This window comes from Podarcis raffonei, chromosome 14 (genome assembly GCF_027172205.1).
Source record: "Podarcis raffonei isolate rPodRaf1 chromosome 14, rPodRaf1.pri, whole genome shotgun sequence".
Classification (NCBI taxonomy): Eukaryota; Metazoa; Chordata; class Lepidosauria; order Squamata; family Lacertidae; genus Podarcis; species Podarcis raffonei.
In genome coordinates this window covers 53378617-53449667 of record NC_070615.1, presented here as the reverse complement: position 1 = coordinate 53449667, position 71051 = coordinate 53378617, and the positions used below count along the sequence as shown (strand labels likewise).

At 43.3% G+C, this 71051-nt stretch overlaps 4 protein-coding genes across 4 annotated transcripts; 2 read left to right on the top strand and 2 right to left on the bottom strand.

Moving 5' to 3' along the window:
* Window positions 1-23950: 23950 nt before the first annotated feature.
* On the bottom strand, window positions 23951-30692 carry LOC128401975 (vomeronasal type-2 receptor 26-like). Its single transcript, XM_053365656.1, has 7 exons — window positions 30550-30692; window positions 29552-29745; window positions 28433-28828; window positions 27648-27664; window positions 26691-26918; window positions 25489-25615; window positions 23951-24852 (listed from the first exon to the last, which is right to left on the bottom strand). The coding sequence occupies exons 1-7, from the start codon at window positions 30690-30692 to the stop codon at window positions 23951-23953; spliced, it is 2007 nt and encodes a 668-aa protein (XP_053221631.1).
* Window positions 30693-35223: 4531 nt separating this feature from the next.
* Window positions 35224-44779, bottom strand: LOC128401974 (vomeronasal type-2 receptor 26-like). Its single transcript, XM_053365655.1, has 5 exons — window positions 44637-44779; window positions 43424-43715; window positions 39685-39894; window positions 37231-37357; window positions 35224-36125 (listed from the first exon to the last, which is right to left on the bottom strand). The coding sequence occupies exons 1-5, from the start codon at window positions 44777-44779 to the stop codon at window positions 35224-35226; spliced, it is 1674 nt and encodes a 557-aa protein (XP_053221630.1).
* Window positions 44780-59050: 14271 nt separating this feature from the next.
* On the top strand, window positions 59051-60926 carry LOC128401799 (vomeronasal type-2 receptor 26-like). Its single transcript, XM_053365275.1, has 2 exons — window positions 59051-59353; window positions 60220-60926. The coding sequence occupies exons 1-2, from the start codon at window positions 59094-59096 to the stop codon at window positions 60527-60529; spliced, it is 570 nt and encodes a 189-aa protein (XP_053221250.1). The 5' UTR covers window positions 59051-59093; the 3' UTR covers window positions 60530-60926.
* Window positions 60670-65497, top strand: LOC128401972 (vomeronasal type-2 receptor 26-like). The gene is made up of 4 exons (XM_053365654.1): window positions 60670-60879; window positions 62700-62927; window positions 63353-63479; window positions 64456-65497. Exons 1-4 carry the CDS (start codon window positions 60670-60672, stop codon window positions 65355-65357), a joined length of 1467 nt encoding a protein of 488 aa, XP_053221629.1. The 3' UTR covers window positions 65358-65497.
* The last annotated feature ends 5554 nt before the right edge of the window (window positions 65498-71051 follow it).

The window sequence follows — 71051 nt, the reverse complement described above, 5'->3', positions numbered from 1 at the left end:
CCTGATCTTATTTTCCTTTGTATCCATCTTAACCAGCCTCTGGCTCTCTTTAATCATCTGTGGCATTATAGCTCCTCCTTCCTTTTCCTTCAAATCATCATGTATCTCTTTCCTCACATTCTCAAATTTCTCAGATTTCTTTTCTTGTTCAGCTGCAGATTTTTTAGTTCAACTGCAAAATCTTTTTGTTCAGCTGCAAAGACTTGAGTCAAGTCCCTTCCAGGCTCAGTAGTTTTATTTACTGCTCCATTCAATATTGTGACATTTGTGGCCAAAACATCATTTTGTTCTTGTAACTTTCCCAAGAGAAAAAAAGTCCTCTCCAGTTCAGCCAGTGTTTTTCCACTTACAGCCATTCTTGTAATGTCCTGAACCCCCTCTAGAGGGGTTCTGGTTTCTTAGTATCTTCCAGTTCCAACCCAAAAGTCAAATTAGCCTTTTCCTCTTTATTTTTAACAATTTATTACCAAATTGTAACAAATATAACCAGCAAAGACAACAGCAACAAAGTTCTCCTTTTTTCCCAACTTTGACAGCTAGTTTGACAGCTGTCAAAGTCTTCTATATCTCTTCAGCAGGCTCTCTCCCCGATCGCTCCCGGGTCCTGGGGGAGGGGAGACAATTCCGCTCTCAATATTAGCTCTTATCCTCCAGCACAATCACTTATATTGCCAAAACGTGGAGTTAATTGCTTTTATCCACAAAAGAGAAAGGTGTTCTCTCAACCTTAGTTATAAAATCCTTGCTTTAAGATGTTTACAAGGCGGGTAGGCGGACTTCCTCTTTGCACCTTACCCGGTCGTGCCTAATTCTCAAGAAAAAATTCCCTTTTTAAGTCCAATTTCCGTATTACTCACGGGTTGTTACTTTTAGTCCAAATGTTCAGAGAAAGAAGTCAGCGCTCTCCGTCCATGGCATGCGGCTTCACTCAGTAGGGGAAGCAGTCGACTCACAGCACCGCACCGCTCTCCGTCCCCCGTTCCGGAGCCTTTAAAAAAGCTCCTTCGCGGGTCGGGGGCGCAAATGGTGCCCGCCGAGTCACCAGGTCCACAGGCTTCAGCGCCTGTGGTTTCTGAGGGTCCCCGCGTCGCCGCCACGGCAGGACCCGACCCCTACTAAGCCGATTCCCTCCGGAGCTCGGAGGGAATCCGCCATTAGGCGATGGTGCTAACCCGGAAGTCCCCTCTTCCCTGGAAGGATTGGGCTGGAGAGGCAGTCTCCACCATTCCTCCTCTGCCCAGTCCTTGACACTGCGAGAAGGGAGGTTACAGGGAACCAGGCAGAGGGCCTTGTGGGTAGTGGGGCCTTCCCTGGGGAACGCCCTCCCAGGAGATGTCAAGGAGATGAATACCAATATTAACAACATCTGAAGGCAGCCCTGTATCGATAAGCCTTCAAGTGTGTAATGTTTTATTATGTTTTTATATATGTCGGAAACTACCAAGAATGGCCGGGGAAACCCAATCAATGTGATGGGGTACAGTAACTATAACCATAAATGAAGGATGGTATACAAATTGAAAAAATAATTGTATTAATGATAATCTGGTTAGCCCTGTGAGAACAGGATGCAGGACTAGATGTGCCATGGACTGGATTTAGCACGTTCTCCCAATGTTCATATATATATATATATATATATATATATACTGTATTTAGACTTTGATTTTTGTGTGAACCACTTTGAGCACAGATTGTGAAAAATGCTGTATGTAAATAGACAGTGACAAGAGAGGAAGAAAAAAACTGATTATGAAAAAGAAAAGAATTGGGACACACAAGGGGTTTCCTTGGCCAGTTTTATTCCAACAAATGTCTACATTTTCTAATAATGCAACAATTAAAGACATCAACACAAGTTGACTCCTATTTGCTCCTCAGAATCAAGTGGTCTTTGCTGTTCAAGTCGGGCCTCAGAATGATTATGTACAATTTGGGGAAGAAGATGCAAGCGAGTAAGCCTGCACTAGAGGCCAAGATGCAGAAGATCTCCACAGCCACCATCTGCTTTCCTTTGGTGCTCAGATAAGAGGGAACAAAGGACAGCCAAACGCTGCAGAACACCAACATGCTGAAAGTGATGAACTTGGCTTCGTTGAAACTGTCTGGCAACTTCCTGGCCAGGAAAGCCATGGTGAAGCTGACACTGGCCAGGAATCCCAGGTACCCCAGGACACAATAAAACATGGGGGCAGAGCCTTCGTTGCATTCCAGGATGATTTCCTCCGCCAGAGAGTTCATGTCCACATCTGGGAAGGGAGGAGCCGTACAGAGCCAAACAGCACAAATACTGGCTTGAAGTGAGCAGCAACCCAGAAGAACAGAGTTGGCCAGAGATTTCCCCACCCATTTCCTCACCCTGGATCCTGGTTTGGTGGCCATGAAGGCCAGAACCACCGTGATGGTTTTGGCCAAGACACAAGACACCGCAATGGAGAAGATGATGCCAAAGGCCGTTTGTCGTAAAGAGCAGCTCACTGGGTGAGGCTGGCCAATGAAGAGCAAGGAGCAGAGGAAGCAGAGCAAGAGGGCAAGGAGCAGAGTGTAGGTGAGGTCCCGGTTGTTGGCTTTGACAATGGGAGTGTCCCCGTTCTTAGAGAAGACGCCAAGGACCAAGGCTGTGACCAGAGCGAAGAGCAGAGCTAAGGCAGCTAATGTGAATCCCAAAGGCTCTGCGTAGGAAAGAAAATGTTGGCTCTTGGGAATGCATTGATCTCTGTTGTGGTTTGGAAATTGACCTGCTTGGCATTCGAAACAATTATCCATGTCTAAACAAATCAAATGAATGATATATGAGTTCCCACAAGCAAGGCAACCTTTTTCTTCAGGCATGTTTCATTCTTTGTAATGTATTCCTCCATCCCCAATGGTATCTCAAATTTCCTTTAAAAGAAATATTGTTCTGCCCCCAGAACACAATTCTAAGCCATCAGTTAGTTCTAAACAAGTATCAGAGATAAGTGGAAACTAGTAAAAATCAATGGGTATTTTCTTCTTCAAAAACCATATAGGTGGTATCAATCAAATCACCAGGAATTTAGGAAGCAAAGTATTGATACCTTGGAGCAGCAGAATTTGATTTTGTGTTTCTGGCTTTTCTTTTTCTTCATAAATCATATACAGAGGACGCTCGGGTTGTGAACATGATCCTTGGGGGATGCATATTCGCAACCCGGAGCATTTGCAACCCACATCTGCCCGTCTATGCACGCGAGGGTTGCAATTCGGCGCTTCTGAATATGAGTGACTGATAAAACCCGTAAGTAACCCATTCTGGTACTTCCGGGTTTTGGCAGTCCGCAACCCAAAAAACCGCAAATTGAAGCGGCTTTAACCCGAGGTATGGCTGTAGGTGCTATCAATCACATAACCAGGTATTTTGGAAGCAAAGTATTGACGACTGTTAATATGGTGCCATTGAAAGAGCAAACAGTCATCTCTACTGAAAAGTGAGAAGCCCGCTATGATATCTTGCAGCAGCAGAATTTGATTTTGTATTTCTGGCTCTCACCCCTAAAACTATGGGGATGGAGGGTTAGGAAAGTCTTCCCTGGCTCTGCAAGCTGTGGCAGGTGGGGAGCAGGCAGAGAACACTGGACATGATCCACACCTATGTCCACAGATTTTCTTTGTCAAGGTTAAAATTGTGGCTCTAGTTTGCCCAACTCTCTGTGTCAGTCTTCTTTCTTCCAGATCTGAGTGCAACTGCTGTTCTGTTTAGGAGTACTGAACTGCTAATAAGGGGAAACTGTTGAAATAGATTAGGAAGCATTTTTTAAAAGAGCAGCTGATGTCTCCTACCCGTTTGATTTGAAATCATCCCATCTGGACATGAAGCACAGTCATAGCAACAAAATGGCAGCCCCTCCTTCTTTTTCCGGCTGTAGCCTGGCTGGCACCGATCATTGCACAAACCAAGGGGTAGCACCTAGTCAGAAAGAGAGAAGAAGAGGAAACTCCCTTTTGCATGGTAAAGAACACAGTTTGAACCAAAGAGATGAGATCATTTGGCAGATACATGTTATTCCAGAAAGGTGGTGTATGCGTGAATAAATTATAATATAAATATTGGAAGTGAAACAGAAGGGAAATTCAGTTTTTCATCTTTATAAGACGGTGGATGGAAAGAGGACAGGGAAAGACAACCGATTCTGAAATACAGGGAGTTGGCAGAGAAGGCAAAATGGGAACCATATACATTAAGCTCAGAGAAACACTACAAGACAAGTACTCTTCCTTCAGCATAAATGGACAACTTATCCTCCCCTTGTCTTCTGAAAAATAAGTGTTGTTTGGTAGCAAAGGATTTACTCCTACATAGGGACTCAGGTGGTCCTGTAGTCTAAACCACTGAGCCCCTTGTTGATCAGAAGGTCAGCGATTCAAATCCACACAACAGGATGAGTTCCCATTGCTCTGTCCCAGTTCCTGCCAACCTAGCAGTTCAAGCTGATATATAGGTACCGCTGTGGTGGGAAGGTAAACAAAGTTTCTGTGCACTCTGACATTCATCACGGTGTTCTCTTGTGCCAGAAGCGGTTTAGTCATGATGGCCACATGTTCTGGAAAGGTGTCTGCAGAAAAACTGCAGACATCGCCTACAGACATGTCCTGAAAAGCGATATGAGCGCTACAATGGACTTAACAATTAAGGGGTCAATTGCCTTCCCTTTTACCTTCAGTCCTACATTAATATGTCCTGGCTAAGACCAGCAGGAGAGCTTACTCTCTTGTAGTATTCCCTTCATGCAATAACTGAACTTAAGAATGTTATTAACACCAGACCTTATTCTTGTATTTGTACAGTGGTACCTTGGGTTACTGACACTTCAGGTTACAGACTCCACTAACCCAAAAATAGTACCTCGGATTAAGAACTTTGCTTCAGGATGAGAACAGAAATTGTGCTCCGGCAGCGCGGTGGCAACGGGAGGCCCCATTAGCGAAAGTGGTGCTTCAGGTTAAGAACACTTTCAGGTTAAGAACAGACCTCTAGAACGAATTAAGTTCTTACCCCAAGGTACCACTGTATTGTGAATAATAATAAAAATGTTCCCTTCATGAAAAACCAAGAGTCCACTCCCACCTGACTGAATGCTTTGTGCCATGTGATGGCTTCTTCATGCATGCTGAAGTCAACATCATGCAATTCCTGTGGTTCTACCTTTCCTACTTTCACTCGCAGGAAGGTTTGGTTGGGGAAAGTAACCCAGTTCAGAACATCAAATCCAGCTGCCAATTCCCCATTCTCATCAAAAGACACAAAGTCCCCAGCACTGTTGTTGAAGGAGATGCTCCTCAGGAAAGACAGGAGCTAGACAGCATAAAACAAAGCAAAGTTTCAAAAGTAAAAAAGGGAAGGCCTTTATTGGTTTTAGAAAGGAAAAAGTGTCAATCACTATATGTCACACAATGGCAAGGAGTCAAAAATGGTGTGGTCCAACATTGGAGCACATATGGATTTCTGGGAAGTACACTTGGCCAGGCACTTAAGTATTTGAGGATTCAGCTCTGGGGGACCATGAGCAAAGGCAAAATCATGCAAAGTCAGGAAACCCTTGAACTGCCCTCCACAAGGTCTGGGAAGGTTGCATGAGGACCCTGGAATGCTCCCAGAGCCCTGTCATGACCGCCCCACAGCCTGGGAAGCAAGGGGGCACCTTCTTTCTTGGCCTCTGGGATGCACCCAGTCTCCTCCTTGTGTCTCCTTCCCTGAGGCTGGCATGGAAGGCACCACTGGCTCACCTGGCTTTGGGAGGGAAGTGCAATTGCATTTAAAACAGCCATATAAGTTCGGTTTTGGTGCAGAAACAACTGCAGGCTGTAAAAGATAGTTATTGGTGGACAGAATGCTTTCGCAGCCAGTGGTAGAAACAAAGCTATATAATTTCACATGCATTCTTCATTCATCATATTTCTCCTTTCTCTTCCTTACTTTGTGCATTATCACATGGATAATGAAACAAGTCTAGTTTCAGAACCATTTTTATATGGAATGCATTATGATGTTTGGCGTCTATTCACTTTTTAAAGTAGTCATATTGGAGGGAAGTTTTTAATGTTGGGGGTTCTTCAGTGGTTATAGAAAAATATTAATATAGGGTGCAGCGAGACAAACACCAGTGGTTTGTGCAATGTCAAATGGTGAGATGTTGCCAAAGGGATGTTCTGGAGAGGTTCTTCCTGAACAGAAACATACCATCTTTCTGATATTAACAGATCATGAGGCCCAGTTTAATACGTTTCCTTCTTCACCACTCCTGACATATCAGCATCACAAACACATAGGACAGCAGAACATGCAGCTCCTTCCACAACATTGTTGAGTTCTACAAAGAGGTGACATTTCTGTGAGAGGAAGTGCAGGAGGAGATACTTCCACCTCTGGAACTTGAAGGGGAAGTAGAGAGAATATATTGATTCTGGCTCCAACTTAAAGGCAAGGAAAAATACAGAAGCACTGAAAAGAACATTTGTTATGGTGGGAGAGGTAAATGCTGTAAGAGGTGTTTTTCTTCCATGTGTATTCGGTCTATGGATGTTGTGTCATCACCCGTTAGATTAGCCCCAAGCAAAGATTTATTCCAAATATGAAATCTTACCTGCCAAGGTTGCAGTTTGGGAGGATGGAGTCCACCTCTGCCTGCCATCATTCTGTGTTTTGGCCTGGATGAGAGAACCTTGTGCAAAGTATATGCAATGGCATAAACCGCATTATAGGTACTGTAACTTTGACCAGTCATGGACATTTCAAAAATGTGCCCAGGAAGGCTCTCCAGACTCTCTTTGCCGGTGCATGTGTCTGTGCTGTCATTGGGGTCATTGGAAACAGAAAATAAGCACTCGAATGCCTTTTCCCAAAAAGTATGGATGAACCCATCTCCATTTGGAGAGTTGGGGTTTAGGGTCTGAAGGAATTCTGTAAATCTCTGGACTTTTTCTGTGTGAATTGCAAATGAGAGGGCACCATCAAAGACTTGAATGTCATAATACCTTTGCATTGTATCTGCTGAGAAGGCCCATTGGGCTGTCAAAATCCACACTTTGCCTTCAGAATTCTCTGCAGTATCTTCAGCTAATGAAGAAAAATAAATCATCCATTTCACATTGGTAATGGTTGGAGGTTCTGCACATAGAACTAATATATTGACTTCTGAGTTCATCAGGAAAGAGGATTTAGTCTTAAAGAGATCCAGTGAACTGAAATAATCTATCCCTTGAGAAAAGGCTGGTATTTTTTCATTGAAGGCTGTGCAGACTCCATGCTCTGAAAGCATTGGCTCTAAGATTTCCATAAACTTCTCTCCATTTTCATCATCTGATGCAACAAGTCCGACCCACGTCCATTGGAAATGAAGAAGTAGCTTGACAATCCCTGCATATTGATATTTCTCATTGGGCACCGTCCGGAAGAAGGTTTGGAGCTGCAACTCGCTCCTCCTCACTGGAGCTAATACACAATAAGCAATCTAAGGAAGAAATCAATCTCACAATAATGGGAGAGTTATAGCAAAGGGTTAGAATTCATCCCACTTAACTGCCTGAAGTGGATACCATGGGAATTTATTGAATTATATTATTTTGTTTTGTATATTGCAGGAATTTGAACGAATGGAAGTACAAATTCCTTGTTTTAGAAGTGTTATAACATAAAACCACTGAATCCATTTTTCACCAATGACAACACCTTGGTCAGGTTTATCATTCACAATGAAGTATGCAGAAAATGAAATATTTCTTAAGTGATATCAGGTCTATGAGGCTGCCCTGTTTAACGCCCTCCCATCAGCTGTCAAGGAAATAAACAGCTATCTGAATTTTAGAAGACATCTGAAGGCAGCCCTAAGAGAAACCTACATTCATAGTTAAATTAATGCCTGCATAGATCAAACCAGCTGGTTGGGAGGGGCCATCACGGTCATTCCTTCAACAGCCCTGTGAAACCCCCATCGTTCAGCCCCCATCCTCACCCCCATCGTTAAGCCCGGACACTGAGGTCCAGCTCCGAGGGCCTTCTGGCAGTTCCCTCACTGCGAGATGTGACGTTACAGGGAAGCAGGCAGAGGGCCTTCTTGGTGGTGGCGCCTGCCCTGTGGAACACCATCTTTTCAGAGGTCAAGTAAATAAGGAGCTATCTGACTTTTAGAAGAAATTTGAAGGCAGCCCTGTATTGGGGAGTTTTTAATGTTTGATGCTTTACTGTGGTTTTATAACCTGGTTGAAGCTACCCAGAGTGGCTGGGTCAACCCAGTGAGATGAGTGCCATATAGATGATATTATTATTATTATTATTATTATTATTATTATTATTATTATTATTATTATACCTGTGGAATCTTGTAGATGCCTAAGATCGTCTTCATGTAAAGGGAGATGTCAGAGTCAAGTGCTCCAATAACAGCAATCATATTTTTTTTCTTGTCACATTTGAAGTTGGGGACAATCCTTTCTGTGATTGACAGAAGTTTCAGGGTGTTCTGATAAGTCATCCTTGTATTTCCAAAGCTATCATAGAGGTTGAACCCAAAGCTCATATTCGGTACGATGTTAGGATTCTCATTGATTTCTTTCACAGCAAACACCAGGGAGAGGGTATTCTGGTAGTACTTCAGTGTTGAGCTAATAAAAGTGTTGTACAGTGTGTCAGAGATATTCATTTTTTCTGACGTTTTCCAGCAAATTCCAAAAGTTTAAATAACACAAATAAGCAAAAAAACCACACCTCATATGCATTGTACATCCTAACATTTGATAATGGAAATCAACGGTCAGTATTCAGTCAGCTTTAGGAATATAGCATCTAAAAAGCATTTGTGCAGAACATTCACATACTGCAACACACACACATATAATAATAATAATAATAAAATTCATTTATACCCCGCCATCCCTGACCAGAGCTGGGCTCAGGGCGGCTAACACCAAGAAAATTACAGTAAAAACATAATGGGGGGGGACAATTTAAAATACAGGTTAAAATGTAATTTAAAATGCAGCCTCATTTTAAAAGTAGCCCATAGATCAAAACCATAAGGGGAGGGAAACATAAGTGTCAGACTGAGTCCAAACCAAAGGCCAGGCAGAACAGCTCTGTCTTGAGTTATTCTCTTATCTCTTATGATTAATAGATCAGACAAAGTTGGCCTACTTTGCAGAGACCTCAGTTAGATACTTTGCAACACTTCATTAACTTTTACCCAATATTGTTTAAATGGTACAGCTGGGAATATAATCCAGAATCTATGATATTCTTTTCTCACAACATCTGTGACTGTCAGATTAAATGGTGGTGATTGTGAATGTGGGGATCAAGCTTTGCTGCAAAGTAAAATCATCTATCCTTGGTGTGAAAGGAAACAGAGAGGGAGGAAGAGGATCAAGCATGAATTCAGGCGAGAAGAAAGCAGAAGAGGCAGAAGACAGAAAACTCAAGATAAGGAATAAAGCAACACAGAAGATGCCAAGATCACAATATAAAGAGAAACCTTCATACATGGAAAAAGTCAAATGTGTTATGAGCATGCCATGGTTTGTGTGGTGTAGCTGTAGTCTATAGAAGCATATAGAAGTTCACACTATGAAGGAGACAGTGATTTCCTTACAAAAGTTCATTGGTAAACTTTGTGTTTGGGTGGTCATGGAGATCTATTTCTTCAGATGTACAGCCAAAAGCATTAACAATTCCTCCAATGATCAGATCCCCTCTCTGATCATACTGGTATGGAAACTGGAAAGGATCCGTCATGGTGCATCTCTCAGAGTCTTCCTTGCACTCAGTTGGAGGCACCAGCAGCCACAGGAAGAGAAGAATCAGCAGCAGAAATGTTCCTGCCATCTTGACCATCAGTTATGCAGAAAGACAGATTTCTCTCTCATCCACCATCAATTGCATTAGGTTTAATGGCTCTGGATTAATTTGATTAAGGGAAAGTGCCAAAGATCTGACCCATGAGATCCTGTGTGTTCAGAATTTCTCACTGGGGCTCTGAATTTCACAGGGTTTATTTAATATAAGCTTTTACACTCTGACTGTGTTCATGGTCAGACATGGGATTTGGCAAGATGATGAAACCCATCAGTTTGAGATAATTACTGGTTCTGAAGTTATCTCCGTTGAGCATTGTGCTCTGTGAGACAAAATAATAAGAGCAAAATAATCATACATATTTCTTGTTGAGCAGTGCACTGGGAATGGCAAGTCACAAGAAAGCATGCAGCCCACCTGCAAACTGGTAATCTGAAGGGAGCTCCCTAGTTTTTCCAAATCTCTTCTTCAATCACACATGCACCATTTCCCTCAAGTGTACGTGTGTCACCAACATAGACCTGATTTTTAAGATTTTGGACCTTAGGGATGTAACAGCAGCAGGAGCAACAACAGCAACAACAACTGGTGTATCTTTGTACACCAGTTCAGGGGAGGGAGGATACAGATAGAATAATGCAAACTCTTGTTGCAGGTGCAATACAGGTATTACATTTCTTCACAAAACAGAAGAATGGTTAGTGTTTGCAAGACATTTCTGTTTCTAAACACTTCAGAAAACCCTTCTTGCATGAACCAACAGCTTAATCTACTAATTATATGTAAGGTTGTAGAGAAATGCATATGGGGAAATGTATTTTGTCATCTAAAGTAGGAGAGCAACATGAGGGACCCAGCAGGTGACAATGACGGCCTAAATGCAGGGGTGCAACGTGAAACATAAGAGACATGTGGTTGTGGCAGATGAGAATAGAATAACCAGTGAGATCATGCAATTTAGAAAGTGAGCGACAGAGACAACCTGAAGGTTTGAGTTCTAATAATTACTTGTTTATGGGGCAAGGGGAAATAAGACACAAGATCTTTATTGGGCTTTCATGGTTACCAAGCAGTGTGAGGTTTGGGTTCCATGTGAGCATTCTTGGAGCAGTTCCATTCCTGCATGGTCAAACATTCTTGGGCTTGCAGACAGTAAGATGTCCCTGGTGATGGAAGCAGCCAAGGGAGAGGCTCTTCTGGGGGACGAAAGGTTGGCAAGGTGTTAGAAGTTCTCTTGAGCTCTTCTCAGTGTGGCTCCTAAGCAAGGGTTCCTAACCTGGGTTTTTATGAACCTTCCCAGCTCCATGAAGAACAGAAAGCTGGCTCCCAGAGGAATGGTGGGTTTTGTGTTGTGTTGTGGTTGCAGGGACAGACCTGATGGACGTGCCTGTGGCGATTCCTTCAGCAAAGAAAGGAAAACCAAGGAGCCGGGCATTCCCTGTTAGTTCCTGTAGCTGCAAAAATACAGCAGACATATTTATGAATGAACTGCTGATTCTTTATGAATGACTTGTACTGTTTTCTGAATGAACCATTCAATAAAGAAGTTGAAACTTGTGAATGGGTGACTTTAGCTGTAGACCCAGTAAGTGGCAGTGCATATCTGTCAAAGCTGACAGATTGCAATTGTTTTGCAGAAAGGATACGTTCTGGTTATTACAGTGGTACCTTGGTACTCAAAAGCCTTGGTTCCCAAATGCCAAAAACCCAGAAGTAAGTTTTCTAGTTTTCAAACGTTTTTCAGAAGCCGAACGTCCGATGCGGCTGTAGGCCATTGTTTCCAGGACGCCAGCACCAACCATAAGCTGTACCTTGATTTTCGAACATTTTAGAAGTCAAATGGACTTCCAGATTGGATTAAGTCTGGTGCCTTTGTTTTTGCTATTTATTTTGCATTTTTGTTTCTGAGGCTTTTTTGGTTAATTTGTTTTTGTGACTGTGTGGAACCCAGTTCAGCTACTAACTGATTGATTGTGTGACTGCAGAAATGGATAAAAGCCCCCCCCCCCCATCCAAACAATGACTATCATCAGTGCACATAAGAAAAATAATCAATTTTTATTTTTATCATCTACAATACTGTCTTATTTAATTTATAGTACAGTACATTGATTGCTGCTTTCGTTTGATGGATCAATGGTCTCATTAGATAGTAAAATTCATGTTAAATTGCTCTTTTAGGTGTTTTTAAAAGTCTGGAATGGATTAATCTGTTTTGCATTCCTTTCTATGGGAAAGTGCGCCTTGGTTTTGGAATGTTTGGTTTTGGAACAGACTTTCAGAACAGATTGAGAACCAAGGTACCACTGTACTGCTCTTACATTTACCAGTCTAGTTATTACAGTTGCCCTTTCAGTAGTTTCATACTTTACAAAGTTACACTTTGCTTTACACAGCTGTGTTTTCCAATAACAGTTACATTTATCTATAAAAGTGAGTTTTGTCTTCCATTTGTATTTGTCCCTTCCCCTACCGGCTGATAAAAACAAGCAAGGAGAAAACAGCCATCTTGGGTAGGAGGGGGAATTAATGTTTGGTATGGGGATTTGATTGGCTAAAATTGGAATGTTCAAATATATATTGCTATGTGGTTACCAAAAGCACTTTGATTTTTGATTGGTTAGACAGCTAATTCTAGTACGTTCTCTAGTGGCTCTCGTGTGGTCGGTTAACTTGTCACATGAAGAAGAAGAAGAAGAAGAAGAAGAAGAAGAAGAAGAAGAAGAAGAAGAAGAAGAAGAAGAGGAGTTTGGATTTGATATCCCGCCTTTCACTCCCTTTAAGGAGTCTCAAAGTGGCTAACATTCTCCTTTCCCTTCCTCCCCCACAACAAACACTCTGTGAGGTGAGTAGGGCTGAGAGACTTCAAAGAAGTGTGACTGGCCCAAGGTTACCCAGCAGCTGCACGTGGAGGAGCGGAGACGCGAACGCGGTTCCCCAGATTACAGGACTACTGCTCTTAACCACTACACCACACTGGCACCAAGTCACAGATTCCCTTCAGTGTGAATGAGTTCATTGTGATGACACAGTGCAGGAAGATGGCTGTGTGGTGAACACAGCTAAGAGAGAAGTCTTGGGATCTTCTCTGGACACTATTGAGAAGAAACACTGTTGTAAGGAGTCCAGGTTCCTGGCTTTATAACACATTAAGCGTGGGTTATTAAAAAGGAGAATTTATTACAAAAACAAACAGACAGCTCTGGACAGCTCTAACAAAGCCGCCAACTTCATCACTCAAGATGACCCTTCTGAAGACTCCTTCCGGTTCCTTCAGAAGATATTGAACCTTCGCCCTTTACGTCTCTTGTTTTGCTTCCTGTTCAGCAGCCCTCCCATTCACTGACTATTCAGACTTATTGGACCAGCTCCAAACTCTTCCTGTTCCAAAAGACTGTCTCTGTGTCTGTTCGCCCCTGTTTGAGCTCCCTGAGAGCTTTGGCTGTGTTCCAGCCCACTCTCAGTGGTTCCCTTGGCAACTGGCTGTCCAAGGTCAGAGGGAGTCAGCGCTGGCAGCTCTGGCCTCTGCTCAGCCTGCAACAAATATAAACCTCTCTGTTCCTGCCTGTATTCTGCAGCTTGCTGTAAAGTGCCACTAGGAGCTGGCTCGTTCCTGACAACTGTTGATGCTCCTTCTCCATATGAATAGAGAGAGCAGAGCAGAGGTGAATGAGGTCTCTGAAGTAAAACAGAGAGAAGAGTGGAAATTGAAAGTGGATTTCTTCAAATAGTTGCCTTGCCTCTATCCTAAGTCTGAGAGCATATCAGGAAGAAGGAGAGACACAGAATTAGGTTTAAAGCAAGAAGCTGTGTTTTGCTAAGTGAAGCTGAGCCCATGCTTGAATAAGCTTATGTTTTGAGAATGTGCTTCCTTATATTATTCTTTTATCATCCGTTCTGCAAGTAAAGCTTCTGAATATTAAAGCAACGTATGGACAATTCCTAAAAGGGTGTCAGTCTTACGTGGGATTAAGTTTCCAAGCAGCTCAATATCGCTTGTCTGCAACAATTAAGGCTTCCTTGTGCAAGGGGACGGCCCCTGCCTGCTTACATGAGGCACTGATAAGACCACTTCTTAAGAAACCCTCCCTTGATAAATTTAAGGAATGATGGTCACTAATCTCCCCTTCTTGGGCAAGGTTCCTGAGCGAGTGGTGATGGGCAGAGCTATGAAAACAATTTTCTAGAGCCCTTTAAGTCTGGGTTCAGGCCCAGCTTGGGCATGAAAACTGCTTTTGTGGCATACTATGACAACTTCTGTTAGGAGAGAGATGGGGTTAATGTGTCCCAGTTAATTCTCTTTGATTTTTTCCATACTATCAACTAGGGTCCTTCAGCAGCAGTCTGACTTGGCGTTGAGCAGCACTGCTTCCTAGAAGTTCCAAGTCTGACTTGGATGGTCATTTTCAGAGGGTGATGCTTGGGGAGTGTCACTTGGCCCAGGGAGCCTTCCATGTGGGGCTCTACAGGGTTCAATTTTATCCCCAATGTTGTTTAACATCTACATGTGACTTCTGAGGAGGCTTATCTAGGGTTTTGGATTATGTTGTCAGAAATACAATAATCACACAAAGCTCTTCTTCTCCTTTTCACCTGCAAGAGTGACAGTTTATGTGCTGGATTGTTGTCTTGGTAATGGACAGGATGAGAGTCAATAAATCTGAAGCTCAATGCAGATAAGAGTGAGGCACAGTTTGTGGGTGGTTCCTTAGACCTGATGGATGGGAGGTTGTCTGCTCTTGATGGGGCTGAACCCCCTCTGAAGGAGCAGGTTCACAGCTTTGGGGTACTTCAAGATCAACAGCTAGTGCTTGAAGCTCAGGTGGCCTCCATGGTGCAGAGCGTCTTCCATCAGCTTCGGCTCATGGCCAGGCAAGGCCAAAGTAATGTTGCCTTTGCTCTGGTAACCTCTAGGTTAGGGTAGAAGGCAATAACCTTCCTCTTTAACCAGGTCTTTGGCTGGTTGACCTCCAGTGCCCTTTAAATTTGTTGTGGAAGATTACTGGTTGCTCTTAATTTTTTATTTTTTAAATATTTTTTTATTGCAAAGTAACTACATTGAAACAAAGCAATACATAAAAAAATAATAATGAAGAAAGCAAAGAAAAGAATAAAAGAAAGGAGAAACAAAGAAATAGAAAATAGAAGAATGGATTAAAAAAATATACCGTAAAAAACCATTAACACCTTTTTTATATAAATAATAGATAATAAACTTCCACCGATCTCACAGCACTTCTTTCGTACTTAATATGCCTACCTGTATTTCATTATTATTCTTATCTTAATATGTATATATATGTATGTACATTTTCCTTTCCATTCACAAGATCATTCTAAACACAGCCAGATTTTTGCCCTTGAACCTTGTCTTTCAAATATTCATTCAGACAGTCCCATTGCTTCTTAGCTATATATTTTGGTTTATGTCATGTCCGTCAGCTTTGCATAACCATTCTTCCCTGGTGGGTATTTGTTTACCTTTCCAGTACAGTGGTACCTCAGGTTACATACGCTTCAGGTTACATATGCTTCAGGTTACAGACTCCACTAACCCAGGAATAGTTCTTCAGGTTAAGAACTTTGCTTCAGGATGAGAACAGAAATTGTGCTCTTGCGGCGCAGCAGCAGGAGGAGACCCCATTAGCTAAAGTGGTGCTTCAGGTTAAGAACAGTTTCAGGTTAAGTACGGACCTCCGGAACAAATTAAGTACTTAACCTGAGGTACCACTGTACTTAGCCACCAGGATTCTTGCCACTGACATCACATATAAAAATAATTAGATTTTATCTTTTGGGATATCGTTGTTCAGAATTCTCAAAAGGAATGCCTCTGGTCTTTTACTATATGTTATTCTTAATAGCTTCTTTATTTCTTTATGGATCATGTCCCAGAACTTTCTAATCTCTGGACAGGTCCACCACATATGGTAGAAGGTTCCATTGTGTTTTGTACACCTCCAACACTTATTACTATACGTTTTGTTCATTTTAGCCAATCTCTCTGGTGCTAGGTACCACCTGTGGTACATTTTCATATAATTTTCTCTTATTAAATAGCATGCTGACCATATTTTTTGTCCACAATTTTTTCCAGTCCTTATATTCAATTACATAACCTAAATCCCATTCCCATTTTATTGTAGTGTCAGGGAAACTGCCATCAGCTCAGAGGCGAGAGGTGGAAGGGCAGCTGGGTTACAGGGAGCCTCCCAAGATCGTGAAAGCAGCACTTCCTCCACGGAGGAGGGAAGCCCCGCCTCTAGTGGGGAAGAGATGCAGGGCTTGGAGGATGCAAGAGAGAGCCAAGACACCATGCATGAGCAAAGCGGGGGAGAGGCAGGTCCCCCTTTGGCCATGCCCTCTCTGTGTAGGTTTATGTGCAGAGAGGGGAGGCGTCGGCTGGGGGTCAAGAGACTACTCTGCTGGGGAAAGCTTAAGGACCACCCTCTCTCAGATTCTGCTGGTGACTGAGCAAGACGTGGAATTGAGACATTCTGCACTATAAATGTTTTAGCACCAATAATAAAGCCTTTGAAAAGACCAGTGGGGATCTTGCCTGTTCGCTCTCGAGCAACCACGCTGGCAGGCATAACATGTAGCATTTCCTTTTTCCTCATTTTCTAGTCCATTCTGCAACAGTTTATAAATTTTGGAGAGAGTCTTTTGATTGTTATATAGAACTTCCTTTTCCAAAATTGATAATTTATTATCAAATCCTTTTAGTTTTTCATCCTTTTCAAGTGTTGCTTTAAGTTGAAAGTACTCTAACCAGTTCACCCCAAGCTGTTTAAGTTCTTTGAATTATTTTCAGTTTGGGGCAGTAACTTATCTCGTCTACCAGATCCCTGTACGTTAACCAATTATTGTTCATATTATTTCTATGAACAGCAGTAGATTCTATAGCTGATATCCACCAGGGGGGTTTTGTTGTAACTTGTTTAGTTCCTCTCTCAGGCTTCAAATAGCACCTTCCTCACCAGGTGATTCATGAAGCCTTTATGTGCTTTTATTTTATCACGACCTAGGTAGCCATGCCACCCAGAGACTTTGTCCCAGCCTTCTAAATCTAGGACTTTGGTGTCCTTAAGTAAAATCCAGTCTTTCAGCCATGTCCAACATGCAGTCTCAAAATACAGTTTAAGGTCCGGAACAGCGAACCCTCCTCTTTCTCTAGGCTCCATTAATGTGATGGGATGGTGAGCTGCTTGTGCGTAAAATCCTAGTCCCTCAGAGTTTGGCTAAGTCCACAAACCTCTGTCTGTGACGGAGCTCCTTAAGCATGGCTCCATCAGTCGCTCGTTGAATCGGACAGTGGACGTTTACGGAACTTCTTCCAGCATAAAAGCTCCTTAACGGAAACGCGTCTTCTGGACTCTCGGCGTGACAGTTTCCGGCGAGGAGTGGGTGTCCCTACAGGAGGTCTTGAAACCTCCCCACTGTTCTCGCTTGAAGTGTCTCTGAGCCCTCCCTCCGACTCACTTTCCCTTGGAACTCCACTTCTCCCCCTGCTGGTCCCCTCCTCAGCTGAATGGTCTCTCTCACCCTCTGTGAACCCTTTCACCTCCTGCGTCTCAGATGGCAGTTCCCTGACATCCACCTCCCCTCCAGGGCCCCCTTCACCCCCTTCCCTCCCCTCCTCTGCGGGAGGCGAGGGAGCAAAACCCCTGAAGGAACCTCCCTCATCTTCCGAAGTTTCGAACACTTCCCTCCACCTCTTGCTGTTTCCGGTTTCCAAGTACTCCTCCTCATCGGAGTCTGTTCCTCCTTCCAACTCCGATTCCCTGAATCCTTCCAGTTCCTCCTCATCGTCGGTGGTGCCAAAGTACTCCCTCCGGAACCTCGCTACTGGCTGAGGTTTCCTGGGGAACCTTTGGTGGAACGTTTCGATCAAGATCTCGTCACGGACCTCCTCTGCCGTCACCCAGGTGTTTTCCGACTCCGGTTCCCCTTCCCACGCGACCAAATACTCCACCTGATTACCCTTCCACCTGGAGTCGATGATTTCCGCCACATGGTTGCTGCTTTCCCTTTCTTCTATGGCTGGCCCCCGTGTGGATACCCCTTCACCTTCCCCCCTATATGGTGACAGTAATGACCTGTGGAATACTGGGTGCAGTTTCATGTGGTTCGGTAACCGGAGTCTGAAAGCCACTGGGTTGACCTGTTGGATGACCTCAAATGGTCCCAATCTTTTGGGTCTCAATTTCTTGCAACCCCCCTTGAACGGCAACCCTTGGGTTGATAGCCAGACCTGACTCCCCACCCTAATGGTTTCACCTTCCCTTCTGCTCTTGTCTGCCTGCCTCTTATATTCTTCTTTGGCCCTTTCTAAGTTGAGTTGGAGTTGACGATGGATCGCTTCCATTTCTTCTACAAAATGTTCAGCGGCCGGGACACTCCATCTCTCCCCTCCTCCCCCTGGAAACGCCCTGGGGTGGTACCCATAATTAGCCAAAAAGGGGCTCATCCCGGTGGACACATTCTCTGCATTATTGTAAGCAAATTCCGCTAGCGCCAACTTTTCGACCCAATCGTTCTCTCTGTCATTGACATAACACCTCAGGTATTGTTGGAAGATACCGTTTGCCCTCTCCGCCTGCCCATTGGTCTCAGGGTGCCTGGCAGTCGAAAAGTTGACCTCTACGTGCAACAAGCTCATAAGTTTCCTCCAGAATCTGGACATGAACTGTTTCCCTCTGTCGGAAACCACCCTCAAGGGGGCGCCATGCAGCCTAAAAATATGTTCTACAAACAATTTCGCTGTCTCTTCCGCCGTGACTGCATGTGAGCAAGCTACAAAGTGACCCATCTTAGTTAACAGGTCTACTACGACTAGTATGGCGGTTTCCCCCTGGGATTTAGGCAGATCAGTCATAAAATCTATCGATATCGCCTCCCACGGTCGTTCTGGTGTGGGTAACGGTTCTAATAACCCCGCTGGTGCCCGCCTTTCTCCTTTGGCTCTCTGGCATTGGTCACACCTTCTCACATACTCCCGTACATCCTCCCTCACCTTGGGCCACCAAAACTCCCTGGTCACCAACCACATGGTCTTGTGTTGCCCAAAATGCCCCGCTGTGGGATTGTCGTGCAGCTGTTTGAGTACTCTCCCCCTCAATTCCCCTTCGGGTATATATAGTGCCCCTTTGTAATACAATGCCCCGTTTCTTTCTTCAAAACCTCCGGGGTCTTCTCCCTCTCTCCTTAAACCTCTGAGCTTATCCTGGGCGTATTCATCATTTACCGTTCCCTCTACCAGTTCTCTTTGCCCCACCCAGGCCGCCCCACACACCCAGTGGTCCTCTGGGATAATATGTCTCTCTTCAGGCGCTCCCTCCCCCTCCAAATATTCAGGTTTGCGAGAGAGAGCGTCCGCTCTGATGTTTTCTGGACCTGGCACATAGCAGATTTCAAAATGGAATTTGGAGAACTCCTGGGCCCATCTCACTTGTCGTTGGTTGAGCACTCGTGCGGTTCTCCAATACTCCAAATTCTTGTGGTCCGTACACACTTGCACCTTATGCTGTGCGCCAATTAGTAAGTGTCTCCATCTCCGGAACGCTTCGTGAATGGCGAGTAGTTCTCGGTCATATACGGTGTAGTTCCTCTCGGATTTGTTCAGCTTACGCGAAAAGAAGGCACACGGTCTCCATTCCGACTTATTGCTCCCTGGCTGAAGCAGCACCGCCCCCACCGCCCGGTCTGAGGCATCAGTTTCCACTCTCATGGGTTTTTGTAAATCCACATGCAGGAGCTGTTCTTCCGAAGCGAATGCCCTTTTCAATTCCTCAAATGCTTGCTCCGCCTCCGCCGTCCAAACGAATTTCTTCTTGCTGCTTAGACAGTCCGTGATGGGAGCCGTTAAGTGGGCAAAGTTCTTGATGAATTTACGGTAAAAGTTCCCAAACCCTAAGAACCTTTGCACATCCTTTTTCGTTTTCGGTGTCTTCCATTCCAGCACCGCCTGGACCTTGCCTGGATCCATGGCTAATCCCTTGTCTGATAAGCGGTACCCCAGGAATTCCACCTCCTTGGTGTGAAACTGACACTTCTCCAATTTCACCCACAGCTGGTTTGCTTGCAGCTGGCTCAGCACTTCCCTGACATCCTTTACATGCTGCTCCTCATTCTCTGAATATATCAGCACGTCATCGAGGAAGGCCACGCAATTCTTGTAGAGCAAAGGTCCCAGGACATGGTTCATGAGCGATTGAAAACAGGCGGAGCCTGATTGCAATCCGAATGGCATAACGAGATATTCAAAAGCCCCCAAAGGGGTGAACATGGTGGTTTTCCATTCATCCCCTTTCTTTATTCGTATCAGGTTGTATGCCCCTCTCAGGTCCAGTTTCGTGAATATCTTTCCCTTCCTCACCCTGGTCAAAATGTCATCAATCCTGGGCATGGGGAAAGTCACTGGTTCTGACACGGCATTTAGCCGCCGGTAGTCCACTACAAGCCTGGGTTTATCCGTGTTTTTTTTGTCCACAAAAAACACTGGGCTCCCCCCCACCGCTCTGGACTCTCTGATGAAGCCCCTCTTCAGGTTTTTATCAATAAACTCCCTTAACTCCTGCATTTCCCTGTCTGACATGGCGTACAGCTTGCCCACGGGGAGCTGGGCCCCAGGGACCAGGTTAATTTGGCAGTCAAAGTCTCTATGCGGTGGTAGTTTATCTGCTTCCCTTTCGCTGAAGACCTTGCTCAGGTCAGCGTATTGTTTGGGCACCTTCCCTTTGTCCGCCACTTCCGTCCCTGCTAGAAAGGCTTTTGCCCCTTCTGGCACCTTTCCCTCTCTGCAGTGTTCCAGGCAATGTGCTGACCCAAAGGAGACCACTCTCTGATGCCAGCCCACTAGCGGGTCATGCAACGCTAGCCAGCTCATTCCCAAAATGACGGGAGCCCCTCCCAGGGTGGCCACATTGAACGCTATCCTTTCGGTGTGCCTGGCCACCCTCATAACCATTGGGACGGTCTGTAGGCTAACTTCTCCTCCCAACAGCTCCCTCCCATCGATCGTGGTCACCTGCAGGGGGTTGCTTAAAGGGAGTGTCTGTATCTGGTGTTCAGCTGCAAACTCCTTACTCATAAAATTACAGGAGCTGCCTGAGTCCAACAGCGCCTTTGTCTTTAGTGGGTATCCGTTTGCCAGCTCTAGCAACACCTCTATTACTAGGGCTGGTCTTGGAGGTTCCGGAGTGGGCACTTTTACTGCTCCTTGGCCTGGCTGCAGTGCCCTGACGGTGGCAGCCAGGCGTTGGCTTTTACTGGCTCCTGAACTCCCTCCTCCTTCCCCCCAACAGCTCCCGCCATCCCTTGCCATTCCTTTCTTTGCGGGCAGACTCTGGCAAAGTGACCTGGCTGCTGGCAGAGATAACATTTCTTGGCGCTCTTTCCCTCCTTCTTCCTCCCTTCACTGGGATTTGAAACTGCGCGCGCGCGCGCTGTTCCAACTTCCATCGGCTCTCCTGGCGGGAAACTTGGCTCTGGAATCTCTGGAATGCGGAAATCCCTCCAACACTCTCCTTTCCCCTCCCACTTCTCCAAGGCTCTTGCCTCCTGGCGCGCTCCAATGGTCAGCGCTGATTTGGTCAGCTGGTCCATAGACTCCGCCCTGGGCGCCCGGGAAAGTTCGTCTTTCACCGCCGAAGAAAGCCCCTCTTCAAAGAGCATTTGAATGGGTTCCGCCGATAGGTCCCATCCCAATTTATGTATCAACATTGTAAACTCAGTCCAGTACTCACGAACCGATCGGCTCCCCTGTTTGCAAGCCATCAATTGTCTGCGCACCAGTCCCTGTTCAATCTCGCTGGAAAACATCAAATCCATGGCGCGAAAAAACTTCCTCATGTCCTTTAGCATTTCACTATTCCCTGCCATCAGGGGTCTAACCCAGTCTCTCGCCCCCCCTTCGAGATGGCCAATCACAAACGCCACTCGCGATGCCTCGTCGGGAAAGTCGTTAAACTGCAGTTCGAGAGCATACTGCATCTCTGTCCTAAAGGCTTGGTAGTTCCTGGGGTCCCCCCCAAACTTCTGCACCAATCCTGGCATCTTTCTTGCTAGTGTAGCGCCTTTTGCCTTTTCTGCATCCTGCGCCCTCCTTTCTTCTAGCCTCGCCGTTTGCAGTGCTAGCTGGACTTCCAACACCCTGTACCTTTCTTCCAGGCTTGGACCCTCTCCAGCTCCTCCTGCTCCCCCGGCTCCGGCTGGGTTGCTCATGATGCCTCTCTGCACAAGCTGCTTTCAGGGACTGTCCGATTGCTGTGATGGGATGGTGAGCTGCTTGTGCGTAAAATCCTAGTCCCTCAGAGTTTGGCTAAGTCCACAAACCTCTGTCTGTGACGGAGCTCCTTAAGCATGGCTCCATCAGTCGCTCGTTGAATCGGACAGTGGGCGTTTACGGAACTTCTTCCAGCATAAAAGCTCCTTAACGGAAACGCGTCTTCTGGACTCTCGGCGTGACAGTTTCCGGCGAGGAGTGGGTGTCCCTACAGGAGGTCTTGAAACCTCCCCACTGTTCTCGCTTGAAGTGTCTCTGAGCCCTCCCTCCGACTCACTTTCCCTTGGAACTCCACTTCTCCCCCTGCTGGTCCCCTCCTCAGCTGAATGGTCTCTCTCACCCTCCGTGAGCCCTTTCACCTCCTGCATCTCAGATGGCAGTTCCCTGACAATTAACAATTTGAATCTAACTCTTGGTTTTTTACCCTGCCAAAGGAAGTTGGCAAGGTCCCTCTGCCAAGCTTTAAAGCATTATGTACCGATACAGCATTTTGGGAAATACTGTCATTTTAATCATAGATATTCTGCCCCATAAAGACAGATCTAGCTTGCTCCAGTTACCTAAATTTTCTTTATTTCCTTCCACTTTTTAATGTAATTATCTTTGTACAAATTAGTATTCTTACTGGTAATCAAAATCCCCAAGAAGTTTAATTTATTTGTAATTTTTAGACGTGTTGTTCTTTCTAGATATTCCTCTTCTTTCTTTCCCATATTTTTTGTTAATAGTTTGGATTTATCTTTATTCAATGTGAATCCCGAGACCTCTCCAAATTCATCCATCTTCATTAGAGCTTCTTGTATTCCATCAATTGGATTTTCAGTGGTAATAATCACATCATCTGCAAATACTTTCACCTTGTAATACCTACTACCTAAGTTAATGCCCCTTATTTTGGGATCTTTTCTTATCACTATTAGGAGTGTCTCCAACATTGTAATAAATAGAAGTGGAGATAGAGGGCAGGCTTGCTTGGTCCCTCTTTCAATATTAAATTCTTCAGTAATTTCATTGTTTATCATTAACTTATCTTTTTTGTTTGCGTAGATTGCTTTAATTCCATTCGTAATTTTGTTTCCTATTTTAGGGCTTTTGAAAGTATGAATTAAGAAATTCCATGCCACACTATTGAAGGCTCTCTCCACATGAACCAGTAGCAGTGTTCTCTAATCTAATTCTTAATTTTTTATGTAGGTTGTGGTTTTAACATTGCAAGTCCATGTGGTGAAGATCTTATGGGCATATACCTGAAGGAACCCCCATCGTTCAGCCTGGACACTGAGGTCCAGCTCTGAGACCCTTCTGGCAGTTCCCTCACTGCATGTCAGGCAGCTGTCAGCTAACTCCGGGCTGGTTTACCAAGAATGTACAAATACAAGGAAATGTTTCTTACCGTCCACTTTTTACTGTCCTCTCTGGCCTCCATCAAACCCCTGTTGTAACTCCAAACTGTCTTCCTCTTTCCCCTCCCTGGAAGGGTCAGGCTGGAGAGGCAGTCTTCACTATTCCTCCTTTGGCCAGTCCCTGAGGCTACGAGAAGTGAGGTTACAGAGAAGCAGGCAGAGAGAGGGCCTTCTTGATAGTGCCTTCCCTGTGGAACACTCTCCCATCAAATGTCAAGGAGATGAATAACTATATAACCTTCAGAAGACATCTGAAGGCAGCCCTGTCTCGGGAAACCTTCTAGAATGTGATGTTTTATAATCTTTTTATATATGTTTGAAGCCACCAAGAGTGGCTGGGGCAACCCAATCAGATGGGCGGGTATTATTATTATTATTATTAATAATAATAATAATAATAATAATAATAATAATAATAATAATAATAATAGAAGTGTGGTATACTCAAGTTGACTTTTATTTGCTCCTCAGAATCAAGTGGTCTTTGCTGTTCAAGTCGGACCTCAGAAGAATTATGTACAATTTGGGGAAGAAGATGCAAGCGAGCAGGCCTGCACTGGAGGCCAAGATGCAGAAGATCTCCACAGCCACCATCTGCTTTCCTTTGGTGCTCAGATAAGAGGGAACAAAGGACAGCCAAACACTGCAGAACACCAACATGCTGAAAGTGATGAACTTGGCTTCATTGAAACTTTCTGGCAACTTCCTGGCCAGGAAAGCCATGGTGAAGCTGACACTGGCCAGGAATCCCAGGTACCCCAGGACACAATAAAACATGGGGGCAGAGCCTTCATTGCATTCCACAATGATTTCCTCCGCCAGAGAGTTCATGTCCACATCTGGAAAGGGAGGAGCCGTACAGAGCCAAACAGCACAAATACTGGCTTGAAGTGAGCAGCAACCCAGAAGAACAGAGTTGGCCAGAGATTTCCCCACCCATTTCCTCATCCTGGATCCTGGTTTGGTGGCCATGAAGGCCAGAACCACCGTGAAGGTTTTGGCCAAGACACAAGACACCGCAATGGAGAAGATGATGCCAAAGGCCGTTTGTCGTAAAGAGCAGCTCACTGGGTGAGGCTGGCCAATGAAGAGCAAGGAGCAGAGGAAGCAGAGCAAGAGGGCAAGGAGCAGAGTGTAGGTGAGGTCCCGGTTGTTGGCTTTGACAATGGGAGTGTCCCTGTTCTTAGAGAAGACGCCAAGGACCAAGGCTGTGATCAGAGCGAACAGCAGAGCTAAGGCCGCTAATGTGAATCCCAAAGGATCTGCGTAGGAAAGAAAATTTTGTCTCTTGGGAATGCATTGATCTCTGTTGTGGTTTGGAAATCGACCTTCTTGGCATTTGAAACAATTATCCATATCTAAAGAAATCATATTAATGAGTTCCATCAAACACGCCAACCTTTTTCATCTGTCATGTTTCATTCTTTGCAATAAAATGGATTCCTCCCTCTCCAATGGCCTTTCAAATTTTCTTTGAAATAAATATTGCTTCTGCCCCAAAACACAATTCTGAGCCATTAAATAATTGAAAACAAGTATCAGAGATGAAATCCCAAGAAGCATTATCAAAAGCTTTTTCAGCATCTATAAACATCATTCTTAGTGATACACTGAGCAAAATAGTAAGATGAGATTCACTGAATAGTATTCAGGGGCTGAGGGGCTGACCTGCAGACATTTTCTCCTTTTCCGGGTCTCAGCCCTAAAACTATGGGGATGGATGGTGAGGCAAGTCTTCCCTGGCTCTGCAAGCTGTGGCAGGTGGGGAGCAGGCAGAGAACAGTGGACATGATCCACACCTATTTTCACAGATCTACTTTGTGAAGGTTAAAGATGTGGCTCTAGTTTGCCCAACTCTCTGTGTCTGTCTTCTTTCTTCCAGATCTGAGTGCAACTGCTGTTCTGTTTAGGAGTGAGTACTGAACTATTAATAAGGGGAAACTGTTGAAATAGTTTAGGAAGCATTTTATAAAAGAGCAGCTGATGTCTCCTACCCGTTTGATTTGAAATCATCCCATCTGGACATGAAGCACAGTCATAGCAACAAAATGGCCACCCCTCCTTCTTTTTCCGGCTGTAGCCTGGCTGGCACCGATCATTGCACAAACCAAGGGGCAGCACCTAGCCAGAAAGAGAGGAGAAGAGGAAGCTCCCTTTTGCATGGTAAAGAACACAGTTTGAACCAAAGACACAAGAGCATTTTCGGAACATGCCGGGGGGAGCACAAGCAGCCCCCAGATCAAGGTGTCTTCCTGATGAAACGGAGCCCGGGACGTCCATAAATCTGCAGTCCCGCCACCCACCAGTGACTCATATCAGAAGATATGTGCACACTCAATCAGCAGAGTATAGCAGAAACGATGTGGAGCTTAGGTGTGTGCATTCTAAGTAATTTATTAAGCAATATATACAGGACAAAGCAATCATGCCATCCTCTCACATCTTCTCCAAGAGAAAGCGAGAAAGTAAGTACAAAAGTACAATGCAGCAGAAGAGAAAAGACTGACTTCCATGACAAAAGATACCCTCCCTACTTAGTGATTATGATGCAGTGCAGAATAAAGTTGTTTCACGTAGGACAAGCTTTTGGCAGATTTACGTTATTCCAGAAAATTGGTGTATGGGTGAATAAATTGTAATGTAAATATTGGGAGTCAAGGAGAAGGAAAATTGAATATTTCATCTCAATAAGATGGTGGATGGCAAGAGGACAGGACAACCGATTCTGAAATATACTGTGTTGGCAGAGAAGGCAAAATAGGAAGCATATACATTAAGCTCAGATAAACACTACAAGACAAGTACTCTTCCTTCAGCACAAATGGACAACTTATCCTCCCCTTGTCTTCTGAGAAATAAGTCTTCGTTGGTTCCATAGGATTTTCTCCTACATTAGGGATGCAGGTAGTGATGTGGTCTAAACCAATGAGACACTTCGGCTTGTTCATCGGAAGGTTGGAGGTTCAAATCCACTAGATGGGGTGAGCTCCCACTGCTCTGTCCCAGATCCTGCCAACTTAGCAGTTCTAAAGCATCCCAGTGCAAGTCAAGAAATAGCTACCACTATGGTGGGAAGGCAAATGGTGTTTACGTGCGCTCTGACATTTCTCACAGCCTTTGACTGGCCTTAAGAATGTTATTAATTTTGGGCCTTATTCTTGTATTTGTATTCTTAATATTAAAGAAATGCTCCCACTTGATTGAATGCTTTGTGCCATGTGATGGCTTCTTCATCCATGCTGAAGTCCACATAGTGGGATTCCTGTGGTTCTATTTTTCCTACTTTCATTCGCAAGAAGGTTTGGTTGGGGAAAGTAACCCAGTTAATAACGTCAAATCCAGCTGCCAATTCCCCATTCTCATCAAAAGACACAAAGTCCCCAGCACTGTTGTTGAAGGAGATGCTCCTCAGGAAAGAGGGAAGCTAGACAGAAGAAAACAAGGCAAAGTTCAAGAAGTAAAGAAGGGGAGAGCTGTATTAGTTTTAGAAAGGAAAAAGTATCAAACATATATGTCACACAATGGAAAGGAGAGAAAAATGGTGTGGTCCACCTTTGGAGAACATAAGAATTTCTAGGAAGTACAGTTCACCTGCCATGTATGTGCGGCTTCCTTTCTGGGGGTCCATGTGCAAAGGCAAAATCATGCAAAGTCAGGAACCCCTGGAGCTGCACTCAAGGTTGCAGGAGGACTCAGGGATGCTCCCAGAGCCCTGTCATGACCTCCCCACAGCCTGGGAAGCTAGGGGGCACCTTCTTTCTTGGGCTCTGGGATGCACCCAGTGGCCTTGTGTCTCCTTCCCCGAGGTTGGCATGGAGTGCACTGCCCTGCTCACCTGGCCTTGGGAGGGAAGCGCCCTCATGCCTCCTTCCCAGAGCCCAGCAAGCAAGGGGGAGGGCTGCACACCCAGGGCCCTCCCTGGAGCTTCTGAGAGCCTGGTAAGAAAGGAATACCTTCTGGGAGGGCAGGGGGAAGGGGGGAAAGAAATAGAGAGCAGGTAATGGTAAATTTTATAATAGGTGCTGAGATACAAACATCATTTGTTTGTGCAATGGCAAATGGTGGGATGTTGCCCAAGAGAAGTACTGGAGTGGTTCTTCATGGTTAAAAACATACTATCTTTAACAACATCATGAGACCCACTTTAACATACCTCCTTCTTCACCACTCCTGACATATCAGCATCACAAACACATAGGGCAATAGAACATTGTTGAGTACTAAAAGGAGGTGACATTTCTGTGAGAGGAAGAGCAGAAGGAGATACTTCCCCCTCTGCAACTTGAAGGGGAAGTAAAGGGAACATATTGATTCTGGCTCCAGCTTGAAGGCAAGGGAAACCGGCAAGCACTGAAAAGAACATTTGTTTTGTGGGGGAAAGGTAAATGCTGTGAGAGGTGTTTTTCTTCCATGTGAATTCATTCTATGGATGTGTGTCATTATCCAATATATTAGCCCGAAGGAAACATTTATTCCGAATATGAAATCTTACCTGCCAAGGTTGCAGTTTGGGAGGATCGAGTCCACCTCTGCCTGACGTCCTTCTGTGTTTTGGTCTGGATGAGAGAACCTTGTGCAAAGTATATGCAATGGCATAAACCGCATTATAGGTACTGTAACTTTGACCAGTCATGGTCATTTCAAAAATATGCCCAGGAAGGCTCTCCAGGCTCTCTTTGCCAGTGCATGTGTCTCTGCTTTCATTGGGCTCACTTGAAACAGAAAATAAACAATTGAATGCCTGTTGCCAAAAAGTCTGGAGGAACCCATCTCCATTTGGAGAGTTGGGGTTTAGGGTCTGAAGGAATTCTTTAAATCTCTGGACTTTTTCTGTGTGAATTGCAAAAGACAGGGCTCCATCAAAGACTTGAATATCATAATACCTTTGCATTGCTTCTGATGAGAAGGCCCATTGGGCTGTCAAAACCCACACTTTACCTGCATAATTCTCTGCAATATCTTCATCCAATGAATAGAAATATTGCAGCCACTTCACAACTGTAATGGTCTGAGGTTCTGCACATAGAACCAATATGTTGACTTCTGAGACCATCAGGGAAGAGAACTTAGCCCGAATGAGTTCCCATGAATTGAAATGATCCATCCCTTGAGATAAGGATTGTACTTTTTCCTTGAAGGCTGTGCAAACTCCATGCTGGGAAAGCATGGGCACCAAGATTTGCATGAACTTTTCTCCATTTTCATCATCTGATGCAACAAGTCCGACCCACGTCCATTGGAAATGAAGAAGTAGCTTGACAATCCCTGCATATTGATATTTCTCATTGGGCACCATCCGGAAGAAGGTTTGGAGCTGCAACTCGCTGCTCCTCACTGGAGCCAATACACAATAAGCAATCTAAGGAAGAAGTCAATCTCACAATGATGGGTTAATATTCATCCCACCCAACTGTGGACCCCATGAGAATTCATTGAAGGTAAAAATATATTCTTTAGTTTTGTATATTAGAGGAATTTGAATGATGTAAGCACAAGTTCCTTGTTTTAGAAGTGTTATAACATGTGTGATTGAGAAAGATATTTCTTCACAGTAAGAGCAAAATAATAATACATATTTCTTATTGAACTGTGCCCTGGTAATTGTGAGTGTCACAAGCAAGCATACTGCCGCCAACTGAGTGTCCTTAGGCTGGATATAGAAGCGTCAAAGAAGCAATTCAGTTAAACCTGCTATAAACTCATACAGGGAAATCTGATAGGGAAAGACGGGTCTCCACAGCGCCATCTGGTATCTCAGTTTTATATTGCATATACAATGGATACAGAACGCTTTTCCTTTACCAATCTAGATGAGTCCTTAGTCTTACTAACAATTCACTTTCCCCTAGATCTTACAGCCCTTGCTTTAAGTTGAGGCTTCTTATCAGTGTACATTCCTTGCATATTATTGTTATTGTTGTTATTATTATTATTATTATTATTATTATTATTATACCACCTGTGGAATCTTATAGATGCCTAAGATCAGAGTCATGTGAAGGGAAATGTCAGACTCAAGTGCTCCAATAACAGCTATCATATTTCTTTTCTTGTCACATTTGAAGTTGGGGACAATCCTTTCCGTGGAGGACAGAAGTTTCAGGGTGTTCTGAAAAGTCATCCTTGTATTCACGAAGCTATCATAGAGGTGGAACCCAAAGCTCATATTCAGTACGATGTTGGGGTTCTCATTGATTTCTTTCACAGCAAACGCCAGGGAGAGAGTATTTTGGTAGTACTTCAGTGTTGAACTAAAAAAAGAGTTGGAAATGTGTCAGAAGTATTCATCTTTTCTGGCTTTTTTCCAGCGAATTAAAAAAGATTAAATAACACAAATAAGCAGAACCCTAATATGCATTGTGCTTCCTAATACCTAATAATGGAAATTCATGCTCAATATTCGGTCACCTTTAGGAATATCTCATCTAAAAAGCATTTAGTTTTGTGCAGAATATTCAAATCCTGCAAAACACACACACACTTATTTTCATATGATTAATAGATCAGACATAGAGGCATTACTTTCAATTGATCTACACTGCACATACCTCAGTTAGGTACTTTGTATTGAGGAAAAAAGTTTGGAACACTTCAGTTACTTATACCCAATATTGTTTATATGGTGCAGCTGGTAATATAATCCAGAATCTATGATATTCCTGATTACAGCATCTGTGACTGTCAGAATAAATGGTGGTTATTGTGAATGTGGGGATCAAGCTTTGCTGCAAAGTTCAACCATCCCTGCATGGTGTGGAAGGACAGACAGAGGGAGGCTGAGGATAAAGTATGAGATCAGGTGAAAAATATGAGATCAGGTGAGGAGAAAGCAGAAGAGGCAGAAGACAGAAACCTCCAGATGAGGAATAAAGCAACACAGAAGAAAATGCCATGATCACAATATAAAGAGAAAAAAGTGTAATTTTAACCTTCATACATGGAAAAAAGTCAAGAAGTCAAATGTTTTCTGCGCATGCCATGGTTTGTGTGGTGTAGTTGTAGCCTCTAGCAGCATATAGAAGTGTATACTATGAAGGAGAAAGTCATTTCCTTACAAAAGTTCATCTGTAAACTTCATGTTTGGATGGTGCTGGAAATCTATTTCTTCAGATAAATAGCCATAATTATTAACAATTCCTCCAATGATCAGATCCCCTCTCTGATAATACTGGTATGGAAGCTGGAATGGATCCGTCATGGTGCATCTTCCAGAGTCTTCCTTGCACTCTGTTGGAGGCACCTGCAGCCACAGGAAGAGAAGAATCAGCAGCAGAAATGTTCCTGCCATCTTGACCAACAGCGATGCAGAAAGGCAGATTTTTCTCTCATCCACCATAAATTGCATTAGGTTTAATGGCTCTGGATTAATTTGATAAAGGGGATGTGCGAATGATTTGACCCATAAGATCCTGTGTGTTCAGAATTTCTCACTGGAGCTCTGAATGACACAAGGTTTATTTTACCTATGCTTTTAACACTCTGATACTGACTGTGTTCATGGCCTGACAAAATGTACATGGGATTTGGCAAGATGGATGATGATACCCATCAGCTTGAGATAATTACATGTTTCAAAGTTATCTCCGTTGAGCATTGTGCTCTGTGAGACAAAAGAATAAGAGCAAAATAATCATATATATTTCTCATTGAGTAGTGCACGGGGAATGGCGAGTCACAGGAAAGCAAGCAGCCCACCTGCAAACCGGTAATCTGAAGGGAGCTCCCTAGTTTTTCCAAAACTCTTCCTCAATCACACATTCACCATATTCCTCAAGTGTACATGTGTCACCAACGAACACAGCACAACGACTGGCCGCAGCCCAGCAGAACTACTCATGGGCCGGCCTTCACAACAAGACTGGACCACCTTCACCCCGACAGAGCTCAGGGCGAGGCAGCGGTGGGGATAAGCAGGGACCCCCAGACTTTCCAGGCCAGGGACCCAGTGTATGCAAAAAACTTCGAGGCGGGCCCGGTGACCCACCACAGTCACCAGTGCAACAGGCCACAGGGGTGCTGATGGAGGGAGGGCAATGCTGGTGCCGCCAGTGTGATCAACCAGGCGACCATTCCCATGGGAAAACCAGAAGGAGGGCTGGACAGAGGGATCCCAAGGGGACAGCTGGGAGGTGAGGCCTGTAGATGTGATGGCCTGTGAACGCTCTCCGCAAGAAATGTCTCTGCTCACTCCGAGATACATATATACAGTCTTTATTTTACATATGTGCAAGCAGCACGTTACAATCATGCATCCAAATCCTCCGGCTCAGATTCTTGGAGTGCCTTACGCCCGCCCCTTCTCCAACAGAAAAGACGTGGAATTTTCATGTGATGTCTCTGCCCCCTCCTCTTTAACACTCTCCTTTCCTGGGCAGACGGTACAGGCACTGCTTCACTGTCTGTGCCAGAACTTCCTGTGCGATGTTGAGGCTCTGTTCCAACATCTGTGAGCTGTCCCTCCTCCTGGCTTTCCCTTCTTTCCTCCACTGCCACGTCCTGCCTCCCTTCTTCTGCCTGTCTCTCCTCCTCCCCTTCATTCTCCGTCAATACCATGACAGTAGAGCAGGAGGAGCAGGCAAGGGAGGCAGAACCAGTAAGCCCAGCGGTGACCCCAGAGGCCAAGCAGCCACAGGAGCCAGAGCCGTGATTGAGCAGGCCGGCGGAACCTGGCTAAATGGCCCCATCACAGCTGGCATTCTCAGAACAAGAGTCAGAAGCAGAAAGCCCCACCGAGGGACACCCACTCCTAAGTGAGTAACCTGGGTTCTCATGAACCTTCCCAGCTCCATGAAGAAGAGAAAGCTGGCTCCCAGAGGAATGGTGGGTTTCGTGTTTTGTTGTGGTTTCAGGGACAGACGTGATGGACGTGCCTGTGGTGACTCCTTCAGAGAAGAAAGAAAAACCAAGGAGCCAGCACTTCCCTGTTAGTTTCTGTAGTTGTGATAATACAGCAGACATTGTTAAAAAAGGTGTATCATGGGTATATCAGAGTATTCAAATCTAAATTGTCAAATTGTGTTATTATTGTTATTGTGGTTTTTGTTGTATGTGTCTTTTGCATTTGTTGTTTGTACCGAAAAAATGATTAAATAGTTTTTTGAAAAAATACAGCAGACATATATTTGAATGAACTGCCAATACTTTCGGAATAACCTGCACTGTTTTCTGAATAAACCATTCAATAAAGCAGTTGAATTGGTGGCTTTTGCTGTAGACCCAGTAGGTGGCACTGCGCATCTGTCAAATTTGTCAAAGCTGCCAGATGGCAATCCTATCACAGAAAGGATACATTCTGGGGTTTTTTTGAAAATAATTTTTATTAACAGGCCAATCACATCACATTGTTCAAATCACATTAGTTCCAAATTATACAGCCAAATTTTAAAAAAAAATTTGAGGGTACCCATACATCAAGCTCGGCACGAGTCCAAAGTTCCGGATAACTCCAGGCATCACTTATTTTACTGCTTTAATTAGACAGTTCTATCCAGTTCAATCCGAATAGTCCTTTATTACTTTCTTCTTCATCTTGTTGTTATCATATATTCCTTTCCTTGCGATCTCTGATGATTCTCACAAGCAGACTGAAAACTGACGTCTCTGTGTGGGTTTTGTACTCTTCAAAAGCCAGGGACAGCCTCTGTTCAGTTCTTCCATAAACAAAATTAAGTTTCGGTCTGTCCTTTGTTTTTTTCTCCGGCTAGCCAAATAAATCAGATAGATCAGGGGGCTCTGTCAAGTCCAACTTACATTCCAGTACTCCTTCTCTTTCAAATAGTCCTGATTCTCCTCCCCCTGTCCTTCTTTCTCCGGCAAGCCTGTCTTGGTGAGACGCCATTTTTAACTGCGTCATAAAAATTTCCTCTTTCTCACCGTTACCATTCTTCTCTCCTGTTGTAATCCATTCCCACACAGTTCTTAAAGTCCTGCTTATGATTAATAAAAACGTGACGATCTTACTTCTTTCTGGGGTGAGGGGTTATTTTATCACATTATGCAAAGAGGAAAAAAGGGTCTTTTCCCCACCCACCCCTTCGTTCCAAACATACAGTCTCCTAGTGTTAATTCATCAGAAGATTTACTTATCCATCCGTCACTCCCGGTCACAGAGATCCATTAATCAGCAGCCTTATCGTCAAGCTTTACTTGATGTATGTGCTTCAGCCTTATTTCCAATCATAAATCTTCCAAATATAAATGAAAGGATACATTCTGGTTATTACTGTTATTACATTTTCCAGCCTAGTTATTGCAGTTGCCCTTTCAGTAGTTTCATGCTTTATCCACTTAAACTTCATGCAGCTGTGTTTTCCAGTAACAGTCACATTTACCTCTAACAGTGAGTTTTGAGTTCCATTTGTATTTGCCCCTTGCCCCTACTGGCTGATGAAACTGACCAAGGAGAAAACAGCCAGCTGGGATGGGAGAGGGGATTAATGTTTGGCATAGGGATTTCATATGCTAAGATAGGAATTTTCAAATATCTATTGCTGTGTGGTTACAGAAAGCACTTTGAGTTTTGATTGGTTAAACAGTTAATTCTAGTAGGTTCTCTAGTGGCTCTTGTGTGATTCGTTAAGGGGTCACATGAGAAGCACCAAGTCACAGACTCCCTTTGGTGTGAGTGACTTCCCTGTGATGACACAGCGCAGGAAGATGGCTGTGCAATGAACACAGCTGGGAGAGAAGTCTTGGGATCTTCTCTGGACACTATTGAGAAGAAACACTCTTGATGCTCCTTCTCCCAATGAACAGAGAGAGAGCAGAGCAGCGGTGAGTGAAGTCTCTGAAGTGAAACAGAGAGAAGGATGGAAATTGAAAGCAGATTTCTTCAACTACCTGCATAGCCTCTATCCTAAAGTACAGGCCGAGAGCATATCTGGAGGAGGGAGAGACACACGGTTGGGTTTAAAGCAAGAAGCTGTGCTTTTCTAAGTGAAACTGAGCCTATGCTTGGATAAGCTTATGTTTTGAGAATGTGTTTCAATATATTATTCCTTTATCATCCCTTCTGCAAGTAATGCTTCTGAACATTAAAGGAACATATGAACAATTCCTAAAAGGGTGTCAGTCTTACATAAGATTTAACTTCCAAGCTGCTAAATACTGGTACTCTGCAACAATTCAGGCCTCCTTGTGCAAGAGTATGGCCTCTGCCTGCTTAGATGAGGCTGTGATAAGACCACTTCTTTAGAAATCCTGCCTTGAAAAGCTTAAGGAATGACTGGCCAGTCACTCATCTGCCCTTCTAGGGCAAGGTTCCTGAGCCAGTGGTGATAGGCAGAGCCATGAAAACAATTTTCTAGAGCCCTTTAAGTCTGGGTTCAGGCCCAATTTGGCATGGAAACTACTTTTGTGGCTTTCTATGATAAGCAACATTAGGAGACAGATGGGGTTAATATATCCCTTTGATCTTTTCAATACTATCAACTATGGGGTCCTTGTTCAGCAGACTCAGTTGGGGGTGAGCAGCATTGTTTCCTAGTAGGTCGTTTGGATGGTCGTTTTCAGAGGGTGATGCTTGGGGAGCGTCGCTTGGCCCTAGGGAGCCTTCCATGTGGGGCTCTGCAGAGTTCAAATCTATCCCCAATGTTGTTTCACATCTACATGTGACTTCTGAGGGGGGTTAACTATAGTTTTGGTGCGTGTTGTTCTTGGTGGGTTTTCTTCCAATAAATGGCGGAATTTCTCATAATGCACCAATAAAAGGCATCAAAGCAAGTTGACTCTTATTTGCTCCTCAGAATCAAGTGGTCTTTGCTGTTCAAGTCGGGCCTCAGAATGATTATGTACAATTTGGGGAAGAAGATGCAAGCGAGCAAGCCTGCACTGGAGGCCAAGATGCAGAAGATCTCCACAGCCACCATCTGCTTTCCTTTGGTGCTCAGATAAGAGGGAACAAAGGACAGCCAAACACTGCAGAACACCAACATGCTGAACGTGATGAACTTGGCTTCGTTGAAACTGTCTGGCAACTTCCTGGCCAGGAAAGCCACCGTGAAGCTGACCATGGCCAGGAATCCCAGGTACCCCAGGACACAATAAAACATGGGGGCAGAGCCTTCATTGCATTCCAGGATGATTTCCTCCGCCAGAGAGTTCATGTCCACATTTGGAAAGGGAGGAGCCGTACAGAGCCAAACAGCACAAATACTGGCCTGAAGTGAGCAGCAACCCAGAAGAACAGAGTTGGCCAGAGATTTCCCCACCCATTTCCTCATCCTGGATCCTGGTTTGGTGGCCATGAAGGCCAGAACCACCATGATGGTTTTGGCCAAGACACAAGACACCGCAATGGAGAAGATGATGCCAAAGGCCGTTTGTCGTAAAGAGCAGCTCACTGGGTGAGGCTGGCCAATGAAGAGCAAGGAGCAGAGGAAGCAGAGCAAGAGGGCAAGGAGCAGAGTGTAGGTGAGGTCCCGGTTGTTGGCTTTGACAATGGGAGTGTCCCCGTTCTTAGAGAAGACACCAAGGACCAAGGCTGTGACCAGAGTGAAGAGCAGAGCTAAGGCAGCTAATGTGAATCCCAAAGGCTCTGTGTAGGAAAGGAAATTGTGGGTCTTGGGAATGCATTGATCTCTGTTGTGGTTTGGAAACTGGCCTTCTTCGCATTCAAAGCAATAATCCATATCTATATATTTTTTAAAAAACAGATATATGAGTTCCCTCAAACAAGGCAACCTTTTTCTACTGTCATATTTCATTCTTTGTAATAAAATGGATTCCTACATCTCCAAAGGCCTTTCAAATTTTCTTTGAAATAAATATTGCTCCTGCCCCCAAAACACAATTCTGAGCCATTAATTAATTGCAAACAAGTATCAGAGATAAGTGGAAACCAGTAAAATGCAATGGGCTTTTTTCCCATAAACCATATAGGTGGTATCAATCAAATCACCAGGAATTTAGGAAGCAAAGTATTGACGACTGTTAATATGGTGCCATTGAAAGAGCAAACGGTCATCTCTGCTGAAAAGTGAGAGGCCCACCATGATATCTTGGAGCAGCAGAATTAGATTTTGTGTTTCTGGCTCTCAGCCCTAAAACTCTGGGGATGGAGGGTTAGGCAAGTCTTCCCTGACTCCACAAATTGTGGCAGAAGTGGAGCATGCAAAAAGCACTGGACATGATCCACACCTATTTCCATAGATCTACTTTGTCAAGGTTAAAGTTGTGGCTCTAGTTTGCCCAACTCTCCAAAGGCCTTTTAAATTTTATTTGAAATAAATATTGCTCCTGCCCCCAAACAACAATTCTGAGCCATTAATTGATTGCAAAAAAGTATGAGAGATGAAATCCCAAGAAACATTATCAAAAGCTTTTCAGCGTCTATAAACATCATTCTTAGTGATACACTGTGCAAAATAGTAAGATGAGATTCACTGAATAGTATTCAGCAGCTCAGGGGCTGACCTATAGACATTTGTTCCTTTTTCTGGCTCTCAAACCTGAAACTATGGGGATGGAGGGTTAGGCAAGTCTTCACTGACTCCGCAAGCTGTGGCAGGTGGGGAACAGGCAGAGAACACTGGACATGATCCACACCTATTTCCACAGGTCTACTTTGCAAAGGTTAAAGTTGTGGCTCTCGTTTGCCCCACTCTCTGCGTCCGTCTTCTTTCTTCCAGATCTGAGTGCAACTGCTGTTCTGTTTAGGAGTACTGAACTGTTAATAAGGGGAAACTGTTGAAATAGTTTAGTAAGTATTTTATAAAAGAGCAGATGATGTCTCCTACCCGTTTGATTTGAAATCATCCCATCCGGACATGAAGCACAGTCATAGCAACAAAATGGCCGCCCCTCCTTCTTTTTCCGGCTGTAGCCTGGCTGGCACCGATCATTGCACAAACCAAGGGGCAGCACCTAGTCAGAAAGAGAGAAGAAGTGGAAGCTCCCTTTTGCATGGTAAAGAACACAGTTTGAACCGAAGAGATGAGATCACTTGGCAGATTCATGTTATTCCAGAAAGGTGGTTTATGTGTGAATAAATGGGGAGGACTTCCGGGTTGGCGCCATCGGCAAATGGCGGAGCTCCTCGGACCTCCCGAGGAACTAGCTCCGTGAGATCGGGTCCCGCGCTGCGGCGAAAGCGGGGAGCCTTCAAAAATCACAGGCGGGTGAAGCCTGTGACCTTGGGGTTTGGCAGGCACCATTGGCGCCTCCCGTACTCGTGGGGAGACCCGATTTTTCAGGGCTCCGGAGCGAGACAGGGTGAGTGGTGCGGTGCTGCGAACATGTTGCTTCTTTCACGGAGTGAAGCCGCACAGCCGTTGCCGGAGAGCACTGACTTTTTCCTACGGACAATTCGATCCTAAAAGCAACTACCGTGAGTAGAACAAATCGGAAGATTTTAAAGAGAAAAAGGGTCAAAAAGAACTTAATTTTAATTGGAAGGGAAAGAATCAATTTGGCAAATACGCGGGGAGGCTCAAATAGGAAGTCCGCCTTCCGCTTTTGTATATAGTTTGAAGCAAAGACCCTACAAGCTAAAATCCTGAAAGTTTCTGGATAAAGACTTAAATATTCATCGTTTAAAATGCAAACCCCCCCTTTTGAAGAAGTAGGGGGGAAACTTTGAATTTAACAAGCTTTATGAAATCAAAAAACCTCAGCTCTGAGCCTGGGAATGGGCTGCCTTTGACGTTTGGAGAACTATATTAAAAGATTTTTGACAGAATGGACTTGACAGTCAGTTAAAATACAAAGTTTCTTCCGTCCTCTTCTGTTTTTCAAGATGGAGGAAAGTAACTTAAATTGATACAAATGGAAACTGTGTCCCTCTAGTGGGAGATCTCTGATACTATTGCAGGAGTGAGTGCCAGCTGGAAAGATAAGATCCTGAGAAACTAGAGACTGACCTTGAAATACTTAAAATGTTGCTTACTGAAGAAATTGTGAACTCGCTGTTCAAGATAAATTATTTGCTGGAAGAACTACATAAGAAGGTGAATGACAGGATTTCAAAAACTGACAATTGGGAACAGGAAATTCCTAATCACAGACAAGAAATGAGCACTAATGCTAATTTGTCACAGGAATCTACTTTGGCAGCAGCTGTTGCTATAGAATCCAAAACTACACAAGGTGTAGTCCCACAGAAACAAACTGAGGATGCTTAAGACTGAATTTGGTGAAAGTCAGATTTTGAAAACTGGATCCTGGCCTGGAGTGAAGATGGAAAGTTGGCAAGATTTTATTACACAGGGACTTACAGACTGTTGGTACTTGGAGGGAGTTGAAGGTCTGGGGGCTCTTGGATTTGGAGACATTTTGAAATACGACTTTAGTTTTAGCCATGGAAATTTGGCTGGATTGCTCAGAAGATACGACCGTAATATCAGGATGGAATTTTCCTGGGATCTGTTACTTGGAATTAAGGAACATGAAGAAAACCTGCAGAAGGGGCCTGGAGGGGACTTAAGAGCCTCGGACATTAGATTTCCAGATTGAAGGACTACAGGGAATTGACGGAAAGGACTGGCAGTTTCTGAAACCAGGGGGGGAGCTGAGGGAAGAAGATTGGAAATTTAAAGTTCTTATTAAAGTATATATTAAGTTTAAGGTTTATATAAAACTAACAAAAAATTTCTTTTGAGGGATAGAAAAACGGAGGATTGACACTTAATGGATTTAGCAGAAATGTTATCAGAAGTTAAGTACTTATAAGTTTTAGCTTTAAGGTTAAAATAAGGTTAAGAAAACTATGTTATGTATAATTGAGATTTAAGAGAAAGAGGGAAAGGATTTGCTGAAATTAACTAAATAGAAGTGGAATACAAGGAGGGAGGTGTGAGGAAGTCGAGGAAACAAGTGAAAGAAAGAAAGGTTGTGTTTTGAAATGTTTTTTCTTTTTTTTCTTTTTGTATTGTGTTTTTGGTTTGGTTTGTTTTTTGTTGTGTTTTTTGTTTTTGTTGTTAAAATGCAATAAAGATTTTTTTTAAAAAAAATGTGAGAATAAATTGTAATATAATTATTGGGAGTGAAGCAGAAGGGAAATTGAATTTTTCATCTGTGTAAGATCTACTTCTCACATCATAAATGATGGGGAAAGAATTTGCTGCATATGGGTTCTACAGAATCATTTTGCTTAATAATGAGGAATAATTTATACATTACCCTTTTTATTTATATCAGTGATATAAATTTTAAAATGTTCCCTTTTTTAGAAAAACCCAAGAGGCCACTCCCACCTGATTGAATGCTTTGTGCCATGTAATGGCTTCTTCATCTATGCTGAATTCCACATCATGGGATTTCTGTGGTTCTATCTTTCCTACTTTCACTCGCAAGAAGGTTTGGTTGGGGAAAGTAACCCAGTTAATAATGTCAAATCCAGCTGCCAATTCCCCATTCACATCAAAAGACACAAAGTCCCCAGCACTGTTGTTGAAGGAGATGCTCTGCAGGAAAGAGGGAAGCTAGACAGAATAAAACAAGTCAAAGTTCAAAAGATAAAGAAAGGGAGACGCTTGATTGGTTTTGGAAAGGAAAAAGTATCAATCAATATATGTCGCACAATGGGAAGGAGTCAAAAATGGTGTGGTCCACCATTGGAGCACAAATGGATTTCTAGGAAGTACAGCTGATCTGGCACTTAAGTATTTGGGGGTTCAGCTCTGGGGGTCCATGTGCAAAGGCACACAGGAACCCTGAAACTGCCATTCACAAGATGGAGAAGGGCTTCCTAGGCTCTGGGAAGGTTGCAGGAGGATCCAGGGATGCTCCCAGAGCCTTGTCATGACCTCCCCACAGCCTGGGAGGCAAGGGGGCACCTTCTTTCCTGGTCCCTTGGAGGCACCTTTGGCCTTGTGTCTCCTTCCCCGAGGTTGGCATGGAGTGCACTGCCTTGCTCACCTGGCCTTGGGAGGGAAGCGCCCTCATGCCTCCTTCCCAGAGCCCAGCAAGCAAGGGGGAGGGCTGCACACCCAGGACCCTCCCTGGACCTGCTGAGAGCCTGGTAAGAAAGGAAGACCTTCTGGGAGGGCAGGGGGAAGGGGGGAAAGAAATAGAGAGCAGGTAATGGTGAGTTTTACCTGCTCTCCATTTATTTATTTACTTTTCTCCACCAATGTAAGGTTGCAATCACATATGTAATGTGAGCATAACTTGTAGGAACACTACAATCAATGAACATTGCCAGCTGCAAGTTTGAAAAATGACCAGATAATTAGAGCTGAAAATAGCCATATTCTGTATGTTAGGTAAATGCTGTAAGAGGTTGTGTGGGTGTGGGTGTGGGTGTGGGTGTGGGTGTGGGTGTGTGTGTGTGTGAGAGAGAGAGAGAGAGAGAGAGAGAGAGAGAGAGAGAGAGAGAGAGAGAATTCAATCTATGGACTTTGTGTCAACCCAAAGGTTTTCTCTTAGGAATTATAGATAATTATGTGCCAAAAGAGTTGGTTAATTAATTTATGTATATATCAACAGCAGCAAGTATATTATATGCCCAAAGAAGGAAAGAACAAGACATTCCATTAAAGGAAAAATGGCTTTTGAATATGATGGAGTATGAGTCAGAGCAAGATTAACAGCAAAGTTTAGAGACCAAAATGATGAAAAATTCATTGAAAACTGGAGACCTTTTATTGAGTATTTAAAGAACTATTCTATTGGGATGAGAATGTGAGCATGAAATATGAACATCTGCATTAATTTTTAACATAAATAGGTTAAAATGGATACATGGACTATTATACGTAAAATATGCAGCATTGAAGGGTAAAATATGGAAACCATGGAAGTAGGGGCTGGGATAAAGTAATTTACGTTCTGTAAAAATCTCTAAAGGGTGTGTGTGAAAAATCAATAAATAAGTTTTTTTAATGCTGTAAGAGGTTATGTGTTTGTTTGTGTGTATTCATTCTATGGACTGTGTGTCATCACCCATTAGATCAGCCCCAAGCAAAGATTATTCTGAATATGAAATCTTACCTGCCAAGGTTGCAGTTTGGGAGGATCGAGTCCACCTCTGCCTGACATCATTCTGTGTTTTGGTCTAGATGAGAGAATCGTGTGCAAAGTATATGCAATGGCATAAACCGCATTATAGATACTGTAACTTTGACCAGTCATGGTCATTTCAAAAATATGCCCAGGAAGGCTCTCCAGAATCTCTTTGCCAGTGCATGTGTCTCTGCTTTCATTGGGGTCATTTGAAACAGAAAATAAACAGTTGAATGCCTGTTCCCAAAAAGCTTGGAGGAACCCATCTCCATTTGCAGAGTTGGGGTTTAGGGTCTGAAGGAATTCTGTAAATCCCTGGACTTTTTCTGTGTGAATTGCAAAAGACAGGGCTCCATCAAAGACTTGAATATCATAATACCTTTGCAATTTTTCTGTTGCGAAGGCCCATTGAGCTGTCAAAATCCACACCGTGCCTGCAGAATTCTCTGCAACATCTTCAGTTAATGAAACGAAATATTTCAACCACTTCACAACTGTAATGGTCTGAGATTCTGCGCATAGAATCAATATGTTGACTTCTGAGGCCATCAGGAAAGAGAACTTAGCGCGCATGAGATCCAGTGAAATGAAATTATCCATCCCTTGAGACAAGCCTGGTAGTTTTTCCTTGAAGGCTGTGCAGACTCCATGCTGGGAAAGCATTGGCACCAAGATTTGCATAAACTTCTCTCCATTCTCATCATCTGAAGCAACAAGTCCGACCCACGTCCACTGGAAATGAAGAAGTAGCTTGACAATCCCTGCATATTGATATTTCTCATTGGGCACCGTCCGGAAGAAGGTTTGGAGCTGCAACTCGGTCCTCCTCACTGGAGCTAATGCACAATAAGCAATCTAAGAAAGAACAATCAATCAATCAATCAGTCTTTACTGTGGTCAAAGACCAGACAGCAAAGTTAACAACAGCAACATATGCCACATCCACATGAAGAAGCTGATTTAATAAAAAATTCCTTATAAACTTATTTATATTAGGTAACATTTCTTCAGATAAAATCTGTATTCTGGAGATTAAAATCTGTATTCATTCAGCAGCCATCCCTGTAACTGCAGCCTGTCTTATCCTTGTTGCCATAAAACAGAGTTTTGCAACAGGCCTGATGATATTCAGATTATTTTGCATCCCCCCTCTCCATGGGGTATTTTACGTATCTTGACTCCAACTACTTGGGAAGATGAAGAACCCCACTAAAGGAGCACAAGATCTTGACATCTTCCTGCAAGTTCTGCAACTTTGGAAGGAAGGAAATAAAGCTCAATGAAAGTGTGGGTGGATTGTCTGTCCAGAAACCCTTTTCCACATCATGTTTTATTTCATGAGTGAGGAACCTATGGCCCCCCAGAACTTCCTGAACTCCAAGTCCAAGTGCTCATCCTTGACCATTGAGCTATAGTGGCTGAGGCTAGTGAGCAACATATGGACAAGCAACAGCCATTTCTGATGAGACAATTCCAGGAACAGGAGAGAAATTCATTTCAAAATTTTGCACAAATTTACCTGTTTTATTTTGTTGGGAATAATAATATTATTATTCCTAGTTCACAATTTCTGAAACAATTTGTGACCCAAAATGCAGCTTACTGGCAGGAGGAGAACTCCTACTGGTGCATTGGCACTGTACTAACCTTCCTCCCGCTTCCCAATCCCCCTCTACTTCCAGACAAGCTGCAGGGACACAAGTGACAGGAGATCAGGCAGTCATCCAAGCCCTTCCCCTACAGCTACGACTTCAGGGCTCCCTGCCCAACATGGACACCATGAATATCAGTGAGAATTCTTTATCTTTCCAGGTAGGACATTCTACCAAAAAAAGACAGCAAAGCCTGACTATTTACTTTCAGTTATATATTTTCTCTATTTTTTCTTTTTCAGAAAAGGGAACCAAAGTAAAAGAAAGTATGGAGAACCCAGAAGAGAATTATTGTAACAGAGGCAGAAAAGCTCCACTGCCCACACACTCACTATACCTGTGGGATCTTGTAGATGCCTAAGATCGTAGTCATGTGAAGGGAGACGTCAGAGTTAACTGCCCCAATAACAGCTATCATATTTCTTTTCTTGTCACATTTGAAGTTGGGGACAATCCTTTCTGTGGTGGACAGAAGTTTCAGAGTGTTCTGATAAGTCATCCTTGCATTTAAGTAGCTCTCATAGAGGTGGAACCCAAAGCTCATATTCGGGACAATGCTTGGGTTCTCATTGATTTCTTTCACAGCAAACACCAGGGAGGGAATATTCTGGTAGTACTTTGGTGCTCCACTATTAAAAGAGTTGTGCTATGTGTCAGAGATATTCTTCTCCTCTACTTTTTAAGTACACGGGTTATTTTCTGGCTTTTTCAGGCAGATTCCAAAAGATTAAATAAAACAAATAAGCAAACAACAGATATGCATTGTGTCTCCTAACAGTTGATAATTGAAACCCATGGACAGCATTCAGTCAGCTTTAGGAATAGAGCGTCTAACAGGTGTTTAAGTTTGAGCAGAACATTCACATCCTTCAAGATACACACGTACTTAAGTTATTCCCTTATCTGGAGGTGGACCACAGGAGCTTTAATTCATGGCCCCTCACAGGTTGCTAAAGGAAACAGAAATTGCTTCCTTGTTGCTAAAGGAAACAGAAATTGCTTCCTAGTCTGCATAAAACTCTGTTAGATATAACCCTTTATTTTGCAAAGAAGAAGAAGACTGCAACACTGCTGCTTTAATTGCACAATATTATTTAGATAGTGTAGCAAGGAATATAATCCAAAATCTATGATGTCTCAGCATCTGTGACTGTCAGATTAGATGACGATGATTGTGAATATGGGGATCAAGCTTTGCTGCAAAGTTCAACCATCAATCCATGGTGTGAAAGGACAGACAGAGGGAGAATGAGAATAAAGCACGAGATCAGGTGAAAACCATGAGATCACATGAGGAGAAAGCAGAAGAGGCAGACGACTGAAATCTAAAAATGAGGAATAAAGCAACACAGAAGAAGATGCCAAGATCACAATATAAAGAGAAGAAAATATAAAGAGAAGAAAATATAAAGAGAAGAAAAATTTAGCCTTCGTACTTGGAAAAAGGCATATGCAAATGTTTTCTGAGTATGCCATTGTTTGTATGGTGTAGTTGTTCATATAGAAGCATATAGAAGTGCACACTATGAAGGAGAGAGTTATTTCCTTACAAAAGTTCATCTGTAAACTTGGTGTTTGGGTGGTTCTGGAAATCTATTTCATCAAATGCATAGCCCAAATAAGTAACAATTCCTCCAATGATCAGATCCCCTTTCTGATAATACTGGAATGGAAGCTGGAAAGGATCCGTCATGGTGCATCTTCCAGAGTCTTCCTTGCACTCAGTTGGAGGCATCTGGAGCCACAGGAAGAAAAGGATCAGCAGCAGAAATGTTCCTGCCATCTTGACCAACAGTTATGCAGAAAGGCAGATTTCTCTCTCATCCACCATGAATTGCATTAGGTTTAATGGCTCTGGATTAATTTGATAAAGGGGATGTGCCAAATTTCTGACCCATGAGATCCTGTGCATTCAGAATTTATCACTGGGTCTCTGAATAACACAGGATTTATTTTATATACACTTTGTGTTTATGGCCTGATAGAATGTATGTGGGATTTGACAAGATGATGAAACCCAGCAATTTGAAATAATTACTTGTTCCAAAGTGATCTCCTTAGAGCATTGTGCCCTGTGAGAGAAAACAATAATACGTATTTGTTATTTAACAGTGCCCTGGTAATTGTGAGTGTCATAGGCAAGCATGCAGCCCCCAACTGAGTGATCTTAGCCTGGATCTAGAAGTGTCAAAGAAGCAATTCAGATAAATGCATTTTAAACTCATACACGGAAAGACCGGACTCCGCAGCACCATATGGTGTCACAGTGTTATATCGCATATAACATGCGTATAGAACGCTTTTCCTTTACCAATCTAGCTGAGTCCTTAGTCTTATTAACAACTCACTTTCCCCTAGATCTTACACCTCTTGCTTTAAGCTGAGGCTCCTTATCAGAGTACATTCATTGCATTTCATTCTTACACTAGCATAATTCTGCTAGTTCCACTTTACAAACAGCACTTTCACCAGAGGGACAGAGCATTAAAAATAAAATAAATTAGTCTGCCGAGAGAACCGACTCAATATGGGTTTCAAATGAGTTAACATAGAGAATAAAAAAGAGAATAGAGAATAAAAAGAACTTAAATACCAAAAAAAAACTTTATCAGATCATAATCCAGTGTTATTAGAGTTAAAAGGAGAATGAAACTCCATATTATAATCTAGAAACCATGCAAAAAGTGGGGGGTGGGGGGATTCTGAAGGATTATTTTGAATTGAACTTGGATAAAGGGACAGATCTAAACATTGTATGGGACACAAGCAAAGTGGTAATGAGAAGTTTTTTTATTCAGCAAAGTGCATATCAAAAAAAGAATCCGAGAAGGAAAAAAAGGAAATTATGGTGTTGTTTAAAAAGAGTTGATTAAGACACAATTTTCAGTGTAAGAGAATTAAGAAATTGAATGGAAATTGAAAAGGTTAAGACAAAAAAATGATTTTGCAAATAAACCAGGGAAATTGCTTGCTTGGTAATTAAAAAAGAAGAAAGACCAAAATGTGGTAAATAAATTGGAGGTAGAAAGTAGAATAATAGATAATCCTAAAGATATTAAAAGACAATTGGAATTTTAGGTAAATTACTTTTCATTAAATTTTCTTCAGTAATGTCTTAATTTTCTTTGCTGGCTCAATATAATTCTGTATAATATTTCTCAAAAAGAAAAAATGATTGACTTAAATGTACCTATAATGTTTCAAGAGATACAACAAGTGATCAAATACTCTAAAATAGGCAAATCTGCAGGACCAGATGGCCTATCAGCCAAATACTACAAAAAATTACAGGACTTTCTGATACAACCATTGGTGGAAGTAATGAATAAGATACTGATAATAGTCAAAATTCCTGAATCATGGAAAGAGGCATATATAAAATTACTCCCGAAACAAGACACAAATTTACTTTTGGTAAAAAAATTACAGGCTGATATCTCTGCTTAATAATGGTAATAAAATATTTGCCAATATTATGGTGAACCGTTTGAAATGTGTGCTTAAACAGTTAATTCATCACGATCAAGCCGGCTTTCTTCCTGGCCAACAGATGAAGGGTAATACAAGGAATATAACCGATATAACAGAATATCTGGAGATCAGGAATGAAAAGCAGGCAACACTGATGTTTGTGGATGCAGAGAAGGCCTTTGATAAAGTGTTGTGGGGTTTTATGAAAAAGCTATAGGGGTGATGCATTTCGGAGAATTGATGCAATATATTCAGACCAACAGGCAAGGTTATTAGTGAACAATGTAATATCAGAAAGATGTAAAATTACAAAAGGGACAAGACAGGGTTGCCCCCTGTTGCCATTATTGTTTATTTTAGTATTGGAGATACTGTCGAGAAATATAAGATCAGAAAAAGAAAAGTAAAAATGAATTGCAACTGGCAACGCAATTAACATTTTAAAAAAAGGTGAAATATTTTGGTTTATGGCTGTTAAGAATATAAATATATTTAAGGATAATTATGTAACAACTTGGAAAGAGCTAAAGAGAAATATGGAGATTTGGGGAAGAATGAATTTATCACTTTGGGGAAGAATTTCTGTCATAAAGATGAATGTATTGCCAAGAATGTTGTTTCTATTCCAGACAATACCTGTGGCCAGTGGGGAGGGACGCTTCCAGCAATGGCAAAAAGATATAACTAAATTTATCTGACAGGGGAAGAAACTAAGGATTAAATATAAATTACTAACAGATGATAAAGAAAGAGGGGGCTTCTTGCTGCCAGATTTAAAATTGTATTATGAGGTGGATAATTTTGAAAAATACAGGTATTTTAGACCTTGAAGGTCATGATAACAGATTTGGATGGCATGCATATTTGTGGTATGAGAAGTGCATAAAGGTTTTTTTAATCATGTAATAAGAAATGCAATTTATGGTATATGGGAAAAATATAAAAACCTGTGGGAACAGAAAACTCCATGGTGGATTTCCCCAATAGAAGTGATATTCTTTTTTTTAAAAAGTCAACGCAAAAGCAGAATGGGTAAATTATAAAGAGTTGCTCATTGAGAAAGAACAGCAAATAAAATTATAAAATATGAAAAACATAAGACAGTTAGTCACAGATTGGCTGCAAGATCACCAAATAAATGATGTGCTTAAAGTAGATAAGAAAAGAGGATTCAGTACAGAACTATCAAGGTTCGAAAAAGAATAATTGGGAAATGATGTGAAATTTTTATCTAGAATGTATAAATTACTGCTAGAATGGCATACAAAAGATGAAAAAGTCAAATCACTAATGACATAGGGCATAATATTCAGCTTGAGTCTTGGAGAAAATTATGGAAGGAAAATTTAAAATTTACAGGATGCTGTTCGTTGAAAGAAAATTATATAAAAATGATGTATAGACGGTATTTCACACCAGTGAAATTGGCAAAGATGTATAGAACTGCTTCTAATGTATGTAGGAAATGTAAGAAAGCATGTTCTACCACATGCGGTGGATGTGCAAGGTAACAAAAGAATTCTGGATAATGATATATAATGAGTTGAGGGGGGTTAAAATAACATTTGGGGGGGGGAGATGCGTTTTTGTTAGGCATTATAGGTACAGAGATTCTGAAAGAGCAGAAAAGACTATGTTTGCAATGACAGCAGCAAGAATACTACTGGCCCAGAAATGGAAAGGACAAAGTTCCAACCAGAGAAGAATGGCTGAAGAAGATGCTGGAGTATGCCAAAATGGCGAAATTGACCGGTAGAATCAGAGACCAGGACAAGAAGAAGTTTAGGAGAGAATGGGGGGGGGGATTATAGTTTACTCAAGAGAACATTGTAAACAGTTAAAAACTTTGGCAGGATTAGAATAATACTTGTAAAAGACAAAATATAATGGGAAAGTTAATAATAGATATAATAAATAAAATAAAATTATATATATAATATATAAAAATAGATATAACAAATGGGGGGAGAGGATAAAAAAGGGTGGACAATGGAAACCAGAGAAGGGCGGGGAAAGTCAAGGGATTCTGGGAATCCTAAATGTAAAGGTGATGGATATGTTTAAATGGAAATTTGTTATGTAAAACTATAAACAAACAAACATTTCCACCAGTTGGACCACCTCTTGGCTGTTTAAAATCTTTCTTAGAGAGAGAGCCAGTGTGGTGTAGTGGTTAAGAGTGGTAGTCTCGTAATCTGGGGAACCGGGTTCACGTCTTCGCTCCTCCACATGCAGCTGCTGGGTGACCTTGGGCCAGTCACACTTCTTTGAAGTCTCTCAGCCCCACTCACCTCACAGAGTGTTGGTTGTGGGGGAGGAAGGGAAAGGAGAATGTTAGCTGCTTTGAGACTCCTTAAAGGGAGTGAAAGGCTGGATATCAAATCCAAACTCTTCTTCTTCTTCTTCTTAGGCACAAATGATTAAAACATGCTTTTTGTTTTGATTTCAGCATTTTAATTATAATTTCTTCTTAAACCAGAAGTTGGTGGCAACTGGCAGGTATATAACCTCACTCTAGGGTTGCCATATTTCAAGAAGTAAAAATCCGGACTTGTTGAGCTTCAATGTTGTTGAGCTTCTTTTGTGCGATCACCCGCTCACCTCTGGGCCTTCCTTCACCACCAAACCAGCTGCTGCTCTGGCTCTCCCATTATTTCCCAACTTTTTCCCTCATCTGCCTGTGAGCTGTGACCTCCCACAAACCCCTGTTGTAAATCTATACTGTTTCCTCTTCCTTTCACCCTGGAACGGTCAGGATGGGCAGGCGGTCTCCACCACTTCTTTTGCCCAGTTCCCAACACCCACCCATTTCCTCACCCTGGATCCTGGTTTGGTGGCCATGAAGGCCAGAACCACCGTAATGGTTTTGGCCAAGACACAAGACACCGCAATGGAGAAGATGATGCCAAAGGCTGTTTGTCATAAAGAGCAGCTCACTGGGTGAGGCTGGCCAATGAAGAGCAAGGAGCAGAGGAAGCAGAGCAAGAGGGCAAGGAGCAGAGTGTAGGTGAGGTCCCGGTTGTTGGCGTTGACAATGGGAGTGTCCCCGTTCTTAGAGAAGACGCCAAGGACCAAGGCTGTGACCAGAGTGAAGAGCAGAGCTTCATTGAAACTGCCTGACAACTCCTTATTATTTTCATTAGTTTTTAATGTTTAATGTTTTACTGTGGTTTTAGAATATGTTGGGGCTAAATATTTCCTGGTAAGGAAAGCCGCAATAGATCTGGCAATGGTCAGAAGTCCCAAGCCCCCTAGACCCAATAAATCATTATAAGACACCATTCATTGCATTCCACTATTATTTCTTCTGCTCAGGTGCGCATGGCAAAGCTTGGAAGTGGAGGAGCAATAAAGAGCCATATAGCACAAAGAATGACTGGTATGAAGGAGCAGCCAAGAAGAATAGAGTTGGCCAGTTTGTCACTCAACTGCCAACCTCAGGGCAGCCCTCAATCTCTCTGGGTGGGCACAATACAGGGCTGCCTCAATCCCGCTCAACACAAGTTGGCCCCATTTTGTCTGGAATATGAGATTTGACTGGAATCCATGCACAGATCTAGATTATATTACGCACAACTCAGAAGAGTACTAACATGCTCCTGCAACATTCAGAGTTGTGTGCTCTGTATAAATCAGCAGGTGATGTTTTTCACCTGCAATATTTGAAGATTTTTGAAAAGCAGAGAACATGGCGCACAGGTAAAAAGATGGCAATCCTACTTAGTGATGCTGTGTAAATCTGTACTTTATGCTGAAGAGCTGTCTTGCAAAGAACACAGATGTTCAGTGATGATGTCCTAGCTAAAAGAGTGAGATTTTATGTGTACAGTGATACACCGGGTTAAGAGCTTCATTTGTTCTGGAGGTCCGTTCTTAACCTGAAACTGTTCTTAACCTGAGGTACCACTTTAGCTAATGGGGCCTCCCGCTGCTGCTACACCACCACTGCACGATTTCTGTTCTCATCTTGAAGCAAAGTTCTTAACCCGAGGTACTATTTCTGGGTTAGCGGAGTCTGTAACCTGAAGCGTACCTGAAGTGGTACCTGAGGTACCACTGTACTCAAGCTCACCTAATACGGAAGATTAATTTTTTTAAACCACCTTGTAATCATGGTAGTAAAAGGGGGGTGGGTGATTGTGCAACTAGGTTGATCTAGGAGGAGATGGTCTTTCCAAAATCCTGGTCCTATGCTGCTTAGAACATTAAGTATCATTATGGGTACTTTGAATTGTGCCTGCAAATGTACTGGCAGCCAATGAGATCGTTTGAGCAGTGGAGTCCCCTTCTCCAGGAAACTGGCCCTGGTCCACAGCCCAACCACAGCATCCCAGGCTAGATGCGGTTTCCAAATACTTTTCAGAGACAGCCCCACATTAATGGACAAGTCCCAACTTAGTGTTCAAATTTTAAGCATTTCAGTGTGATGGGATACACCTAGGATATTTGCCTGGCTGAGTGAGAAACTTTTTGTGTTGTTGATCAGCTCTGCCTGGGTGCTTCTGGCCCCAGTGAGATGTTGATATGACATGTCAGAGACAGCAGATGCGTCCCAGATAGAGAAGAGCAGGTTTCTTTCTCTGCAGGAACTTGATTATCAGCTGCTTGCCGAAGTTTATTTCATAATTAGAAAGCTGGCTGCCAGCTTTAATTGCGCTTTCTGCTGGCTCCCTGACAATCACAGCTTTGCCTTGCCTTGTGCTTTGGGGAGTTGCCCCTTTGGGATTTGGCACAAGGTGGAAAGTACTGTGTCCAGATAAACACAGGTTGCCGTTAATACCATGTAAAATCTAAACACTGTTTACAATGCAGGACAGAAAATTGCACAGCAAAGTTTAAAATAAACTAACTAGTTGCAATACTGAATGCCAAGTACAATTATGATCGCTGGATCTGTGACAATTGCTCCTAATTGCAACTGCACACGGCATATGTGATGACAATGAGGGCTCTCCATCAATTATCTCTAATTACAGGGTCTTGACGTGGCTTTTGCTCTGGGGAGATGCCCCTAGGAGAGAGTGCTCCAGGTGGCAAGAGCAGCATTCAGTTAGACAGTTTGACACTAGGGCACTTGCCAAGGCAGAAAGGAACTTTGATTTAATGTAGATCAGAAAATCCTTTTATGAAGGATTGCCAACCTAGATCATGGTCTCTTCTAATCCAGCTAGGCCACTCCTACAGTGACAAAAGTGCTTTATGTATGTGCAAAAGACCAAAATCATCTGCCCTGAAATGTGGGGTTCTGTTGCTTTGATGCATTAGGCCAAGGCTGGGGAAGTAGCCCCAGGGACTGAACTGGACTCTCTCTGGTCCTTGAAACTCTCCCCAGGCCACAACCTGATTCACAGGCTGTATCCAGTGCTAGTTATACTCAGAGTAGACCCAGTCCCAAAAATGAGCTTTCTTTTCAGTGGGTCTAAGCAAACCTACTAGCATTAGATACAATCCTGAGTGTTTCTGGCTGGACGGTTTCAGAACTGTCAGGGTTCATCTTGGACTGGCAGGCTCAGTTGGAGCAGACAGGGGGTGAATTGTCATAAACTGGATTAGAGGTGGGGGGGACCTCTCCTTCACACCCCAACATCGACTGACTTGCAGGGAGCTCAATTGTACTTGGTTATGTCATGCCCGCTATTCCTGCTAAGAACTGGCTGGCATGGCCAAATCCTGCAGAAAGCAAGATGAAACTTTCAATCCTACTTAGTTTGGGTGTGCCAGCGAGTCCCACCTGGGAACTGGCTGGGTCTTCCAAATCCTGCAGAAAGTGGGACACACACACACACACACACACACACACACACCGTGCCACAGCTGATGTGAAGGAGTTCAATCCCTCCTTATTCTGAGTACGTGGAGGGCTGAGTTTTCCCTTTGGGTTGCAGACTCTTGCATTGGATAGAGTGGCTGGGAATGGAAAGGGGTTTTTTTGAAAAGCTGCAGTGAGGATGCAGAACACACCCTGTCGCCCTTTTATCCCTGCCCCAAATAATGATGAAGTTGATGGTGCTTCTCATTTGGGTGGTGCAGTGACGGCCAAGTAGCTCATGTGCCCTAAGTTCAGAGTATGAGAAAGTGCTGTTCTCGGGGAAATTTCAGCACCTAACCCTGGACAGCTCCCTTAGCCTTGAGGTGCCAGTGAGTCCCCATGGAAAATTGGCTGATGTACCCTAACCCCACAGAATGGAGGACGGAAGTGCACATCGGCCAATGTGTGTGGGGGGGAGTTTAATCCTGCTTTGGCAATATGTTCCCCCACCATCCTGAGCCAGCATTAATCAGTGGGCTGGAGAGCCCATTTGGCAACCATGCGGCATCTTTAAGATGTCAGATGATTGGCAGATGGGTGGGACCTCCCCTGTACTGCTGTTGAATGCGGGGGGGATGAACAGCTGCCAACCAGATGTGGCAAAGAGGCTGAATTTGAGAAAAGTTTGTTTTAACTGTGTGCTGAGGAAGAACTCCAGAGCAGAATTTTAATGGTGTTTGCATATGCATTCTATGAGTTATTTATGGCTGCAGCTCGCACGCTGATTGGTAAACATTATACCACCCATATAAACACTGCAAATAATTGAACAGTGGAAGATAGTCATTAACTCTCCCCGCACACAAGGTCTGGAACCACAATGTATATGAAGGACTAGACATACGTGAAAGGGATTGCTTTTTTATAAGATGTAACAGAGATGCTGTTTGCAAGGTGAAAAAAAGCGGCCAGCTGGAAGAATGGTTTAACAGCAAGTGAAGGGTGTCAACTGGACCTAAGTAAGAAATGATGCGGCAATGTGAGGAAATGATCCCCATATGTTTGGAACAGGAGTGGGAAACCTGATTTTAAGAAATTGTATTAAATTAATTTGATTTGATTTGTAATAATTAATAAAAATAATTCGGAGGGAAATAAATTATAACAGACCATGACAGGGTTAGCAGGCCAAAGTGGTAAAATGAAGTTTTGGTTTATAACATTTCAAACTCCATATAGACTGTTTTATGCTCATCACCCACTGGATGGGGGATAAAGCCACTTCCGAGCTGGGGAGGAGGTGGGGTTGTGGGCCCACCCCTCCCACGCACGTGGGGCTACGCAGGGGAATCCTCGGGCGCGCCTCCAACCCGGCCAGCCAATCGGCGGGTCGGGGAGGCAAGGCCAGCGCGCCCGGGGACCGCCCTCTTTTCCCCGTCCAGCTGCTACGGTTTTTCCATCCCACCCACCCTTAGGTTTAGCTAGCCTTGACCTTGCTATGGACTTCGGTTGGTTGCCGCAAGGGGCCTGGTAGGAATTTTTCCATTTTGGCAAATTTCCAGCCATTTGGTTTTTTCGCCTACCTCGTAGCAAATGTCACAACTTTCGCGGTATTGGCAGTTAGGCATTGGCAGGGGTAATTGTTATGCAAATGAAGGGGAGGAAGCGCCATCACCTCCCCCCAAGAAAAAGCGTAGTCCGGAAAGGACTCTGGGGGGCGTTGCCCTGTCCGAAACCTAGGGAGGCGAGGGCCTAAGGCACGCCCCCAAGCGGTGACACCCGGGGGATCCTAGTTGGCGTACTTCAGCAGGACTCCCCCGGCTGTGGTTAACCCTTCCCGGCCACCATGCCAGGTAGTCGATAGGAGCCAATGCCTAAGGCCAATACCTTTCAATTCCTGTAATCAATAAAGTTGTGGCCTTTTATGCCCATTAACCTTAAATAAAGTGTCCAGTGTCTTCATTTCACTAGGGGGGAGGGGACTTGCCACGCAATCCATAGATAAATTCACAAATCAAGGGCACAATTCTAGACTAACTTTCCACCGGCATGTTATTTTTTAAATGCTGGATTTTATTTTGTATGGCCACCTGGAAATTGGAGTGTGCTCTATGTAATGCAATCTAACCTCCCAAGGGATAGTATTGAATGTGGAGATCATCCGTTTTAATGCTGGTTTCACCATACTAGATGGAAGAAGCTCACATCGATGTATCAGTCTGCTTGAAGACTGGCCACACTCAATATTAAGTAGTTTTAGTGATTCTAAACCACTTCCCAAGTTAGGGAAACTGTTGCAAAGACTGAGTCACCTAACCTCAATTTCTGGTTCTATTCAACATTCTAGCCTCTGTAATATTATCATACCAGTTGATTTTCCAAACATAATTAACTGGCAGCCCACACAGCCTGTATTGCAACAGATCAGTTCTGATGTAACCAAGTCATGTCTCACCAGGACCATATTTGTATATGAAATATACAGTGGTAACTCGGGTTAAGAACTTAATTCATTCTGGAGGTCCATTCTTAAGCTGAAACTGTTCTAAACCTGAGGTACCACAGGGGGCCATCAGGTGGCGCATTGGAAGATGGCCGACAGTAACATCTCTCCCACCCACACGAGGTAATTAAGAGGCTGCTATGGGAAGTATGCAGTCTTCCGACCCTTCATTCATGTCAACAGTCTGAGCATTAACCACTGAAACATGTAACATGTAAATACAATACAATAAAATAGTGTGTCATGGGAGAGGATGGGGAGAAGGGCCTTATGGGTTAGTTTTTGTTCTTGCTTTTCTTGTGTATTCTGTGTTTTTTATCTTACATTTTTATGTTGTGAACTGCACTGATAGCTATGAATGAAAGGTGGTATACAAATTTTAATGATGATAGTGATCATGATAATTCTAAACTTACCTACCAAAGGCTTGGGCAAATAAATAAATCACAGCAAGCTTAAGAGAAACCAAAGTGGTGTGCTTGAGTAGTATATCTCTCACACCCCCTGCCACCAATATAAACTATATTTGTAAAAATTGCCAACATACCCAAGAAGACTCGAGACAAGAAAGATGGGTTCCAGGTTACACTGATTAAAATATAACAACTATAGAATGTGCAATCAGAATCATTCAACCAAATTAACCGAAGCCAAAGAGGATCCCAACTCTCCCATCTCCTGCGCCAGCTGGCAGCTGCATGCTGTGATCCTGCAGCAAGGCCTGAGGAAACTCCTCCCCCCACTGTGTGCTCCTGGGGTGGATGAACCTGACATGTGCACCGTGGCCCCACTGGGGAACATTCACCCCGATGTCCCTGACAGGCCCAAACACCAGTCTGGGCAGCCTGATGTTAGATATTTCCCAAAATATCCAAAATTCACCCACCTGGACCAAACACCACAGGAGGCGATCAGCTTCTGCTTGTTCTCCTCCACCACAAAGATACAAAAGCTCAAAAAGAGCTCTTTGCAGAGCCTCCAGAAAAATAATGTTATCCTCTACAGACAGGTGAACAACATAATATAACCCCAAACTTAATGCAACTTTGGGGAATGTATGCACTCCCATCTCCTGGAACACAAGTTTTAATCCTATGTACGATCTTCCTTCCCTCAGCCTTATTAGGGCAATGGGGCCCCTGTCAGACCCACTTTTCCAAAAGCTCTGACCAAAAAAGCATCATTTGATGCTTTCATTTGCTGGAAGCCACCCAGAGCGGCTGGAGAAACCCAGTCAGATGGGTGACATATAAATAATAATAATCACTACTTCAGGGACAGGGAACTACAACTGCATACCAAACTCAGACATGGAAGCTTGCTTATGGGCCCAAAACAAAAGAGAATGGCCAAAGAATAGGATAATGGCAAAGTTCAGCAGCCCCAGCAGATCAGCTGGTGAAGAAAACCATTAACAGCCATAGAACATATAAGCAAGCATAACTGCTGCAAGGCTGCTGACTGCCAAAGGCAATGGCTTGAATACCTTGGCCAGAAAACCTGGCCTGAGCCGCAACTGTTGCTGCCCCAGTTCAGAATGAATGCCTGCTGTAAGATCTCGGGTTGCTGTCCATGGCCAACCAGGCCCTCCTAAGTACAGACAAGACAGTGCTGTGTAAGTGGGGACCAATCCACATGAATTAAGAAGGGGCCATTGCCCGCGGGCTGAGTCAACGTATCCCTTAAAGGTCACCACTATACAAATACAGGGGTGTAGGCAACTGGCCAACTCAACAGTATCTCCCAAGCCCCTTTGGTCGGCCTTAGTCTGCCTCCAATGCAATTGCACCCCTGTGGAGTGATCACCACGTCTCCAAAAAGCAGCGCTCTGCCAGAGACGTCTTGCGGTTTGGCATCAGTTCACTGGAGTGAAAGGCTCCATAAAATCCCAGTAAGGCTGCCATAGAAAACAACAAACTCTCATAACTAGATGAAGAGAGGTTAAAAATGATAATAAATAAAATAATAATAAATGTTTCTTCAGCTGTGTATGAAACAAGAGGAAGAACAAGCAAGTGGGGGGTCTCTGGGTGGAGAAGATGAAGAAATTCTATTGGGTGACAGAGAAGAGGCAGAAGTGCTCGACCTTTACTTTGCCTCTCTCTTCACCCAAAAGGAAAGCAGTGCCCAACCTCATGATAACATAATTTAATGTATTTTTAATCTTTGTTGGAAGCCGCCCAGAGTGGCTGGGGAAACCCAGCCAGATGGGCGAGGTACAAATAATAAATTATTATTATTATTACCACTATTATTATTAATGATGTAAGGAGGGAGCTGTAGGCCAAGACAGGAGAAGAGGTGGTAAGGGAACAACTAGCTACTTCAAATGAATGTAAATCTCCAGGACCTGATGAGCTGCACAGAAGGGTACTAAAGGAGCTTACAGATGTAATTTCAGAGCCTTTGTCTATGATCTTTGAGAATTCTTAGAGAACAGGTGAGGTTTCTGTGGGCTGGGGGTGAGCAAATGTTGTCTCCTTCTTCAAAAGGGGGAAGAAAGAAGACTCAAATAACGACCGACTAGTCAGTTTGATGTTGATACCAGGAAAGGCTCTAGAACAGGTAATTGGTCTGAGAGCACTTAGAAAAGGATGCTGTGATTACTAAGACCCAGCATGGCTTTCTCAAAAACTAGTCATGCCAGACAAATCTCATTTCTTTTTTTTAATAGAGTTACAAGCTTGGTGGATCAGGGAATGCTGTGGACGTAGCGTATCTAGTCCCCCATAATATTCTTTCCTATAAGCTGGTAAAATATGGACTAGATGATGACTGACCAAACCCAAAGAGTGCTCATTAGTACATTGGAAAATGATCCAGGGGTCTTATTGGTCTGCAAACTTAACATGAGTCCACAGTGTGATGTAGCAGCAAAAAAAAGCGCTAATGCTTTTCTAGGTTGCATCAACAGAAGCACACCATCCTGACCAAGGGAAGTCATAGTCCCACACTATTCTGCCTTGGTGTCCAGTTCTGGGCACCACAGTTTAAGAAGGATGTTGGCAAGCTGGAAGGTGTGCAGATGAGGGCAGCCAAGATGACTATGGGCCTGGAAACCAAGCCTTATGAGGAATGGAAGTTTAGCTTAGAAGAGAGGAGACTGAGAGAAGACATGATAGCCAACTTTTTTTAGTTTTTTGGAAATTCCCCCCAGACGTCAATTCCACCTTTGGAATCCCAGTAATGTCCACTAATGTAACATCATTTCCTCTGGACTATTGCATGGCAAATGAGGAACAGGACTGAGTTCCTCTCTGCAATTCTGCCATCTCTCTTTAAAAGTATTCCTCAAACTACCGTTAACATATTTTTCCAACACAACACCTAAAATTGCTGAATATATTTCCATAGGGGACATAATGTTTCCCAAAATAGTAAGAATGTTAATATAATCTGAACCCCAGCAATTTAAGCCTTTGAAGGCAATTAGAAGCCAGTGAAACTGAAGCAAATATCAGGCCACAGAATCTAATATCTGGCCCCACAATATTCTAGCAGTTGCATTTTCTTCCACATACTCTTCAGTGGCAGCCCCACATGGAGTGTGCTGCAGTGGCCCATTCTTCATGCAACTAATGCATATCTTGCCATATTTGTTATGTGAAATAAAAAATGATTTTGTCAGATCTGGCTGGTGGCCAGAAGTAGCCTAAAGCAGGAGCAGGCGTTGGGGAAATATCCTGGCTGTTTCATCATGTTGTGGCAAAGCCAGATAGACCAACAATGCATTGGGGAGATGATTATCTCACCAACAACTGTAAACATTGCTGGAATAACAGCTTCTAAAAGGTATTATAAAACCACACATGTTGTTCAAAACCAGGTTAGAAAACCATTTCAGCTTTGATCATTTCAACTTTGTATTGTATTTTATTTTCTGTTAGCCTTTTAATATTTTAGGGTGCTTCACCATTTCATTCTTCCATGATTTAAAACGAAAGAATTATAAACTAAGAAATTCAGTTATTTCCTCATTTCTTCCATCTCCAGTTCCTTGTTTCTGGATATAAAAAGCTTCATCTCAAAAAGGAGGTATTGACTGATACTTGCCTAACCCTATAAATGCATCCTTATCCTGTGCTCTTTTCCAATTATTTCCATTATCCTGCCACTTCCATTTGGGGTGGGGAGGGATGTGTGAGGAGGAAATATTTCTGCCAGTTTGAAATGGACACACACATTTGGGAATCTCACAGGCCAAGCTTCGAAATTATGTACCATCAGGTTCATCTGCCATTCACAAAAGACTGAAACAAAACTGAGACTGTATCCAATGGAAACATGGCAAGATCCAACTTGAGGGGCTGTTTGGTCATCAGGATCCTAGTCGCAATAGTGCTGCTGTTTGTAATGTTTCCCTACACTGTCTGCAAGAATCAGCCCATCAGTTGCATCCTAGATGATGATCCTCTGCCTATACCTCACAAATATTATCAGCCGGGTGACTTTGTCATTGGAGAGATGGTTTCTCAGGTCTTCCTCTTTCATGACAGTCCCTCATTCACAGACGTGCCCACACAGATGTCCATTGGCGAACCTGCGTAAGGAACACTTCATCCCCCCCCCCTTCTGATGTTCCTTCAGATTAAAAGGATATTCTATCATTATGTGACAGGATACTACAGTAATAAGATTTGCGTTTCAGTATGATAAAAGTATATTTCCAGCAGTCACTGGAAGTTGCCAGCTATTTTGTGTTCTTTATGTTGGTGGCTGTTGGGCACAATCCACTGGGATGTTCAGTGGCACAAAACTCGGACTTTGTGGGGCTTTTACAGAACAATGTCACAGGGTTTGCTCCCTTAGTGAGTCTTGGACATGTCATTCCCAGGCATTCAGTACTGCATTGTCTCTCACCTTCTGCTTATTCTCTCTCTTCTGTTCACATCTGTTTGCATATTTTAAAAATATTGTTTCACTTCATATTATTATATTGTACAATACGAAAGTTTTATTATTGTGCTTTATTCTTACTGTTTTCATCCCAGTAAAATTTCCTGATTGAGTGAATGTCTCTTCACACAAAACACAGGTGGAGACACTGATCTGATGTGGATAGCACACTTTGCAAGGAAGATTAATCTGTGGGGCCAATCAGACAACATCCCATAGTATGCTGGGCTAGATCCTGGCACCATGATGCAGGCTAGCCAGCCCTGATCTAGATCTATTAGGTTCTTTACTCAGTCTTTTCATACAGTGGAATAAATGTTTTAAGAAATCTATTCTAAATATTTCATCTAAAAGGACCTGCTAATGGATTATATCTTCCAATAACTGTATATCCCAGCATTTTCAGACTTTTTAAAGTTCCAGCTCAACCATGAGAGTAGTCAGAGGTGTAACGATGAAAGCAAGAAATGCCCTTTCCTTTGCCTCATGAAACAGACAGTAACTCTCATTCCAGGTCCGTTCCTAAGAACTACCAGCACATCCTGGCTTTGCTGCTTGCTGTCAAAGAGATCAATGAGAACCCCCAAATCCTACCCAACATCTCTTTGGGCTTCCACATCCTCAATGGCTACTATGTGGCAAGGACGACATACAAAGCCAGCCTGAGCCTCCTTTCCACACAACACAGGTTTGTTCCCAACTACAAGTGTGATACTCAGAGTAAACTGATAGCTGTCATTGGTGGACTTGCTACTGAAACCTCTGCCAACATGGCTAGCATTTTTGCCACCTACAAGATCCCACAGGTGAGACATATTCATTGATGCATGGGCATTTTCCAACAATGGCTCATATTTTTATGCTTTTTTAATCCATACAACAAAACCCTCCTTCCTTTCAGCTCACATATGGATCATTTACCCCAGTGCAGGATGACAAAACATTGTTTTCTTCCTTATATCAGATGGTCCCAAAGGAAGCCCACCAGTACATTGGGGTAGTCCGGCTCCTTCACCATTTCAGATGGACATGGATTGGGCTCTTTGCTGTGGATGATGACAATGGGGACAGGTTTTTGCACACAGTGGTTCCATTGCTTGATCAGAATGGCATCTGCTATGCCTTCATACTACGGACAGCAAAGAGGACATTTATGGAAGAGCTGATAAACATGGTATTAGCACAACTGGGAAAATATCCACTTCTTCAAGATAGAAAAGTCAGTGCATGTTTTGTATATGGAGAAGATCCAGCCATGCCAGTTTTGAGAATGTTGTTGTTTTTCGCAACATTTTATGAATTGCCACCTGTGGGTAAAGTCTGGATTGTTACATCCCAATGGGATTTCTGTGCCTTCTCCATTCAAAAGCTTTGGGACATAGAAAGCTTCCACGGTGCCCTATCCATCACGGTTCGCTCAGGGGAGCCACTTGGATTCCAAAGTCTTCTTGAGATCATTGAACCTTCTTGGGCAAAAGGAGATGGTTTCATTCAGAATTTCTGGGAGCAGTCATTCAGCTGCTCATTAAAAAAATCTGGTGGGAATGTGGAGGGAAAGAAAGCCTGCACTGGTCAGGAGAAGTTGGAGAGTCTTCCTAGTACTCTTTTTGAAATGGGCATGACTGGCCACAGCTACAATGTCTACAATGCTGCTTATGCTGTGGCACATGCTTTGCACGTCCTATGTGAATCCAGATGGAAACATAGCAGACTGCTAGAGGGAGTGAGACCAACAGACAGTAATGTGCAGTCTTGGCAGGTAGTTACACCTTTAATACAGCACACAGAGAGAGAACTATATTCAAAGCAGGAAGGTATGCCCTAAAAGATGCTTAAATATGTCTTTCCCCCCACAGTTCCTCTTTAGAACAACTTGTGACTTGTGACCTGAAACTAACTTTGTTTATTCCTTGCTCCTTTCCTATCCACTTTCATGATGTTCCATGTCTTTTTTTAATTGGAAGTCTGAAGGCCATGATTTTCTGCTCTGGGTTCTTTTTGTTTGGCTGAGTATCACATTTTAAAAATAACAGATAAATAATATAACAAACTCATCAATGGCTCCCTTAACCAACTGCCTTCTTTCTGTGGTTCCCCTGTGGGGCTCTGAAGCCTAGTTGGGTCACCCCTTGCCTGCAGAGCTGGCAGCCTCTCACCCTTATTCCAACACCTTCCCTTGTGGAGTGTTTCCTCAACCCCCTCTCCCCTCTCCTTGGGAGTCCTCCAGGCAGCTGGTGCTGCCATCCCTGGTCTCTGAGCTGCCCCCCACCCCAAAGAGAGGTGCCTCCCAGAGGGAACATTCACCTGTGGAGATTGTAGCCAGGGCAAATATGCTGAATCAGTGAAATTAGTCATGGATTCAAATACATTCTTGAGCCAGAACAATCCAGTCCTGGAAACAAAGACCTTTTAAAAGGATGACTGTAGAGGTTTCCATATGGCTACAAAAGCTGGGTGCCTGCCCCTCTTTCTGCCAGTCAGTTGCAAGAACCCATGGGGTCTGTGTCCCTTTGGAGAATAGAAGACACAGCAGAGACTGTCGTGCTTTGAGACATATGCTTTATTCACCTCTTTACACCTTAAGTCTGCCTGGAGGGAGTCCAGATCTTCAGGCATAGTCATTCCAAGAGGGAGCAGCAAAACTGCCTGCATTCAGACCCTCCAAAGATGGATCTCAGCCCGTCTCCCTCCTTCTTCCTCCCAGAAACCTCTGTCTCTCTTCACACACCAGGGCAGGAGAGAAGTCCTCTTGCACTGGCAATGACCATCAATGGGCCCTCAATGGCTCTCTATGGTTCCCTTGGCCAGGCTGGTTTGCATAAGCCAGCCTAGGAATTCCCAGTCTGGCACAGCTCTGCAGTTGGTGTCTTAATCCATATCCCAATTAATCAAAATCCTAGCATTTATTCATTCCTAGGGTTTAGGAGGAACCCCCTCCCCTGATCTATAACACAATTTAATCCTTACTAGGCTTCATTTTCTCTTTCACTTAAGCTCCATCGTTTTATAAGGAAGATCGTGTTCAACAACAGTGTTGGAGAGAGCATACATTTTGATAAGCATAGAGAACTACTTGCAGATTTTGATGTCACAAACTGGGTCACCTTCTCCAACGGTTCTTTTGTTAGGCTCAAAGTTGGAAGACTGGACCCACTGGCTCCACAGGGGAAAGAGTTAACCATTAATGAGGACCAAATAGTGTGGCATAGAAGCTTTAACCAGGTGAGATGAAGCTGCAGATGCTGGAACATGTGCGAGAATGGAAAACAGTTGCATATTTGTGAGTTCAGTTTTCTACCTGCCCTCAAGTGGATAAGTCTCCTGAGAAGGATTGCGTTTTCAAGCCACATTTCCCCCCATTCTTGGCAAAACAAACTGGGGGAAATGTTGCTCTGCATTTTCACTTGAAGTACACCACATTTCCTGGGTAGATCTGAGTAAACAACCTCCACAACACATTTAAAAAGTCCTGACCTTGCCAACAATTCAGTGTCTTCTTCATGAATTAATTTCTGGAAACAATTAAGTCAGGGTTTACTCTCTGAAGCAAATTTTCACCTAAGAAAAATATTCCCACATTTAGGATAGGGCAGGAGGATAAATATAAACTTCTTGATGCTAATCTCGTTTGTTGCATTTCTGGACAGGTTGTGCCTCTTTCTGTGTGCAATGACAACTGCTATCCTGGTTACAGCAGGAAAAAGAAGGAGGGAGAGAAATTCTGCTGCTATGATTGTGCTCTATGTCCAGAAGGGATGGTCTCCATGCAGATGGGTAGGAAATGCAATAGATGCCAACTTGTTGGCGGTGAAGATTAGGCCTTTTTGAGTCTCTGTCTTATGAAGTTCTTGATATGCAGAATGAACAGCTGAAGCTTTTTACAGAATGGGGAGAAGAAGTCATTACCTACCCATTTCCGCAAAAAAAAAAAGTAGTTAGTGCCATAGCTAGACAGAGCACTGGACATGCCATGATACCTTCCTTTTCTACACTGGTTTGAGGGAATTCTCAGTTCTGCCACTTACTTCAATAGACCAAGTCCTGCAGTTCAGAATTGGCATCCAACACAAAATAACATTACCCAAGGAGACTGGGCATTGAATCTGAAGTCCTAGTAAGACAAATCAGACTCATTCTTCAGTTCTGAGCATGCCCAGATATGTTTCTTTGGAAAGCCACCTACTCAGCTGCCAAGAAGGCCACATTCTGCTGAGAGCTAGACAGGGGGTTGCCAGCTAGCTTCCTTTTTAACTGCCCCCCTTGTTGTTACTCATTTAACCAGTGAGGGATCTTTGGAGCAAGGATACAGTGGATTGGTGGACAAAGAAAGTGAGTCAGTTTTATTTAGTTCTGTTACAATTGCTTTGTATTTGGGGAATGGAGCTTTGCAGGAAGGAGAAATAAATGGCAGATGAAGTACCTATGTCTTCTTGTTGGAAAAGGTTTCTGTGCTTTCTTGTGTCTTCCCACCCAGTGGTCAAATCCTGTCCATGAGGGGTTGGGTTGATCACTATAGAATACAGTAGTACCTCTGGTTACGTAACCCTCTGGTTACGTAAACTTCAGGATGTGGAAGTGGCAAACCCAGAAGTATTTGACCAGGTTTTGCCACACACGCATGCACAGAAGCCGTCCTCAGGTTGCGGAAACCTCAGGATCCGACTGGACCTCCAGAATGGATCCCGTCCACAACCAGAGGTACATGAATCAAAGTCTTGAAATATTTAAGCACCTTTCCTTTATTTTTCAGACATGGATGCCTGTATCAAATGTAAAGAAGATCAGTATCCAAACTACAAGCAAAATCATTGCATTCCCAAGTTTTACACATACCTCTCCTACAAAGATCCTTTAGGAATCACCCTGACTCTGCTGGCTTTTTCTTTCTCTTCGATCACAACTTTAGTACTTGGAACTTTCATGAAGTACAAGGACACGCCGATAGTAAAAGCCAACAACTGGACCCTCACCTACGTTCTCCTCATTTCCCTCCTGCTTTGCTTCCTCTGCTCCTTCCTCTTCATTGGGCAGCCTGGAAAGGCAACCTGCCTTCTCCGACAAATGGCTTTTGGCATGATCTTCTCTCTGTCCCTTTCCTCTGTTTTGGCAAAAACCATCACGGTGGTTCTGGCATTCATGGCCACAAAACCAGGATCCAGAATGAGACAATGGGTGGGGAAAGGACTGGCCAATTCCATTGTCCTTTCTGGCTCATTTATTCAAGCAGTCATTTGCATGGTTTGGCTGATTACTTCTCCCCCATTCCCAGATAAGGACATGAACTCCCTGAAAGAGGAAATCATCGTGCAATGTAATGAGGGATCAGCTTCCATGTTTTACTGCGTCTTGGGATACATGGGCTTCCTGGCTATTGCCAGCTTAACTGTAGCTTACTTTGCCAGGAAGTTGCCTGGCACTTTCAATGAAGCCAAGTTCATCACTTTCAGCATGTTGGTGTTTTGCAGTGTGTGGCTGTCCTTTATTCCATCCTACCTGAGCACCAAAGGGAAATACACGGTGGCTGTGGAGATCTTCTCCATCTTATGCTCCAGTGCTGGATTGCTGGGTTGCATTTTTTTCCCTAATTGCTACATCATTATCCTGAGGCCCGAGCTGAACAATAAGGAACATTTAATAAAGAAAGAAAAGTAAACAATATAAGCTGGTCCCTGTATTCTGCTGTAATAAAATTAAATTGTTCAGGAACATAATTACATCCTTAGACAAGTCAAATTTCTAAACTTCTTTGAAGGCATTTTGGTTTAAGTGATTCAGAATTAGTTCTGATGATGTTATGAGTGTTTTGTTCATATGTAATATAATTTTTAACCCAAATTTAGATATTTGCCACACAATATTCATCAGAAGGATATAAATGTGCTTTAGCAGTCAATCAGAGCAAACAGCAATTTGGTTTTTTTCTCTATTGACTTTTGCTCTGATTTAGCAGTAAAGAGTGGGTTTTTCTTGGGGAAGGAGTGGAGAAAGCAGAAAGACACTTGGACGCATGCCTAGAAAGTGTGGGTCAAGCAGAAAACATGGGGCAATGGCAACACACTGCTACCATCTAAAACCTATAGCAGTGGAATTGACTTTACTTAATGTATTACATTGCATGTATTGAATGTCTCTCTCTCTCTCGGTCTCTCGGTCTCTCAGTCTCTTTTCTCTCTCCACATTTCTTTTCTTTTCTTTTGTCATTTTATTCCTTTATAAATGAAAATATTTCAATTAAATATCAATTAGATGATTAGAGCATGGTGCTGATAAAGGAAAGGTTGTAGGTTTGATGCCCATATGCGGTTTTGTTGTTTTATCACTTGTTCTTTGCCACCTTGGGCTCCCTTGGGAGGAAGGGTGGTATATTTATAATAACATAACATAACATAACAATTCCAGTGGATTAAAAATATACATTTAAAATGTTTTATGTGTGATGTGAAAAATGAAAATTAATCAAAAACATTTTTTTAAAAATTCAAATTATGTGTCATGAAGTTTTTGTATACTCTTGATAATGACCTACCTGTGGAATCTTGGAGATGGCAACAATATTGGCCATAAAGGCACAGGCTTCAGTCACATATCCTCCCAAGACAGCAATTAATTGTTTCTGAGAAACACAGATGAAATTGGGGACAACCCTTTGCAATCTACAAAGCCGGGTCAGGATGGCTTTATCTTTGCAATGTAACAGCCATTGATAATGTGGAACCCTATAGTGATGTTTGGCAAGAGTTTGGGATTCTTCTCGATCTCCTTTACAGCAATTGTCAAGGCCAGAATGTGCTGGTGCATCTTTGAAATGGAACAGCAATGAGAAATGTCTTTATTGTCCTTTGTTAGCTCAATACAGACTGTGTCCTTGTGCTGAACTTGATATCCACATTACATAATCAGGTGTACAATTAAGGGTTTCTAAGTAACCACTTGAACTTATCAATATGATCAGGTTCCACTATGGGGGATGCATTGGTACACCTGATGTCAGTGATCATGGGCAGGAGGAGGACCTGCTTGAGGATCAGACCATGTCATTTCTGAGGAGGCAGGCTCAGTTGATGTCTGAAGATTATTCCTGCCCCTGGGTCTGATCCTGGCAAGAAGGACACATATCAACAAGGGTGTTCCTTAAAGTGTCACCCATGACTTGATCATGGATGGGGAAATTGACCTCTCAGGTGTAACATGAATGTGGTTGGACATGGCAGCTGGGCCTGTTCTTGCTACTGCTTGCCCAACAAGTTTCTCCTATGCATAAGGCTACCATAGGTCCAGATTTTCCTGGACATTACCAGGATTTCCAAGGCGGAAGTGATGTCCAGGGGGATCTTTTTTGGCGTTTTTGTAGAACAATTCGCTCAACAATTTTGGGGTGTTCTGGTTTTTACTTGGAAGTTGGATAACCCTACCTATGCACAGCAACCTAGGTCATGTAGATGGGAAGCAGGGGTTGCAGTTACATTTAATACGTCATTAGTTTTCACCAGGCATCCTGTTAGGGAGACCCAGTTTTCTTAGTGCATGTTATGGAAGCTGGGTAATAGAGGCAGTACTGGATTGCTGCTTGTGTACCACCCTCACCACTGCACCATCCTGGAGAAGAGTGACTAGTGGGGTGCCACAGGGTTCTGTCTTGGGCCCGGTCTTATTCAACATCTTTATCAACGACTTGGATGATGGACTCAAGGGCATCCTGATCAAATTTGCAGATGACACCAAACTGGGAGGGGTGGCTAACACCCCAGAGGACAGGATCACACTTCAAAACGACCTTGACAGATTAGAGAACAGGGCCAAAACAAACAAGATGAATTTTAACAGGGAGAAATGTAAAGTATTGCACTTGGGCAAAAAAAATGAGAGGCACAAATACAAGATGGGTGACACCTGGCTTGAGAGCAGTACATGTGAAAAGGATCTAGGAGTCTTGGTTGACCACAAACTAGACATGAGCCAACAGTGTGACGCGGCAGCTAAAAAAGCCAATGCAATTCTGGGCTGCATCAATAGGAGTATAGCATCTAGATCAAGGGAAGTAATAGTGCCACTGTATTCTGCTCTGGTCAGACCTCACCTGGAGTACTGTGTCCAGTTCTGGGCGCCACAGTTCAAGAAGGACACTGACAAACTGGAACGTGTCCAGAGGAGGGCAACCAAAATGGTCAAAGGCCTGGAAACGATGCCTTATGAGGAACGGCTAAGGGAGCTGGGCATGTTTAGCCTGGAGAAGAGGAGGTTAAGGGGTGATATGATAGCCATGTTCAAATATATAAAAGGATGTCACATAGAGGAGGGAGAAAGGTTGTTTTCTGCTGCTCCAGAGAAGCGGACACGGAGCAATGGATCCAAACTACAAGAAAGAAGATTCCACCTAAACATTGGGAAGAACTTCCTGACAGTAAGAGCTGTTCGACAGTGGAATTTGCTGCCAAGGAGTGTGGTGGAGTCTCCTTCTTTGGAGGTCTTTAAGCAAAGGCTTGACAACCATATGTCAGGAGTGCTCTGATGGTGTTTCCTGCTTGGCAGGGGGTTGGACTCGATGGCCCTTGTGGTCTCTTCCAACTCTATGATTCTATGATTCTATGATTCTAGGAGGAGGAGGAGGAGTTTGGATGTGATATCCCACTTTATCACTACCCTAAGGAGTCTCAAAGCGGCTAACATTCTCCTTTCCCTTCCTCCCCCACAACAAACACTCTGTGAGGTGAGTGGGGCTGAGAGACTTCAAAGAAGTGTGACTGGCCCAAGGTCACCCAGCAGCTGCATGTGGAGGAGCAGGGAAGTGAACCCGGTTCAGCAGATCACAAGTCTACCGCTCTTAACCACTATACCACACTGGCTCCTGGAAGCTGTCTTATGGAACTTCACTAGAGTTGTGCATCAGTTGTGTTCCCCGGATTATGAGGTATATTGGGTATAATTCAGGAAAGATTCTCACTTATCTGAGTTGAATCTTGCTATTAACAATGGGTCTCAAGAAAGCAGTCCATGGACTGGCTGATCCTATGAATCAATCCCTGTCCTTGCCTCTTCAAATATGCATGACCACTCCATCTCCCTCATCAAGAAATGAATCCAAGCTGACTGGAACATGGCCAGAGTTTGAGAGAGAAAGGGTTGAAGCAGAAAACTATCTGTTTGAGTGTCCTTTGTTTTGAGTGCCTGAATACCCAAGGAAAATACATAGTTGCTGTGGAGATCTTTTCCATTGTATCCTCCAGTGCAGGTTTAATGGGTTCCATCTTTTCCCCAAACGCTGCCTTATTTAAACCCAAAATGAATAACAGGGAACAATTAGTTGGGAGAAAAAACAATATGAGTTCATATAATGGTATGCAACTGTTGTTTTGCAGTAGTGAAGTGCTCCTGTAAACTGTGTCACAATATTTTTTCAAGGCCCTGTTTGTTACCAACAGATGTCTTCTAAAATTCAGATAGTTGTTTCCTTCCTTGATGTTTGATGGGAGGGTGTTCCACAGGGCAGGCGCCACTACCAAGTAGGCCCTCTGCCTGGTTCCCTGTAATCTCACTTCTCGCAATGAGGGAACCGCCAGAAGGCCCTCGGAGCTGGACCTCAGTGTCCGGGCAGAACGATGGGGGTGGAGATGCTCCTTCAGGTATACTGGGCCGAGGCCGTTTAAGGCTTTCAAGATCAGCACCAACAATTTGAATTGTGCTCGGAAATGTACTGGGAGCCAATGTAGGTCTTTCAGGTTCAGTGTTCTGTGGTCTCGTCGGCCGCTCCCAGTCAGCAGTCTAGCTGCTGCATTCTTGAAAAAATACATTTCTCCATATGCATTTCTCTACATCTTTACATATAACTAGTCAGATTAAGCTGTTGGTTCATGCAAGCAGGGTTTTCTGAAGTGTATAGAAACGGAAATATCTGGCAAACACTAACAATTTCTCTATTTTGTGAGAAAATGTAACACCCTGTATTGCACCTGCAACTGAAGTCTGCATTATTTTAACTGTTTCCTCCCTCCCCTTAACTGGTGTACAAGGATACACCGGTTGTTGTTGCTGCTGCTGCTGCTCTTGTTGGTACACACCTGAGGTCCAAAATCCTAAAAATCACATCTCTGTTGGTGACATACATACACTTGAGGAATATGATGCATGTGTGATTGAGGAACAGATTTGGAAAAACTAGGGAGCTCCCTTCAGATTACCGGTTTGCAGGTGGGCTGCTTGCTTTCCTGTGGCTCGCCATTCCCAGTGCATAGCTGAACAAGAAATATGTATCATTATTTTTGCTCTTATTATTTTGTCTCACAGAGCACAATGCTCTAGGGAGATAACTTTGGAACCAGTAATTATCTCAAACTGATGGGTTTCATCATCCATCTTGTCAATTCCCATGTCAGACCATGAACACAGTCAGTATCAGAGTGTAAAAGAGTATATTAAATAAACCCTGTGATATTCAGAGCCCCAGTGAGAAATTGTGAATACACAGGATCTCATGGGTCAGATCTTTGGCACATCCCCTTTACAATATCATCATCATAAAACCTTTTATTGGCATCACATACAAACATCCATAGCATAGAATATAATCAAGAGCCATTAAACCTAATGCAATTTATGGTGGATGAGAGAGAAATTTGCTGTTGGTTAGGATGGCAGGAACATTTCTGCTGCTGATTCTTCTCTTCCTGTGGCTCCAGATGCCTCCAACTGAGTGCAAGGAAGACTGTGAGAGATGCACCATGACGGATCCTTTCCAGCTTCCATACCAATATTATCAGAGAGGAGACCTATTCATTGGAGGAGTTCTTTATGCTTTTGGCTATGTATCTGAAGAAATAGATTTCCATGCCCACCCAAACACAAAGTTTACAGATGAACTTTTGTAAGGAAATGACTCTATCTGTTCTAGAATACTCTTCTGTATGCTGTTATAGGCTACAATTACACCATACAAACCATGCCATGCTCAGAAAACATTTGACTTTTTTTTCCATGTATGAAGGTAAAAAATATGCTTCCACCTCTTTATATTGTGATAATAGCATCTTCTCCTATGTTGCTTTATTCCTCATCTGGAGGTTTCTGTCTTCTGCCTCTTCTGCTTTCTCCTCACCTGATCTCATGCTTGATCCTCTTCCTCCCTCTGTGTTTCCTTTCACACCAAGGATGGATGGTTTTACTTTGCAGCAAAGGTTGATCCCCACATTCACAATCAGCATCATTTAATCTGACTGTCTCAAATGCTGTGAGACAGGAATATCATAGATTCTGGATTATATTCCCAGTTGTACCATTTAAACAATATTGGGTTAAAATAACTGACATTTTGCAAACTTTTTTTTCCCAAAACAAAACATCTTACTGAAGCAT

Bases quoted from the DNA above. Each gene is read 5' to 3' on its own strand.
- LOC128401975 (XM_053365656.1), bottom strand. From the start codon at position 30,692: ATGACGGATCCATTCCAGCTTCCATACCAGTATTATCAGAGAGGGGAT. The intron at 25,616-26,690 runs GTGGGAGCATTT...CTTTCTGGCTAG, and splicing joins GGCACAAAGCATTCAATCAA to GTGCTGCCCCTTGGTTTGTG. The intron at 24,853-25,488 runs GTAGGAGACATC...TGATTTCTTTAG, and splicing joins GATGATTTCAAATCAAACGG to ATATGGATAATTGTTTCAAA.
- LOC128401974 (XM_053365655.1), bottom strand. From the start codon at position 44,779: ATGACGGATCCTTTCCAGCTTCCATTCCAGTATTATCAGAAAGGGGAT. The intron at 43,716-44,636 runs GTAAGGAAATAA...CTCTTTTAATAG, and splicing joins AAGTTTACAGATGAACTTTT to TGGAGCACCAAAGTACTACC. The intron at 36,126-37,230 runs GTAGGAGACATC...AAAAATATATAG, and splicing joins GATGATTTCAAATCAAACGG to ATATGGATTATTGCTTTGAA.
- LOC128401799 (XM_053365275.1), top strand. From the start codon at position 59,094: ATGGCAAGATCCAACTTGAGGGGCTGTTTGGTCATCAGGATCCTAGTC. The intron at 59,354-60,219 runs GTAAGGAACACT...CTCTCATTCCAG, and splicing joins ATGTCCATTGGCGAACCTGC to GTCCGTTCCTAAGAACTACC.
- LOC128401972 (XM_053365654.1), top strand. From the start codon at position 60,670: ATGGTCCCAAAGGAAGCCCACCAGTACATTGGGGTAGTCCGGCTCCTT. The intron at 60,880-62,699 runs GTATTAGCACAA...CTTTCACTTAAG, and splicing joins TGGAAGAGCTGATAAACATG to CTCCATCGTTTTATAAGGAA. The intron at 63,480-64,455 runs GTAGGAAATGCA...TTTATTTTTCAG, and splicing joins GATGGTCTCCATGCAGATGG to ACATGGATGCCTGTATCAAA.